Source organism: Mesoplodon densirostris, chromosome 4 (genome assembly GCF_025265405.1).
Source record: "Mesoplodon densirostris isolate mMesDen1 chromosome 4, mMesDen1 primary haplotype, whole genome shotgun sequence".
NCBI lineage: Eukaryota > Metazoa > Chordata > Mammalia > Artiodactyla > Ziphiidae > Mesoplodon > Mesoplodon densirostris.
Genome location: NC_082664.1, coordinates 51,201,156 through 51,258,031, shown reverse-complemented (window position 1 = coordinate 51,258,031; position 56,876 = coordinate 51,201,156). Strand labels below are relative to the sequence as shown.

At 43.8% G+C, this 56,876-nt stretch overlaps 1 protein-coding gene and 1 long non-coding RNA gene across 3 annotated transcripts; one reads left to right on the top strand and one right to left on the bottom strand.

Annotated features, from left to right (window-relative positions):
• Window positions 1-3,311: 3,311 nt before the first annotated feature.
• PYGL (glycogen phosphorylase L) lies at window positions 3,312-54,494 on the bottom strand. Of its 2 annotated transcripts, none has more exons than XM_060096225.1 (21): window positions 54,174-54,494; window positions 49,237-49,338; window positions 46,313-46,391; window positions 42,849-42,952; window positions 34,162-34,293; window positions 30,914-31,025; window positions 30,517-30,599; window positions 25,496-25,639; window positions 24,900-24,992; window positions 24,068-24,214; window positions 23,567-23,730; window positions 22,969-23,083; window positions 22,293-22,394; window positions 22,021-22,168; window positions 21,860-21,918; window positions 21,615-21,756; window positions 19,311-19,518; window positions 17,862-17,996; window positions 17,377-17,443; window positions 14,293-14,465; window positions 3,312-3,742 (listed from the first exon to the last, which is right to left on the bottom strand). In XM_060096225.1, exons 1-21 carry the CDS (start codon window positions 54,414-54,416, stop codon window positions 3,691-3,693), a joined length of 2,604 nt encoding a protein of 867 aa, XP_059952208.1. In that variant the 5' UTR covers window positions 54,417-54,494; the 3' UTR covers window positions 3,312-3,690. The 2 variants fall into 2 exon arrangements, with proteins under 2 accessions (XP_059952208.1, XP_059952209.1); XM_060096226.1 differs by lacking the exon at window positions 3,312-3,742 and adding an exon at window positions 6,350-7,208 and having other exon boundaries at window positions 54,174-54,492.
• On the top strand, window positions 4,238-13,000 carry LOC132488263 (uncharacterized). The gene is made up of 3 exons (XR_009531730.1): window positions 4,238-4,388; window positions 7,321-7,351; window positions 12,922-13,000. It is a non-coding gene; the product is annotated as an uncharacterized LOC132488263 (long non-coding RNA).
• Window positions 54,495-56,876: the final 2,382 nt, after the last annotated feature.

Here is a 56,876-nt window from a genome sequence, read left to right as displayed (position 1 = left end):
TCAACCACTGCGCCACCAGGGAAGCCCTTCAGTGATTATTTTTTAATGCCTTGGGGATCTATTTATCTATTTTACAAAAGTCTCATCAGATTTAGTTGCTTCTGAAGATGGATGGGCCCAGCAAAGTAAATCTCCACTTGCAACTGATTTTCTTCAAATCAGAAAAATGGAAGCCATGTTCAGGAAAGAAGTTAGGGGAAGCTGAAGGGCTATTTTCCCCTTCATTTCTCCCTATTTCATCCCAAGTTTTTACTTTTCTAGATAGTGCTTAGAAAATCCCCATGAGAAGGCTGATAAACTTATCCATCCTCACCAGAGTATTGGACATCCCACTCCCTATCAGGCACTCATCTAGGCCCTGGGCACGCAGCCATAAATAAAACAGGCAAAACCCCTGCTCTTGGGGAGCTCACATTGATTAATTTTCAGTTGTATCAATAATTCAAAACAGGGAAGGAATCCCTTCCCCTGTCCCCCAAAGCTACCAATAAGCCGTGCTTCTTTCTCCCTTATGAAAGAAATACACTCTTCTTTCTGTTCTCAACCTTTCATTCAATGAATATTTATGGAGCTCGGCCCTGTGCTAGGCAGAGTGGAATGTAAAAGCAGTATTATCTGTCATGTGGTTCTTGTGACAGATAATACTGGGGAGACTGGGGAGACAGGCCTGATAGTGGGAAAGCAATCAGAAAACAATTCAGGGTCAAACTGAGGCCCCGATTATAATTAGTGGGATGAAATTAGGGGGTGAAAAGAGGAAAAGTCACCATGAGAAGATCTGTCTAGAGAAGCTTTGAAAAAAGAGGGACACTTAAGTGGATGTGAAGGAAAGGGAGGATTTGGCTGGGAGGAAAGAAGGGAGGAGGACACAGATGTAACTTGGTGCTTGGTGAGTTGGTGATCAATACATGTTGGCAGGATGAATGGGCACAGGGTGGATGTGTAGCATATCTTAATATTTGGAATCGTTGTCTTGCCCAATGTGGTCAGAGTTGGGCTTCCCAAAGCTGGTACCTCTGACCATGAAGAAGTGAATCGCCCTGTAGCAGCTGGTTCCACCAGGTTTTGCCAGCAAGGATCATCCAGTTAGGTTCCGTAGCCCCTGTGGGATGCGGTGCAGTTACAGCCACAGCTAATCAAAGGGCAGGCGAAGAACACCAAAGCATCAAGGTGGCTGTTTGATGTGCTGGCCGTGAGCGAGGATTGGGCTGAAACTGCATCCTCTGCTCAAATAAGGTCTATTAGCCACTGGTGACTTTTGATCCCCTATTGATCTAGGGGAAGTCAAACTGACAGCCCCCTAGTTAAAAGGAGCCGTTGTGCATTATTGATGCTGTGAGGGATGTGGTCACTCTGTTCTCTTCCCGCAGCAGTTCTCACAGAAGTGCCTTGAGCTATTTGAGAGAAGGGTCCTGTATGAATTATTCTTTAAAAACAGAAACATATTTCCCTCTCTTGCCCCTGCTTCCCAAGCACCCTGCTACCTGTAAAAGGTAACTTAGCGGGAGACTAACAGGCAGGGTAGTGGGAGTTCAGAGAGTCAGGAGAAAGAAAGCCAGATCCAGTCAACTGGAAGGGAGCATAAGAATTCAGTTCTGCTCATCTGTCTGGGCTTGATCTGTGGCTCAAAGTGGCTCCTCTGGGTTTTGAATTCTTATCTCTAAAATCAGAACAGCCATATCCTTTGCTTCTGACCACCTTCATGGAGGCTATTTTAAAGTATGATACAATCATTTTCATTTCTTTCTTGCTGATTTTATGTGTAGGCAGTTGCCCATGGCTGATGTATTTGAAGAGCTGTCCATCACCCTTAGCCTGCTTATCTTTTCCACTCCCAGCAGAATGGCTGGAAATTCATCAGCGATTCATTATCTTCTGCCTCCATGCCTTTTCCAAACATGTATAAGTGCCCTGATTTTTAAGTTATTAACACTTGAGGGAGAATTTTTTTAGAGGTCTTTCTTTGATGACTTTGGTTATCTTCTGAGGATATGGGAGCAGGAAGGAAGAAAGTGGGAGGAAGGAGGGACCCTGAGAGGAGCAAGGGTGCAGAAGGGGAGAAAAGGATCCTGAAACAACTCTAAGAGCTGAATTTTACCAGAGCCCAGCCTTGTTCCTGGGGCTCACTTTTGCTTCAAGGATGACAAGTAGAACTCACCAGGACTGTGACAGCTCATTGGAGATAACCATGGAACTCTGGGGTTGTACAGACCTGGGTTCACGTGGCTCTGCCATTCATTGGCTGTGTGACCTTGGGAAGGGTCCTTAACTTTTCAGCCTCCTCATCTGCAAAGCAGAGGTAATAACAGTTGTCTTCTAAGATGCCTGTGGTCTAGCAGAGGAATCAGGGCAGGGGAGACAGTGCATCAGAAATGCTTTCCATCCCCTACAGCCTCACGATTTGATTACACCGATGGTCTTCACACTGACCGTTCACAGTAGGGAAAGGGACTCTTGTCATGGACGATGCAGACAAAAACTGGGAGCAGCAGGTGGTGACACTGACCTCCTGTGTCCCTCGTTTCTCAAAGGTAGGAGACACTCAGTCCTCACGGGAGATGTGGCTAGAGACAGAGGTAGCCTGAGTGAGCCCTCATGGACAAACCATAACTTGTCTGCTGGTGGCCCCCAGTTTGGATGGTTCGTGTCACAGGGGGCAGTAGAATGAACAAGATGTGCATGGCCCCCCGTGTCCCATTCCCTGACCAGGCCCTGCTGCGTCCAGCCTCCAGGTCCCCCCCGCATCCCACGCTGCTCCTCACGGCCCCGCCCACCAGGGAGGTCACCTCAGATGTGAGGGTTTTGTCTCATTGCTTCCCAAGACCCAGCCAGAAGGGGCGGTGGGAATCTGACGATTATTCAGTCACTGCTTTAGACTAATACTAATAATAGCTAGCACATACAGCACTGAACTGTGATGTGATTGAAAACTGTGGCAACTGTTAAAACAGTCTGAATCCTGTTTCCCGGTGACTTCGGGGTCCAGCCTTGGCCTTCTGTGGGGTACAGTGAGGAAACAAGTACATCCATGTCCCCTCCCCTCCTGTCCTGTCATACCTGGGCTTTCTGAGCAGCTGGTAGGGGCCCTGACTTATTGCTTTCCTCTCCTGGTTCTCCCTTAGTGCCTGATCTGGATCTGCCCTAATTACATACAAAATCCTGTAAAGGATTTTGCTTAAATGCCAACCTGCCTGTAATTCCCAGTGTCAGTCTGTGAAATTTGATTTGGAGGTTAAAAGGAGAAACGGACCGAGACAACACTTGGACTGATTTTGAATACCTTGTTTGTTTCACAATATCTTACAGATCTTTCCCATATACTCCTGTTCAACACTCAGAAGAAAAACTGCCACTCTGTGCGACAGCTTTACAAGTAAATCATTAAAAGAACATATTTTCCCTCCTCTGATGCACATGTTGATTTTTTTCAACTTTTGTGAGTATGTACGTTTTGCGAATTTGCCTTTATATTTTTTTCCCAAATAGAGAACTTACTGCCTTTACAGTTATGGCATAATGAAAAAGATATGTCAGTTATAAAATTGTGGCTAGACTTAAATGGTCTGAAACCTATTTAATATTGGCTTTGGGGTCTAGGATGAATCCTTGCCAACTGTTGGGATAGAGGCCTTGTGGGTAGGGTTTCAATTCAGGAGCTCAGTCTTCAAATTGGCTATTAATCTGTATACCTTACTGCTTCCTGTATTCTGTGCCTTTTCTCTTCCTCTTCTTGCCTGTATCCCTTGAGAGAGAGAGAGAGAGGTTGATGTGAGAAATCTATTTTCCCGTATTTTTCCTACCAAGTGCTGCGTTAGTCAGTGCGACACACAGTTCTTCTAGAGCACAGGTGATGCTCTCACCTGCATGTCTCCACGTGTATGTTGATCTTGGACATTTCGTGGCTTATGACTAATGACTAGGTTTTACTTAATGCAAAAAGTAACTCATGACTTAAGTAGCAAAATACTCATTACCTTCTTCTAGACCCTCTTACTTTTTAGGTGAATGTTCTCCTTTGCTTTTCGCTTGAAACGGGGATGAAGACTGAATAAACTCCATTAGAGGCTGCAACACTGGTGGTATTTTTAAGTCTAGCTTTAGTTTTTTTGGAGGCAACTCTTTGCGGGCTAGTCCTAGTTTATAAAATAAAATACTTTGCTTGGAACTGAGTGTAGTAGCTTGCAACTTAGAAACATGTCGATCATAAGGCTAATTACTTTTTTTGATTGTGATGAAAAGACATGGAATTGGATTCTGGGAGTTGATAATGAATTCTACTTTCCAGTCAAAGCACCATTTCTTGTGGATTTAAAGAAACCGGAGTTAAAGATTCCTCACACAGTGAACTTCTACATCAAAGTTGAACCTAGGGTGATTCTGGGAATCTGGTGAGTGCACTGATTGGACCCTGGGGTGCTTGGTGGGTGTGGCTTTCATGTCACAGGGCAGAGGTGAGCTCTGTTACTTGCCTGGGGAGAGGTCGGTGTTCCTTGGAGGAAGCTGTTCCACACACACCTTCCCTTTATAGTGAAGCTTGACTTGCTTGCATTTGCTTTTCAGGCATCTTCTGTTGGGAGTGTTGAGTCTTTCAGGTGCCTTGGGTCTGTCTTCTTCCCTGCCTTATTCCTCACCCCCTTCCCACCCTGCTCCAGACCCACTGGCCTCCGTGTATAGAAGCCATGCTCTGTCTGCAACCTTTCTTTCTCTCTCTCTGCTCCCCCTGTTCCCTCCTTTTGCCTAACTAACTGCTTACCCATCTCTTGGGTCTCATTTTAAACGGTAATTTTCAGGAAAGCCTTTCCTCACCCCCCATTTTCGGCATATGTTAGTGCAACCTGTGCTTGTCCTTTACTGCATTTATCCCCACTGTAATTGAATAAGTGCTTGTGTGATTATCTGATTAATGTTTGTCTTCCTTATGAGACAATAACTTCATAGGTGGGGGACTTTGTTGGTGGGTTTCCATTGCTCAGCACAGTGCTTGGCAGAGGGCACTCCAAAAATACTTGTCCATCAAGGTCATGAGCATCCTACTGTCTGTTTTGCTATGCTGATCTCAATATTTTCTTCTGTTTGGTTCACCTACTTGTTCTTGGCTGCCAGTTTTCCAGTGCCCTGTTTTATATTTCATCTCCCTGAGTTTAAACATGTGATCACAGAATGTTTAGGAACCAATATGGATGGGTTCACGTAACTTCTTCCTAATCTGTAGGGTACAGTTCCACTAATAGTGTTGGAATTTGAAAACATCTTTATTCTTTACTCTTGCCCCATCAGTCCTTGTTTGGTTAGTCAGCTGTCCTCATAACTGGCTTATCTAGCTGGCATCAATGCCTGTCTTCGCAGTACAGAGGCCTTGGGGTTTGATGTCAGACTTTTTGCCTCTGAATGACTGAGAGACTGGGACTTCCCTCGTGGTCTGGTGGTTAGGACTCTGCACTAACACTGCAGGGGTCATGGGTTTGATCCCTGGTTGGGGAACTAAGATCCCACATGCTGCACGCGGTGTGGCAAAAAAAGATTGAGGGACTGAAGATTTATCATCACATGGCAATTCTCCAAGTCTCCTGGTGACATGTCATATGGCAGTGTTTGTGTTAGCAGGGTTCATTCATTGGTTTAACAAGGTGGAGGGGGCTTCCCTGGTGGCGCAGTGGTTGAGAGTCCGCCTGCCGATGCAGGGGACACAGGTTCGTGCCCCGGTCCGGGAAGAGCCCACATGCCGCAGAGCAGCTGGGCCCATGAGCCATGGCCGCTGAGCCTGCGTGTCCGGAGCCTGTGCTCCGCAACGGGAGAGGCCACAACAGTGAGAGGCCCGCGTACCGCAAAAAAAACAAAAAACAAAAAACAAAATGTATGGATTCCCTAGGAGAGATCACCTGGAATTCTGATCACGGGTACTGGGGGCCACCTGGCTAATTCTAGTCTGTAATACTGATGCCTTGGCCTGCTCTCTGTGGTCCCAACCTTGCTTGGTGACCAAGAGCACGTCCCAGAAGACTGGCTCTCCTTTGGTGCACTGCCAGTCCCTCTGTGGGCCTGTGTCATTATGGTGGGTGATGAGTATTGGCTGTGACTGTGGGGTCTCAGCATGGGGGAGGGGCGACGTGCCTCAGAGACCCGCAGACCTCGCTGTGTCTCTGGGAGGATACTTCAAACTCAGTGACAAGGTCTGGAATCTGCCCCTCGGCTCCCTTGCCTCTGTCTCTTTTACTCACTGTCTTTTTGTGTCAGACGATGGCTTTCTCAAGACTTGCCGTTGCTCAAGGGGCTTTCTTGAGGTGTATGTTTTAGAGTCACATTTACAGAGATTTCCTGTGAAATCAACATTTTTCAACATTGCTTAACATTGTTCTGATTGTGTAAAACAATGCACTTTTATTTAAAGGGTCATGTGCATCACATAGTCACGTCTGCCCTCTGAGTGATTTCCTGGTCAGCTGCACCTTCCTCTGTCTCCACCCGGAGGTCTCAGCTTGGTCTCAGCAGTACTGAGCTGGAAGGAGGCCAAATGACAGATCACAGGGAACCTTGATGAAAACAGCGGTTCTCTACTTGGGATCCATAGAAGCCCCAGAGGGTCCACGAACTCCCAACACAAAATTGTATACAAAATTTGAAGAGTGGATACATTTTTCGGGGCAGCGGGTCCATAGCTTTAATTACATGTTCAAAGGGCTCCATGACCCACTAAGGTTTAAGAAACTTGGCTCTAAAACAAATTCAAATGGTTTTTTAAAGAATCCTCTGCCTTTTGAATCATCTTTATCTCCCTTTTATGTGGTTAACAGAGAGGAGACTGTGGTTCTTTTGGAAAAAAGTATCTCTTGTACCTCCAGGGCTGTGAGTCTCTCTCCTTCACTTCATCTTGCACCGCATGGCAGAGCGGACAGGATGCAGGCAGATCTTCCTTTAGTGAACTTGATTATATCATCCCTTTTTCTGAAAAGCCACTTTCTGGAACTTTTTTTCCTTTAGCTTCTAGCAGTATTCTTAGAAATAGGTTTTGCTGTGCAGCAGTGAAAGGAGATGGATTGTCAGCAGTTCAATCAAATGCTTACGTTGAGAAGCTCTAGCGGTCCGGGCAGCTGGTGCTCACTTGGGGGAAGGCGGCAGCAGAGGGGAGCTGTGGGTCATTCACCCTGACACAGGCGCGATGGGCTATGACACCAAGAAGCATTGCCCTCTCTCCTGGTTATTTGTCTAACCTGAAAAAGAAAGGCGTGAGATCAGATGCCAGCAGCATGGTAGTGATTTTTGTTGAATTTGTCATTGTAATTCCTAATTCTTGCTTTTTTTTTTTTTAAACCTCCTCTACAGGGCAGCTCCTCATAGACCTGAGCTAGTAAAGGTAAGTCTGAAGGGGCCTCAAGGCACCGATTTTATGTCTCCATTTATTCTCTTCTGGGCTACAGCCCTAAGATCTTCCTCCGCCCTCAGCATGGTTATCTCCTGAGAGGTCCTGGAGATGAGGGTGGGTTTGTGATGTCTGGGCCTAAAGTCCCATGAGTAGACTTCTCTTCCAGCTTTGACCTTGGGGGATCAAAACAGACGTGAACATCTCTGAGTCCCAAACACTTTAATGAATTTGTTCCTTTCATCACCAGATGGAGTTGAATTTATTTGCTTTTTCTAAGGGCTAGGGGATGGGTTGAGAAAATATATTAAGTGCAAAAACCACTCCTTCTACCAGAAACAACCTTTTTGGTGGTATGGGATAAAGACGTAGCGTGTCTTCTCTTAAGTCATTCAGGCCTTTCTTCAGCCCCATAAGAGGCTGGGCCGAGGGAAGGTGGCCACACCTTGGTGTCCTCACCAGCCTGCTACAGACTCCAGTTCTTGGGGGCAGCCCCTGCATCTCCCAGCATGAGGAAGATGGCAGGCTCTCCACCTTGCCTTATCTGACTGAGAGCTGGCTGGCGGGCTCCTGTTTATGCCCTCCCACACTCCCCTCAGGTAGTCAGTAATCTCTCCCTTAGGTGATTCAGCCACTTGTCTAGTTATCGATCCCAAGACCTGGTCTCTCCTCCCACAAGCCAGCTCCCACTCCAGAGCCCTTTCCTGATTTCACAGCGTTAGTGGGGCCCGGAATCCTGCCAGGCCCAGCACTCCAGCACCTTCTTCATCCTCCCTCCCCTGTTCAGACATGGCCATACTCTCCTGTCTACTCCCCTCTCTTATCACTCCGAGGAGTGGTGGGCTGGATGCAGTTTTGCCTGGGGTGATGATGTCTATTAATTTTTAGGTTTGCTTTCCACCTTGAGCTCCACTCTTGCATAGGGTTGTTGTGCATAGGGTTGTTGTGAAGGTTGGATTAAGTAAAATAATCATGCAAAGATATGGGCATTCAACAAATGCTTGTTCCTTTTTTCCACTCTTTCTATACTACAGTAGACTAAATTAGGTGTTAGGGGAGCACCCAGAACAATAATATCAGGGTAGGGACAATTCAGGGAAGAGAAGGGTCTTGTGTGCAGGTGTGACCAATGATGACTTACAGGGAGATAGGATCTAAGCTCATTTCTTGAAGGCGAGGGAGAGCAGTTAGAAAACACAGACAGGAGGGGAGAATGTGAGCCAAGGCACGGGGCCAGAATGGGGTGATTATGTGTTATGAAATACCTGAGAGTCACGGAGGGCCTCTATATAAGATCTTTCACACTCATCATTCTTTTAAATCCTCACAGCACCTCTGAGTTTGGCACCATTGCCTCCACTGAGCGAAATGGAGGCTTAAAGGCTTGCCCAATTGCCACATACCCTATAGAGAGGAAATGGGACTCAATCCTGCATTTTCTAACTCCAGGCAGTCAGATGGAGGTGCACAGCTTTTGGGATGAAAGACTGTGGCCAGATGTGGATGGGCTTACAGCCAAGAGAGGAGTTTTTTGTTTGTTTAAATAGATAGTGTTCCACTCCCAAAGCTTGGTAACAGCAGATTTCAGGTAACTGGTATTTTAAGAATATTTATCTGGCGGAATTTGAAGCCAGGGAAACCAGTTAGGAGCCCCTCGCTGTGGTCTGGGCTGGAGGGGTGGTCTGACCTGTGAGTCTCGAGGGGCACCTCTGGCTGGAGAGGAGTGACAGATAAGGGGAGTAGATTGACTGGGGCCCGCTTTCTCCTTACGCCTTCGGAATTTGAGATGAATTGCTGAAGGGCTTCTCTTACTGAATTCTCCTCAGAGGAGTCCTGATTCCAGGGGTAGCAGAACCAGAAGACAAAGAAAAGAGAAAACAAGAAATCTTGCCCTTAGCATGGGTAAGAGGAGGGCAAAGGAAGGAAGGGAAAGAGAAGCAGTATTGGGATTTCCAGACTGTACCCGAATGCGAGTCATTTGCTGTGAGACCACGCAAAAAATGCAGGCCAGACAGACCCTGGGAAACCATGCAGGTTTCTGCAAGAAGCAGGCCCGTGTCAAAACTGTGAAGCAGAAGTTTGTCTTTACTGACCTCGACCTGCATATTCTGTACCCATTTCCCTACCAAATTCCCTACCAGGCATGAATTTCCTTTTTATAATCAGGAAAAAAAATTTTTTTAAAGGTCCTTATATTTAGAAAGTTACTATTCTATTACTACAGTTCATAGTGGGAGACTCTACAGCAAATGACATATTATAGTGCTGGGGCAATGACCACTAACTCTTATTTCTCCATACTCATAAAGGAGCAGTGACAAGCAGAAATCTAAAACTTGCTTCTACACTGAACATAATTCTTTTCTTTTTAAACTGAGAAGCAGACGTTTGCATTTATGGCCCCAGCCTACCTATTCTGTACCCACTCCCTTCCCTTGGCAACGTCCCATTTAGTACATTGCACCCCGCTCCCTGCTCAGCACCGCAGAGGAATACACATAATACTTTGTTGGTCTTTTCTCTTTGCAAATCTGTTCCAAGGAATAAACTCTGAATGAAATTCAGTCACACTGAGATGAAAATGACAGATAATAGCTTAAAGTGTACATCAGGGATATCTGCACAGTCGATTCATTCCTTCTTTAGCAAATATTTATCAAGTGTCTATTAGGTACCAGGAACTTTTCTAGGTTCTGGGGATACCACAGGGAATAAGAAAGCTGTGGTCTAACCTCCTATGAAGTTTGTATAGTTGCTGGAGAGGCACATAGAAGACAAGTATGCAATAAGAGGATTTTGAATAGTGAGAAGTGCTGTACAAGTAATAAAATGATGTGAAAGGAATGACTGGGAGGTGATGGGGCACAAGCTTTGATGGCTAGTTAGGGGGGGACCTCTGAAGAAATATCATCTAAACTGAGACTTGCATGACAAGGAGCCAGTTGTCATGGGAGAATCTGGAGGTCTCGGCTGAGGGAAGAGAAAGGCAAGGGCCCTGCAGTGGGATCAAGGCTGACGTGTTCCAGGAGCAGAAGACAGCAGGGCCTGGGGGTGGAGAGGAGTGGGCTTAGTGATAGGCGATAGAGGCTGTAGCCAGATTCTGTAAGGCCTCCAAGGCCAAGGTGATGCTTGGATTTAATCCACGTGCCTTTGAAGGATGTGAAGCAAAAGAGGGATGTGATGAGGGTTTTGCATGTTAAAATGATCACTCTGGTTTCCCTGTGGGAACTGGGTTACAGCAGGGCGAGGGTGGAACAGGAAGCCACCTGGGGTTGTTGGTGTAATCCAAGCAAGAGATGAGGGCTGGGTTAGGCTGGGTGATTAGTGGAAACGGAGAGAACTGAATGGACTTGGGAGTAGTTTAGAGGCAGGGTTAAAAGTTTGAGGAAGGTGCAGTATTGCTCAGGGTTTATGTCCTTTCCTCATTTTCAGTTGAAATGGATGTTTTTAGGGCATATAAACTAATTTACCTTTCGACTTAAATCAAAATATGGCAAGAGCTGATTTAGCTAGCATTCTTTTTACTGGAATTTGCCATTAATGAGGAAATTCAGCATGTTTAGAATGATAATTGTTATATTTGGAGTCCTGTGGTCATTATTAAAACCTAAAATGCCTTTTTAAAACATTGCAATATTAAATCATATTCAACAGAGTTTATAATGTTCAAATCCTTTAAAACCAATTATCTATGTATTGTATATTTTATCAGAATCTCTAATCAGAATATTCTTTTCCCCAACTAAACCACTTAATTATTCTGCAGTTCACTGTAGAAGCAATTTTTAGATTATGCGTATCACTGCTCCTTTATGAGTATGAAGAAATAAGTTAGTGGTGCTATTTGTACTTTAAAAAAAGATAAGTAAAAACCACAAAATGTTTAATGTGATTATCTATGGATGATGGGATTATGTGTGATTTGTTTCTTCTTTCTTCCTTCTTCTATTTTCCAAATTTCCTACAATAACATGAATTACTTTTAAAACATAAAAGTTATATTTCCAAAAAAAGTTTATTATATTCAGAAACTCACTACTCTCTATATTACTACAGTTTATAGTGGGAAACTATAACAAATGACATAGCTATAGGCCATGTTTCAATTGTTTTTCCTTTTTAAAAAATAGATTTACTGGAAACTTGCAGGATTTTTAAGCACAGTTATGGATGCCCTGAGGAAAGACGAACTAGTCTTCCCCAGTGATGAAAAGTAACTTAATGATGTAAAGATGTCCGTTATTACTATATCTATAGGATTCTGGTGGGTAATTATCATGTGACTTATTGAATGGGGAGATGACCAGTCTGAATAAGTAGATGAGAATTCTTAGATAGGCACTAGGATTTGGGCTAAGGTATCTACAGTATCTACAGATTTTTAGTATTTGGTATTATTCTTATGTCTGATTTAATGACTTTACCAATTCAGTACTTTCTCTGAAGTTATAAAGGGAGTTGTAGGTTTAGGGTGTTTCAGGACCCTTTAAAGGTCCTGTACGGTCTAACCTAGCATTCCTTGGAGGAATCTCTGAGTTCTAGGTTTTATTCCCCATGTAACCAAAATCCACACACCATCCAGCCGAATAACCCAACAGCAAGTCCAGTGACTAGAATCTGGCAAGTTAGCCTCTCACAGTTGGAGAATCTAGAGTGCCTACAAATAGACAGTCGTTATCAGTATTTCTTCTATTTCAGCACACTTGAGGGATCTAACATCCTCAGGAGTAACAGCGAGTCACTGTGGCAGGGGTGGATGGTATCAGAATTTGGAAGGGGACAGGGAAGTACTATTAGTCATTCTTCATGTCATAGCCTTTTCGAATTACCAAATAGGAAGTTGACCAGGAGGCTAATCAAACCTATTGATCTCATGTCCATCCTGTACATTTATGGGGAAATGTAAACAAATTGCTTCAAAGAGTTCTCCTTGGTCCTGTGGTAGTTCTTGTTATTTTTTGGTTTTGACTTACTTTGTTTTCGTTTAATTAAAACATTCCAGATATTATGAAATAAGGCAGAATAAGGAAAAGGTGAGGTTCTGCTAATTTTGTACAAATTCAGTGTTTTTGTTCCTTATTTTCAAAAATCACATAGGAATAAATTAAATCAAATAACCTAAATAGGGCTTCCCTGGTGGCGCAGTGGTTGAGAGTCCGCCTGCCGATGCAGGGGACACGGGTTTGCGCCCCGGTCCAGGAAGATCCCACATGCCGCAGAGCAGCTGGGCCCGTGAGCCATGGCCGATGAGCCTGCACGTTTGGAGCCTGTGCTCCGCAAGGGGAGAAGCCACAACAGTGAGAGGCCCGTGTACATCAAAAAAAAAAAAAAAAAAAAAAAAAAGTTATGTAAATTGTATGAGTAAACAGAAGAATCTTGCCTGGAGGAAAAAAAAGTCACTATATGAAGCTTATTATATATGAAGTTGTTATTCCTGGGAGGGATGGAAAGAGCATTCCTTTATTTTGGGCAAACCTCATGTTTTGCTAAAGCCTTAACTTAGGAGAGGAGAAATCTCAATGTATATTTCTTGAACTGAAAGCTTTTCTTCCACTTGTTCCTAGTGTTAAATTCCTATCTTCTCCCCTTCTTATCATGCACGGTGAGGATGACAAAACGGTGCCTTTCGAATTTGGAAAAAAGGTAAACTAAGTTCAGTGGCTGACAGAAACATACTATACTAATTTCACCATTTTCTCAGCCAGCCAAACTTTGATTAGGACCTAAAGAAGGGTCTCTGACATTATAAGGGATTCTCTGCACCCCTGAATTGCTGTGCCGCCTGGCGTATACAATACACTGTTGTCACTGTTCCATGAGCTGTGCAGCTTTCAGTTCCTTGGTTGTAGAGGCAACCACTCAGGGATATGCAGGGTGCCCATATCTCTGAGTTAATGGGACTAACTCCTTAAGTTGGCTATTTCCATACCCTTTTAGGAAAATTAGACTAGGAAAACAACTGCTTCAATGATCAGCCTTTGAGTCCTTGTCTTTCTGCCCATTGCAGCTCTATGAAATTGCACACAATGCATATAGGAACAAAGAGAGGGTGAAGATAGTGATCTTTCCTCCTGGCCTCCAACACAACTTCCTGTGTAAAAGCACCACACTGTTAAAAACCGTGAGGTAAGATTTGCTTTGCTAAATGCAATGAGGGCGGCTCTGGCTTACTTAGACCATGAGGTGGGGAACGCATGTGAGCTCATCTAGGTCCTTTTCCTGCAGAGATTTCCTGAGCCAGCAGTGGGCGTGAGGTCTGAGTACAGCGGAGAGCGAAGACTTGGTCCAGACACCACTTGTGGTGAATATTTCTTATGTAAAACTGTACTGGGCTGCTTGGGTGAGCTGAAGTTACTGACATTTCTACAAGTCACTTGCCATTTTAGTAAGGGAAAGCATGGATGCTGGGCATTATGGAATGTTCTTGTTTAGCGTGTCATAGACTACTTTGTGGAACATGCCGAAACTTCACTGTGGAGAATCAGAATTTGGTAAAAATTTGATCCCATCTAAAAATGTACAGTTACCAAATATTCTGGGGATATCTATGGATAAGGTGGTTTTTGATTTGCACCTAGACAGCAAGCAGTAGCAAGAAAGATGCTCCAATGTAGTTAAAATATTTGTATTTCAGTTTAGTTAATTTAAATGGCATTAAAAAGTTCCAAGCTGTTTTCTAGCTTTCTGAATAGCGTTGGGGAAAGTCCTAGCATGCTACTCAATCTGCTATAAAATAGTAAGATTTGGCACTCATGTAACCTTTGGAAATTAACCCTTCATTTTTAGCCCTAATATAGTCATACACTTTCCCTCCCAATTCCCAGAGATACTTAACTAGATTATTATTTAATAAAACAAAACAAAATCAAAGAATGTTGTGAAAATGTTGAAGTCCAGTAAGAAGCTATTTTTTCTCAGGACATTTTACAACTTACTTTCCATTGGCTTTGTTCACCCTACTGCTGGGTTCACTGGACAGGGAAATCTTTAGGTCAGAAGGCTCCATGTTCCAGATGTCCCGGGCATACTCCTTAATTGTTCGGTCACTGGAGAATTTCCCTGAGGCGGCTATGTTTCTGAGTACCGTGATGTTCCAGGCCTTTGGATTCTGTAAACAAGAATTATACTTGTTTAACTGAATTAAATTAAATTAACGTGCATCTAAGGCTCAGGGCCTGAGTGCCCATCAAGCTGTATGACAAACATCAGGCCAAGCACATTCAAGTACAATTTATGGGGAAAGTGACAGGAGTAAATTGTAATGAATCACAAATACATTTGTTTCACAGTTGGGAGCTGGACAGGGCAGACTGTGCTCTTCTGCTATTTTAGATTATATTTCTCTAAAATGAAAAAGAAAGTATTTTTCACTCTTACAGAAACCCTAATTGGTAATTTCTGCCATAGTTACAATGTTTTGGCATGTAAGCCTTATTTCCCATGCTTCATTTTGAATGAAGATACCTCATCTCCCTTTAAACTACAGGGGAAAGGAAGAGACTAACATTCATTGTCTGCTAGATGCCACGTAAGAAATTTATCCCGTGGCTCACAGCCAAAGCTCGAAAAACACTACTCTAGAACATCAGCTACCATGCAGGCAAAGAATCCCATGGGAGACTTTATTTACCGACTTCTCTTTTCCTGTTTTTTCAGAATGTAGATACTCCAATAGGTTTACACTGAATCCCAAATACTCCACTGGGGTTTGAAAACAGGACCAATTAAGGTTTTATCCTAAATAAAAATATACATCTATATATCTAAATAAAATATATATCTGTCATAATTTTATGTAAAAAGTATAAGAAGCTATTTATTTATTTTTATTAACATCTTTATTGGAGTATAATTGCTTTACAGTGTTGTGTTAGTTTCTGCTGTATAACAAAGTGAATCAGCTATATGTATATGTATATCCCCATATCCCCTCCCTTTTGGTGGGTCACCCTCCCACCCTCCTTATCCCACCCCTCTAGGTGGGTCGCAAAGCACCGAGCTGATCTCCCTGTGCTATGTAGCTGAGAAGCTACTTTTTATAGCCTCGTGATTTTGTAAAGAACTCTAAGAAGGAGTTCTATGGAAATGACCAGAATATTATTTGAAAACAACAGCAATGAATTATAAACATTTAAAAGAAAAACTAAAACACAGTCTGAAATTAGTTTATTCAGACTTTGGAAACTTACTAAAATAAGAAGAGAATAAAAGCTTCCTCTCTTCCGTTCTTTATTTAAAGGGATTATGACTAGACTTTCCAACCATGTGGGCCATGTTTTCTACGCTTCAACAATACAATTATTGTTAAGAGTAAAAGCTGCAGTTTGCATTAATGAACAAGGAAGATGGAATAGAATGCTGGCCTTCTAGGTGGGCATCCTTTGGATCAGGGCCATCATTTTAACAGAAGGGACCATTGTGCAAAACCAACATTCACATTTGTGCATGCCCTCACTCATATTTTCCTTTCCTGCTCTGTTTCACTTCTGTTTCTTTTCCTATACAGCTTTTCTACATAACAAGCATGGGTTGAGATCAAGGGGAAGGAGCTAGAGGGGGCCATTTTCTTTCCTGTGTCTTTGAGTTCTTGGAGGCTGTATATGGCTGCTCTCTCCAGTGTTCGGGGAGCAGGAAGTGAGCCACTCTACTTAAATCTAGCACTGCCTCTCCTTGGGAAGTATATAAAACTCTGGTTTGTATACACTTTTGGGGGGCTGGATATGCTGTAAAGCAGCACAGGCCTTAAGTGATCCTGTTTTAAAACCCCAATGGGATATCTGGGATGACTATAGGAACCACCTTGTCACCTGGCTTTGGGAAAGGAATAGAAAGAAATGTTAGTGCAGTATGTTTCTGTCGGACATAGTTGCTGATGTGTCCAGAGGGCAGGAGGTGGACAGTTTATGCGTTCCCACTGGTCTGCTCTATAATGGCTTTCTAGTTGGAGAGCCAAAATGGAGACTGTGTGGGTAAGGACGGCTACCTCAAGAAGCCCAAGCTGGAGTCTTAGCACAAGGCCAGCCTCCTCCTGTATCTGTTCTTCTGTGGTTTCTGCAGTTCCCTAAAAGTCTTTCCTATCAGAGATGATCGCCTTTCCATATATTTACTAAATGTACCTAGAGGGCTGGGCTCTTTGGTAAAGATGTATGACTTTGCACATGAAGGGTTACTCACGTGGCTCTAGCCCTTTTCTTTTCTTTTTCTCTCTCCCTTTCCTTCCTTTTCTTTCTTTCCTTCTTTCCTCCCTCCCTCCCTCTCTCTTTCTTGTTTCATTCCTTTTTTTCTTTTTTTAAAATTCAAATGTGAAACCTCCCCTCTTTCTATACATTTATATTCTATTCATATAGCACCACTCCATGGGTAATCCAGGAGAGGAACTTACTTTACAATTTTCAAATACTAGGGGGGGTCAGTCCTTTCCCGATAAACGAAGATTCAGCCTTAGAATCAATTTAGCAGATTTTTCAAATGCTGATGGTGATCCCACCCACTATTGGGTCAGAATCTCTTAGAGGGTGCTGGGCATCTGTACTTTGAAAAAACTGCTTGGTGATTCTGATGCACTTCTGGTTAAGGGCCCTGGCACTAAACAGGCTCCTCGAGGGGCCTTGGCTTTGTCCATGCTGGGGCCTCAGTGCCCAGCATGATGCCTGCCATGGAGGAGGCCCCAGTGCCTCTCTGTTGAATAAATGAGTGGGTAAAATGAGTATTTAATTTCACTTTATACTCTTAGTCTCTAGGATATGCCTGCTACATGGTGGGTGCTCAATAAATATTGAATTATTTGTGACTTTTTACTTGGATATTAAAAAACCTACAAATGCAACTGAAATGTCAAATGCCAACCTTTGCCTGAATTCGGGAACAGTCAAGTTTTGATCTGAAAAACCTAAAGAGCTGCCTCACTTCCCATTTTCGATTGGTTGGTGGGGCCCTGCTATTTAGATTTAATAAAAAGAAACCAAAATTTTAATGAACTGTAAACTGGTTTCCTTTGTAAGTCTCGGCCATGTACTCACCATGTACAGCTGACTGACTTTTTCTTGACACTTGACATAGGCTTCATAGTCTGCAAAAACTTTAAACCTTTTTTTGTGATTAGAAGGAAAAAACAAAAAGCTTCATTAATAGATGTGTGCTAAGATTCCATTTAAAATTCTCTTTTGCTTAATGTCAGGCATGGCTGGCTTACCAATCTGTCACTTCTATTCACAAGGGTTTCAACCAGCCCTCAACCTTTCTTCCCATACGTGAGAATGTTATTACATGGATGCATCTGAAAGTTGGTTACACCCGTGGAAGGAGAAAAAGAATACCAAATTTGTGGGTCTTATTCTTAAGTCTTCTCCTTGCATTGTTAGTGGAGAGTATCTAATTTTCCTTTCCAAGTCTAGGTTAGCTTATCAGATCACAGATCTATGCTAATCTACATGTGTTGTAGTTGGTTTAAGATAGTCTCATCCCCTTTCCACGGCCCAAACAGCACCATCTTGTGGGAACTCACCTGTCATGATAAAATAGCATGTTGACTAAGTCTTTGAAGAGGTCAGGCTGCTTGGGAGAAAAGAAGCCCTTGTCAATTTGATCAACGGCCAGCTTTAGCTCTGGAAGTGCCTCGTAATATTCTTTTGCCTTATACCTGTAGGGTCAGGGCCGGGGATAAGAAAAGGTTCTGTTAATGTTTGTTAACGACACACTGGACGCTACATTAGCTGTGCAAAATGCATTCAGAAATATGGCATTTATAAAGTCATTATAGAGCTCAACAGGGTATAAATAATACTTAACTGGATCCTGAAATTTTTTTTCCCAACTAAATTTGATTAGTTCCTTGTAACCAAAGACACTAAGGACAGTAGATAATAAAAATCCTAGTCACAGAGCAATAGTCTAATCCGGTAAAATACAGTAGGATTCATTTCAAAGCAGGCTTTGTGGCTCTAAACAAGCGTTGTACAGTTGCTTTTTTAAAAAAAGATTTATTTATTATTTATTTATTTCTTTAATTTATTTTTGGCTGCGTCGGCTCTTAGTTGCGGCACGCGGGATCTTCACCGAGGCATGCGGGATCTTTCGTTGTGGCGCATGGGCTTCTCTCTAGTGTGGTGGCGGGTTTTCTCTTCTCTAGCTGTGGTGTGCAGGCTCCGGGGCACGTGGGCTCTATAGTTGTGGCACACGGGTTCCAGAGCTCGTGGGCTCTGTAGTTTGCAGCACACGGGCTCAGCAGTTGTGGCACACGGGCTTAGTTGCTCCACGGCATGTGGGATCTTAGTCCCCTGACCAGGGATCGAACCCGCGTCCCCCGCATTGTAAGGCGGATTCTTTACCACTGGACTACCAGGGAAGTCCCCGACAGTTGCTCTTTGGTCCCACAGATTCCCAAATTTGTTGCTCCTGAACAAAAATTTACTTCCAAGGGTTGGGAAGTATATTTGACACCCTCCAGATTTTGTGATTGCTGTGGTTCCTTTGAGCAGCATCTTTCTTTACTTCTTATTTGAATCCAGGTTAATAAACCTATCCAGATATTAAGTGGAACAAGTATTCTGGGTGCTTCTATACAACCAGGCCTATCATCTACCACATTTTAGTCCATCTCTTTGAGGTCTTAAAGGAACACTAGATGGTTTAAATAATAGGCAAAAACTTCAACTACACACTGGTTCAGTTTTTTGATCACAGTAAAAATCACAGATGTGGAGAAGTGAATAGCTCATGAGGCCAGCTCTGCCATGGCTGATCACAAATAGCAACGAGCCCATGTACCTGTGCCCAAGCTCCTTTCACTTTCACTTGCTGCGTGTAACAAGACTAATCTGTGGTCAAGAGGGTCCCCTGACTCATGGGAGATGTTCTGCTGTCACTCTCATGTGACCTGCCTCAATGGGACACCGGGGTGGGCAGGTACCCTCCTGGGGGGATACCTGCTCAACAAGCAGGAGTACTCTCTCACCCTTTCTTGTCCAAAGCAGCCACGTCCTCTACTCTCATGCCAAAGATGAACAGGTTCTCCTCCCCGGCTTCCTCGGCCATTTCCACGTTGGCCCCATCCATGGTCCCGATAGTCAGGGCCCCATTCAGCATGAACTTCATGTTGCCTGTCCCCGAGGCTTCGGTGCCTGCGGTAGAGATCTGCTCCGACAGATCTGTGGCTGGAATGACTGCAAGCAAGGCATTAGTGATAGGATTAGTGATTCTGTCTCTCTGGATCTGCTTGTATGGTATCCAAGCATTCACCTAGCTGGCCTGTTTTAATCATTAAAGTAGTACATGTACATCAAGATAAACACTCAAATGGTGTAGGATGGATCTCACTCTTCCCCTTGACTCTGGCAACCACTTTTGCCCATATCTGATGTGCTTCTTGGTGGTTATGGCCACAATGCTAAGTAACTCTATGCTTACACTACTCTTCCTTGGTCTATAAACTTTAAAGAGCATCTATTGACTCTGCTATAAAATCGACACTACTGTGAAATAAAATTCATATTTTATGGCAAGACAAGAAAAATTTAAACATGAAAAATTTTCTCTGCCCTTTGGCCTCCTCTCTCCTTTCTCTGTGCATTGTGTATCTGCATTATGCATGGACCAAACCTCCCCATCGGCAGAAATATCTACTCAGCCATAAGGAGCAACATTCTCCTAGAACCAACAAGACAACTCCTTTAAAGATAACATTCCTTCTTGATCTTGTAAGGGGTCACAATGACCCACCACTTTGTCCTTGAAGATCTGGATTGTATAAACTGTCAATAATACAGCATTTAACGTAGAGCCCTCTGTCTCGAAAAACTTCTATAACTGCTTTGACTTCTAATGGGTGGAACAGTTCTTGGAACTTTCTGAGCTGCCTGTTCCTGGATTATAATCCTCAATTTGGCTCAAATAAAATTTTCCATTTCTTTCTTGGATGGGCTGATTAATTTTTTTTTTTTTTTGCAGTACGTGGGCCTCCCACTGTTGTGGCCTCTCCCGTTGCGGAGCACAGGCTCCGGACGCGCAGGCTCAGCGGCCATGGCTCACGGGCCCAGCCGCTCCGCGGCATGTGGGATCTTCCCTGACTGGGGCACGAACCCGTGTCCCCTGCATCGGCAGGCAGACTCTCAACCACTGTGCCACCAGGGAAGCCCTGATTAATTTTTTATCAACCTTACATTTCTCTTCTCCCCCTTCTTCCTTTCAGTTTTTGTTATGGTTTTATTTTTATTTCTTCTATTTTATAACTTTATAAAAATATATCTAAACTTCTCTTTCTTGATCCTTAAAATTCAGAATCTTCCCTGACCCCTCTTTTGCAATCTGAGGAAACTGGATTGTGCCATTCCTTCCACTCCTTACCACCTTCTTTCCACTTTCACTGCAGGGAAATAAGCCACAGGCAACTGAGGTGTGCCCAGGGCAGACCTTTCAGTCTGATTCAAACAGAAGTTCCTGCTGCCTGCAGCATCCCTCCCGTGCCTCCACTACAAAGCACAGGACCAATACTCTGCTTTACTTTGAGAGCTTATTTGTGGATTAGACATATCTTCATTTGCACCCATAAAAATCTGGCTCTTTCTTCTTTATGCAGACAGTTCTTAAATTGTAACATCAGAGGACCCAAAAACACCTCAAAAAGAGAAAGGTCCCTTTTCAATTTGGGAAAAGGGCGAACACACAGTTGGCATTTGCATGTGGGTGGTGCTTTGTGATGCAAATAAGAAAAGAAAGGGATGTCGGCTTCTTGCCAGCCTGGCTGTCCCCACATGGGAACTCCGCACCTGCTCTGAGTGCCTGTCTGGGGCACATCTAAGCCTAGGGCTTTGGCAGCCTGACATCTGCCCTCATTCCCTGCTGCCACATGAACAAAGGACAGCCCCTCTTTCCATGGAGTGACCAGAGGAATATCCGGGGATTGGGGCACTGGTGTTCTACTGCAAAACTGGGGCTGGGAACTGAAGATCTTTTTTTCTTTTGTAGAACACGGTCTGTACTTTACCAAAACCTCAGGGCCACCTCCTCCAACACCCAGCCCTGAGCAGCTGAGGAAAATGTGCTTGCAGATGTAACCTCTGATGTGGAGTCTGGGGACAGTCATCTCAGTGTCAGTTGGGTCACCTTAAACATTCTTAGCTTAGGGTCGTATTCTGCCTAAGAGTGACACCTTCTATCCTAAGCCACTGGCTCCCGAGGTCAGCTGCCCCATTTTTCTATAACGTGTAATCCATCCCTAGCGTGTGCCCTGGCCCCGCATGGTTTGTGAGGACAGCACTACCTTTTTCGGCAAGAGACACTCTGTAGTTCTCCAGGAAGATGAGTTTCAACTTGCTTCCAACCATGGGGTCATTGTTCACCACCTCTGCCACTGAAGTGATCAGCTTTATGATCAGTTTGGCCGTGTGATATCCTGGGGCAGCCTTGGGGAAGGGTGTGGACACATGACACAATGCAGGCATGATGAAGTGGAGAAACGGCAAGAGACAAGAGCCCCCAAGTACCCAGGGAAGAGAAGCAACTTACTTTGCCACCGATTATAACTGTTCTGGGCACGAATAGCTTCTTTGGGTCTTTCTTAATGCCTGCAAAAGATGGAGAAGGGGATGGAATGGAGAACGGTGAATGGCCAGGGTGGTGAGAGCTCCACCTCTGGGGGCTGGTCGGGGGCTACAGGGCTGACTCACGGTTGTACATGGTGACCACATGCAGGCAGTTCAGAAGCTGCCGCTTGTACTCATGGATCCTCTTCACCTGCACGTCAAACATGGAGGATGGGTTGATCTTCACTTTGTACTCCTTCTCCAGGAACTGAGAAAACTTCAGCTTGTTCTCCTGTTGAGACAGTGCATGGGGCCAGAGCCCTTTGGACTCAGAAGCATTGGGTGGGTGGTCTGTTGGGGCATAAACCCTCCCAGCAAGTGCCGCCGGGAAAAGCATCCACACCGGGAAGCCTCACCTGCTTCACGTTGGAAATCTCCCGCAGGAAGACGTCGTCGCCCAGGAAGCTGTTCAGCTTTGTCAGCTGGCTCAAGTCCTTCACATAGTCCTCCCCGATTTTCTTTCCGTTTCAAGGAAAAGGTGACTTTAATCAGGGGAGGCAGTCAAGCCCACATGAGCAGTTTCTGTCAGTCTGTGGCAAGGCCTCACATTCCCCCAACATTCACACCCCACAGCACACAGAATGGCTTCATTCACAGGAGATGCTAAACATGCCGTGTGGGAAGAACACTTGCTATACCTTCAGTGGTATTAAGTGTTAAAACCAGGAAATCTACCTAAAAAGGGTGACAAATAACCCAGGTTCTACTAGTTACTATTAGAGAACAAACAAAGGTCCTGTTAGAGGACCTTTGTTATCCTCTTATTAAACAGGGGTACCATCTGTGTGTCATGTGAGCACCGTTCACCAGGGCCAGCTACATAACGCGTGGGGTCTCTTTTTCTGAAATTAAGAATTTCAAGCTGGCTACAGCGGAGAATGAAACCAGTGCGGAGCCCTGTGGGGTTGCACAGGCCACTGGCTTGGGGATGAAGCAGGCCCTGCTGCAGACTGGATTTGCAAGTTATAAGCGCACTCTCTGCCTCTTGAATTCTAGTCAGAAACCCCCTTTCCCTCAGCACTTCTCGGTTACCTCTGCTATTAACTCTGCCAGTCCTGGGTTGCAGAGTAACAGCCAGCGCCTTGGAGTGATCCCATTGGTTTTATTCTGAAACTTGTCTGGTTCTAGCTCACTGAAGTCCTTGAATCTGGAGATGGAAGAGACACATCACTGAACTTGGCTGGAGCGGCAGGTTCCTGCATGCTGGATGAAGTTCAGAGTTAGATCTAAGGAGCAGAGTGTAGGCTTAGAAAGATTAAATAAAAGTGGAGAGAGGGGCTGACAGCAGCTATGGGTGTCATTCTAAATAGAAATCCATTTGCAATTCAAAATAATTACAAGAAAAAATCCAATCTAATCACCTTCATATGATTTCCTGGCACTGACATACATATCAGACTTTTGAGCAGAATAGTTTTGTTTTGTTTTGTTTCTTGTAAGTCTAGAATTAGGATGGTTCAGAGAGGAAGGCCTTTCCTTTTCCTTTTAGAGAAGGGTTCTTTGTATAGAAGACATTACTTTTAAACATTTAACGGGGCCTTTCCTCATCTCCAACCGCAACCCTGCGTTCACGAGCACCGTTCTATTCCTGAGCAATGTGAGACCAACTACGACAGGGATGGAGGCTCACACTTGGTTCTTCACGATGTCTGAGTGAATTTTAGCCACGCCGTTCACAGCATGGGAGCCCACAATGCAGAGATGGGCCATGTTGATCCTTTTGCCTCCTTCCTCTTCTATCAGAGACATCCTTCTCAGGCGGTCGACATCTTTAGGAAACAAGGCGGCAATTTTCTAGGCAAAGGAAGAGAAAGGCCTTACTGGTCACTCAGGTTTCCAGCAACCCTGGGATAACGCCATTCACTTCCCAACCAAAACCTTTGATGGAGCAAAGGTAAAACTTCACTCCCACAGAGAGGAGTGAAGGTGCCTAGGGAGATGCCATCCCTCCAGGTTGGTATTTTCAAAAGGATGTCATTAACAGAGCCCCACCCAGACGTGAATGCTTTTGATGTATCAACGACTGAAAGATGTTTGGGCCTCAGGTTTGGTAAGAGGGAAGACTGCAGCCACCCTTAACATCTCTAGATCTCCTTCTCAGAAGGGTTATGAATCGGTCAAAGTGACTTACATCTAAATGCTTTTGATTCATCTCGTAAATGATTTGCAAATGCCGAGGAAGCAGCTTTTCCACCAGCTCTACAGGCCAGCGCTCCAGGGCTTCCGGGAGCACTGTATGGTTGGTGTAGGCAAAGGTCTTCTGGGTGATCTCCCATGCCTGGGGGGAGAGGGGACTCAGTGCTTGCCTTTGCAGGAAAGGCGGCCTGCAGGTGTGCCCCATCCTGCAGGCCAGACACTTCCTCAACTCCTGCCCGTCAGCAACAGGATAATTCTATCTGCATGTATACAGTTAGACACAATTCCGCTAGGTTCCTGAATGGTCCAGGTAATGGGAACATGTTTTTTTTCGGGGGGAGGGGGGAGGAAAAGCAGTAAATTGTCTGATAAAATTTAGGACAGCATGCTGATAAATCTTCTCTAGTATCCTAACTTGTCTTTCATTTATTAAATAAACAAAACTTGAGGAATAAAACTTCAGTAATGTTCTGAGAAAGTACAAAGTATGTTTAAAATCGATGGGGACACCTTCAGTTAGCTGTATTCTGAGGCTAGAGAGTTTAATTTCGAATCCTTTTAGACACAAAAATGGCAAACACAATATAAGCCTTAATATAGCTACTGAGCTGTGTCCCATTAGTAATGTGTTTATTTATTTCTTAGTCCTACTCCCTGTAAAGCAGTAAGAACTAAGACATGTCAGCACCAGGGCAAAGTTTACCTTCATTGTTGGAAGTTAGCAACAGTAACTTATTTTGAAAAACTGTAAAAGGCGCATTTGGCAGAATCTCTTAACCATAGATATTCTGGTCAATCAAAGGAAAAAGAAGCCAAACTATCCAGACCTCGGACCAGGGCAATTTTTCAATATCCACAAAAATCCTCATCAGCTCAGGGATGGCGAGTGCAGGGTGAGTGTCATTCAGCTGGATGGCAACCTGCAAGGGGGAAACCGACGTGAAGGTAACTGATGGCCCAGGTCCTTGTCCTCATCCACGCCTCATACGTGCACCAAACAAAACGTCTGCCCTCTATGGAAGGCTTTAAGTATACTGTAGCGACTCAATTTATTTTTTTTAATTGAAGTATAGTTGATTTAAAATATTGTGTTAGTTTCAGGTGTACAGCATAGTGATTCAGTTATATATAAATATTTTCAGATTACTTTGCATTATAGGTAAGTAAATTGCCTGTGCTACACAGTAAATCCTTGTTGCTTATCTATTTCATGTATAGCAGTGTGTATCTGTTAATCCCATACTCCTAGTTTGCCTCCCTCCACCCCCTTTGGTCACCACAAGCTTGTTTTCTATGTCTGTGAGTCTGTTTCTGATTGCTATATAGACACTCAGATTTTTTCGGCACGGAGACAGAGGAGTAAATCTGATGGAAGTCCTGATGCCCTCAGTTGTTCCCGCCTGCGTTCAGGCTGAATACTCGCCTGATCTGGGAAGGCATCGAACGCAGTTCCGGCACTACTGCTGGACCCAAGCTTAGAGGCTTTGAAACGTCGGATGACATCTTGCAAGGTAGCAGCCACCACAAAGTACTCCTGCTTCAGTCTCAGCTCCTTCCCTTCAAAAAACTTCAAGACAGAGAGACTGAGTGAGAGGGCTTACATTGCTAGGAGTGGCCAGAACATGGGTGGCGTCCCCTACCAGGGGACTTGAAGGCTAAAGCCCATGGGATGTCTGGTGGAAGCTGGCAGGTTGAATGCCAAGCATCAGCCTCCTGAAACTCCACTAAAATGACAGTAAAGGGATTGAAAAAAAGGCATACTGATAAAGGATGAAGGGAATGGAGAGAAGACAACAGCAACAACTTTTCAGAAGCTGAAAAACGGATAAAAGGTAAACTGAACCGGAAGACCCAGGAAAGCTGCATCCTGACCTGGTAGTGGAAAAAAGCCAAAGGAAGAACCCAGTGTATACACTGAAGCTCCCAAAAGGCCCAGGAATTGTCAGCATTGGGTGCCTTCAGAAGTAGGGGGTGAAGAGGGGGTAAAAGGTTAATGGAGAGCGTAAGAAGCAGTTGGCCTCAGACCTCCTCTCCAGTTCCCTCAACTGGATAATCTCCTTTGCCAACTCAGGCAGAAGCTGGAGGTCTGTTCTCTGGAGATGGTATAACAGGGGTCTCTGGACTGGAGGGCAGCAAGTAAAGTCGGAGGCAGGGGTACCATCCCATACTAAAAATGGGGGAAGAGGCTCAGTGAAAGTTTACTGAATACTGATGCTTTCAGTCTTCATCTCCCAACTGAATTTGAGAACACAGGCAGCCAGTGTTAATTCCACCAGGAAAGAAGCTGCAAGCGTCTTCTCTAGGGAGTTCGACCAGCCCAGGAGGGAGGACCTAAAGACATGGACATGAGGAACTCCACCAGGAAGTGGACCCAGCAGGTCACAGGTGAGGGAAACCAAATAGATAAATCCCAAACTAGTGTACAGAGCTCCCCAAAACTTGTTGGTACCTTTCTCTTAAGTTCCAGTGGGCAGATAAGGACCATTAGACGGCTAAGAAAAACTTCTAAAAGATGTTAAAATAATAAAAGCCAACTTAGAGGTAACAGAGATTAGAGAAAAGAATGATTATAAGAATACTATCGGGCCTCCCTGGTGGCGCAAGTGGTTGAGAGTCCGCCTGCCGATGCAGGGGATACGGGTTCGTGCCCCGGTCTGGGAGGATCCCATGTGCCGCGGAGCTGCTGGGCCCGTGAGCCATGGCCGCTGGGTCTGCGCGTCCGGAGCCTGCGCGTCCGGAGCCTGTGCTCCGCAACGGGGGAGGCCACAACAGTGAGAGGCCCGCATACCGCAAAAAAAAAAAAAAAAAAAGAATACTATCAGTATCCTCAGATAGATTAGATATTGTATTCAAGAAATAAGAATGAGGGCCTCCCTGGTGGCGCAAGTGGTTGAGAGTCCGCCTGCCGATGCAGGGGATACGGGTTCGTGCCCCGGTCTGGGAGGATCCCATATGCCGCGGAGCGGCTGGGCCCGTGAGCCATGGCCGCTGAGCCTGCGCGTCCGGAGCCTGCGCGTCCGGAGCCTGTGCTCCGCAACGGGGGAGGCCACAACAGTGAGAGGCCCGCATACCGCAAAAAAAAAAAAAAAAAAGAAATAAGAATGAGATGCTTCAAGAAAATACCTAGAGCAAAAAAAGATTACTTGGAAATTAAAACATGACAGCCAAAGTGAAAAACCCAACAGAAAGATTGGAAGAGAGAGTTGTGATTGCCCAAAACGTGAGCAAGAAGACAAAGAGATGATAAATAAAAGAAAAAAGGTAAGAAGACTAAAGAACCAGTTGAGGATGTTTAACAATTCCAGACCATTTCTCAGAGAGCTGTAGTCCTGTGTCCCCAGACTGAAAGGGTACCCAGGCGTGATAAGTGAAAGCAGACTTACACCAAAGCACACCCCCCAAAACTAGAGAGGGGGTATGGAGAGGGACAGAGGGAGGGGAAGAGGGAGAGGGAGACTAGAAGCTTTCAAAGGGGGAAAAAAGCAGAATTCAAACAAAAGATCAAGAATCCAATTGCACTGTACTTTTCGGCAACACCAAAAACTAGGAGGTTAAAAAAAAAAAATTTGAGTCTTCAGTATCCAGGCAAACTACCAATGAGAGGGCAAAATAAAGACATTTTCCAACATGCAAGGTCTCAAAAAAATTGACCTCACTTGCACCCTTTCCTAGGAAGCCCCAGGCACATGTACTACCAAAACAAGGGAGCAAACCAAGACGTGGGATCCTGGAAACAAATGACCCCAGAGAGTGTATGAGCACAGACGTCCTCAGAACAATGGGAAAAGTAGATCCCAGGATGACAGTGGAGCAGCCAGCCAGAAGAGATCCAGAAGAGACTTCAAAAAGACTGAGTCAACAGAATACCTAAGGTGTTTGAATATATTGAGAGGAAATTTCTACGACTGGGGTAGAGTGTAGGATAAATTAGGGAAAAGTACTCAGAAAACCAAGCAAACAAACAAAACAATGATTAACTCCAGGAAAGGAGAACATTTTAAGGAAAGGAAAAATAATCATGAGATGATGACATGTATGTGCACAGATCAGCTGTCTGTAGCACTGAGAGCGTCATAATAATGTAAACACTAGCTGAAGAGCTAGTGCAAATCACCATGTAATTATGTTGAGAGAGTGGGCATAGAAAACGTGTTTTTGTGGTGGGGGTGGAAGTCTATGGGAGGAAGGGAGCTAAATTCTCATCTTCAGTAGCGGGGAGTCAATATTGTAAAAAGAGGAAATCACGAAGCAGCAGTAACAGTATGTTGTTAGAAATATGGAGGTAAGTATCCAGAAAAGCAATTCAAAGCAAGGGGATGTAGTTGCTTTGGGAAAGTGGGAAATAGGAGACTGATTTTATAGTAAGCCTCAGAGAGCTGCTTTTCTCTTTAAACTATGTGCAGGTACAACTTTGATAAAAGTTTAAAAACCAAAAGAAAAATTTGAAGTCATTAATAGGAAACTGTCTAGATTGATATTACCAATGGGAATTTATAGGTGGTAGAATTTGGAATTTTTTTTTTACTTGGTAGTTTTTATATTGCTTATATTTCTTTTTCTAATAGCATGTTTCATGGTAAAAAAATATGATGAAATCATTATTCTAAAAAAAGCACATGAATCCATCCACAATGAATTTAAATGTTTACTGAGTTAGGGAATTTCTAATGTCCTAGAAATAAAATGATTAATTAAACAATCACTGACCTCAGTTAAGTTCAAACTACTGGGGGGAGACAGATGTGTAATCAAGGCTTGAAATAAAACACGACAGTTTTTAAAAACATTTATGTTGTATTTAAGTGTATACACAGTACTTTGGGAACCTGAATATTCAGGTGATTTCTTTATCTGAGCCCTGAAAGGTAAGTAGGAATTTGAGGTGAGCACAGAGGGCCAGAGTATTCCCTGCAGGCAGAGGAAACCTGGGCAAAGCATGGAGGTGAGAAAGAACAGGGCAAATAACCCTCTACAGCTGGGACCTATTGCTAGGGCAAGATCACAGAGGATGTGTCAGAGAACTGATGACCATATAGATGAAGATACACCTAAGATTCTGTACTTCTCTTAGGGGTAAGCAAAAGCCTTAAAGAATTTTAAGCAAGGAAAAAAAAAATCTCATTAGTTGCAGAGTGAGGACAGGGGGCAAGACTCTTGGAAGACAGACTAATAGGGCGATGGCCAAGTTGGGGAGAGGGAATGAGTCTGTTCTTGTGGTTACAGTACGAAAAAGATTGATCAACTTCTACTTAAAAACAAGCATAACCCTGAGAGCTACCTTTTTTGCCCAATGAATTTAGTCAACTTTGCACCCCATGCTAACCTAGTATGTGTTATCAATTATTGTGGATGATTATTTCCAAGTAAAGTTAGGTTTGGGCCCTACTGAAGATAGGAGGATGAATTTCAAGCCCCTTCTAGTTAAACAATCCTGCAGGCTTGGGTTTGGCTAGGCAGTGTGGCCCCAGTCTTGGAAGGATTCTTACTTTAATTTACCTTGAAACAGAACAGTCTTTTGCTTTTGCGTTACAGGTTTCTTTTAAGGTACTGAAGTCACATCGTTTCTCCCAAAGGAAAAATAACATATACCATTAAGTTCCTAAAAATGCTGCAGCAAACCCACTTAATCCTCCTTGGAGATGGGTTTAACATTAAGTGGATAACACTAAGTGGACATCTGGTCTTAGGATCATTTATGTCCGAGTCCCCAAGATCCTTGTTTTGTGACATCTTTGTAGAGCAGAGTACCAGTTTGCTTGCTTCTGAGATTATTATTTTTTTTAAATCATTATAGCATCCAGAAAATTATTTTACTCATGGAGAAGTTAGAGCTAAGTATATTTTAACCCACTAAGAATCCATAACAGTCATCTGAGATCCAGTTCCAAGTGTTTTTTTTTTTAAACTAAGTTATTTTTCGTGTAAACTTTGGAATGATCACCTATAAGAAAAAGTTTAATGAGATAAATAAGTGGCATAAGAAACAAGTGTCTGCTCCTGGGTCTATTCTGAGGTCCATGACCCCACCTTGCCTTGGGTCAGAGGAGACCCATGAGTGAGGGGAAGAGGACAGGCAAGACACCTCCAGGGACTTCTGATGCAGTGGATGAAATTTCTGTTTGGAAAGGAAGGAGTGCATCACCTGTACTGTACCTCATCTTTTATAGCCAGGTTTTGTTTTGAAATACATGTACAGAGCCTCCCAATTAGTGATGGGGTCACTAATCAAGGGTGAAACACCAATTCTGATTTCATGAATTGTACAAATTCGTTTTCTTTACATGGGTGGGAGGGGAAATCTACACAATCCAGGAAGAGATATGGTGATTACTCCTCACTGAAGGAAAAAACCCAATATTAAGTATGTGCTTTATGGCTACTGAATAGGTGCTTCTGAAATAAGCTGCTTCTGTTTCCACTGAGAAAGCAAGCTTGATCACTCACATTATCATTGGGATAGAGGACCCGGGAGATGTTCTCGGCCAGATTCCGGTCCAGCACAGCCTGAATGTAGTCTCCAACGTTAACTGAGGGAAATATTAGAAAAATGAATAAACAGACGAGCCAGCCACTGTTTTCAGAAGCCCCCTGATGTCACCTGATGCTTGTTGGGTACCATGTGGGATTCCTAAAAATCCAAAAAGATTTCAGCAAACCTTCATGCTGTGATTCACATGACAGTCTAAGGGGGTTAGACTGAAGGACTGCTTTAATCATGTGCTCCATATAATGCTTTAGTCACTAAAGAGTTCGGATCAGAAACTCAGTGCAACTTGGCTCTAATTATTGGACAGAAAGATTAAAGATACACATGAGGAAAGGGAGCCCACGCTGTACTCACAGTCTCTGAGGTTAAAGTCATTGGGTGCGCGAGCGGACCAGAGGCGCATGGTGTTGACCGTGTTGTTCAGATATCCAGGCACCGGGGTGTCATATGGAAGAGCAAGGACCACCTGCGGGGTGAAACCAAAGCAGCTACTCACTGTTTCCCACGTGGATGGAGGAGGTTGAACAGAGCTGGGAGACAGCAGCTGGAATCTAGTTCCTGGCTCCATCACTAACTCAAACTGTATGATCCCTAAACCGAGCTAAGGGTCCCAAGGCTGGAGGTGGTATTAGGGGCCATGTCAGTCCTCCTCCCACTTGGAACAATCTGGATGGCTGGAATGACCCAGACAGATGGTCCCAGATGGTCCTCCACATCATTTCTACGCTGACTTCCCTTTGTGTCCCTTGCCCTGATCTGGACACAGATCTTTCATGTTTCAAGATCAAGCCATTGCGCTAAGAATAGCAAAATATGATGTGCAAAGTGGTAAATGTGGATCTGTACCCATTAAAAAACAGTAATCAAGATAAGTTTCATGTAAGTTATTCAATGATCTGATTTCAAATATGGTGAAAATTAGCAGAATAGGAAATTTATGAAGATAAATATTACATACGATATTTAAAATGCTATGCTAGATTTTTCAAAGTTGCATGAAGAAGAGTTATTTTAGTGAACTAACAAATAAGCTGATAATTAGATGAGATGTGTCTAAGAGGTGAGCTTTGGAAAATTTAGCTCAATATTTGTGACAGTCATGGAAATAGAGAAGAACAGGAAGATGAACCGTGTTTCACATGAATTTAAAATTTATGTGGGAGAAGACAATTTTCTATTTTCTACAGCCTCATCAGAATCAAGCTCTAAGGAAGGGGAATGACGGATTGAATTGGAGGATGCTAGAGATCATCTAGTGCATCTTGAGGCGTTTTGGATGGGAATGAAGCTGAGAGAGAAGTGACTTACCCAAGGTCACAGTCAGTAGTAGTGTTGAAACCTAACCCCAGATCTCTTTAATTTGGTCTGCTGAATGATGAAGGAATGAAACACTCTAGCCTCTATCAATCAGTCATATACATTCAGTCACGCTTTCATGAACATCATAACCACAGAGTAAAATCACGTTTATTTGAATATCTTTTACTAGGAAATAAAGACCTCTGGAGTTCTAAGAGCAAGTTGTGGTCAATCAGGAGAAGTCATTTACAGAGTTGGGCTCTGAGTCTGGGTTCAAACATGACTCGTCCTTCTGACCCTCGAAGCATAATTGAGGCAGCTGGGGAAGCACGTGGCTTGGAGGTCCCTTTAGAGAACTTCAGGGAGAAGTGGCCACCTCAGAGCTCACATGAGGCTGTGCTTTCTTTGGGATGCTCCCATGAGAGCCAGGACTCCCCTCATGAGCAATGTCCCATCAGCCTGGGCACTTGTTCAGAGATGCACTGCAGTGTGAGGCTCCTTCCTGAGAATCCTTCTTTCCCTCTCTCTCTTCACAGGTGTCACACCTGCGTCGCAGTCTGAACGACTTCCCCCCTCCTCCTGTCCCCTTTCCCTTTATCTTTCACAGGCATTTCTGCAATAGATCACTTGTACTTCTAATTCTCCCTTCTGCCTGCTTCCCAGAGGACCTGAACTGACACAAGAAATGAAACAAATAACTCAGTTCACTGGAAGTCTTCACAGCAGGCATACATGAGGTCTGACCTCAAGCTCTCTGACCTCACTAGCTACAAATCTGGGGCTGATCAGGCAGTGGCGTCAATCCATAAAATTCTGCACAGGTTGGGTCAGCTCACCCTTTATTACATCTGCCCCATAAACTTGCCTTTGTGGGCACAGAAAAACACACTCTCCCTAATTGAATTTCTGGATATATTATGAAAATGTCTAGAGGTGCTTTGTAAATATATCATCAGGTCATCTTAAGGTCATCAGTGGGACCTATGAAGTAAACAGAATGCTTCCAGGATTGGGAGTATAACCTGCGTACGTTTAAACAGATCAGAAGCCACTGGAAGTTTTAGACACCAAATACTTGCTAGATTAATACCCAAAACATGTGAGAATTCTTTAGGCATATTAACAATTGATTTGTTGCAGTTCTTCTGATCATATTTGTAATCAACTGCAACTTAGTTGTGGTCTATTGTTTAACCAAAATAAAAGGGGGGGGTGGATAGAGGGAAACATCTTGAAATTACAGTATTAGTTTATTCCTTATTATATAAAATGACCTATTTTAGCTTCTAATCCATTATTTCATACGCTGAATAAATCATGTTCAGATAGGAAAAACTTCAGAAGAAGTCTTTCTTTTGTGAACTGTGAATAGCCTTGCATGGATTAGCAGAATAAAGCATCAGCTTAAAAGTCCACTATAACATGGGTCTTGAGTCCACAAACCAACGGAATTTAGCATTACAGTACTGAATTTTGTTCCTGATTTTGCTATATAAGAACAGCATTTCCTTGGTCTTTACCATTTTCTTTAAGCTTTTAAAGTGGCCAGTGAGACATCTTTTCTGGTATAAGACTATATTTACTAAACAAATATCTCAAGTGGAGCCTCCAGTGATTGGACAATGCAATCCAGTAGTTCTTAGGGGTTATTTATCAGGACGTATGAAGACAGCAAAGCACAAACCACCACTAGAGGAGCTGAAAAGTAAATTGTTCAGTAGCAGGGTAACACTCTAATCTGGTGGCAGGATAAATACATGGCCGTGAATTAAGTACACTTGGATTGACACCAGCATTATTTCTCTAGAAGTGATTTGGTACACAGTAACAGAGTGCATTTTGCAATATTTTGCATTGTTTTTCTTGACTTTGTAATGAAGAAGAACTTTGGTAATCCTTTGAATAAATACTTCACTTTAAAAATATTTACCCCTTAGAATTTACAAGTCAATGTACATATGGCAGTGGGGTGAGGAATGACATTTAACTTTATTCAATCTTGGTTTCAACAGCTTTATATAAAACTGGCGAGCTAAGCATGCTGGGATTATAGAATTGATTAATCTCTTATAAACCAGATGACAAAATGACCCTGGTAAGTCACTTGACCTTGGGGAAGTCACTTCTCTCGGCCTCAGCTCCCTGGTCTCCAAAATGAGTGGGTTCTACTAAGAGAAGTAACATTTATTTATAGAAATATACTCTATTATTCAATATACAACACACTATACTCAACACCATATACACGTCGTACGCTGTGCCATCCTCTATACAATGCTCAGCGCAAGGACTTCTCAGAATACCTGCGTGTTGATCCACTTGGTTCCGGCCTCTGTGTGCTCTACTTTCCCGTAGAAGTGAACAGGCAGCATGAACTCGGGGCGGGCCTTCTCCCAGGGGTTTCCATGCCTGAGCCAGTCATCTGCCTCTTCTATCTGCAAAAAGGACATGGCTTAGAATTTGTTTTTCAGGAGTGGTGGACCTAGCCCTTCAATTATATCAAATTAAAAATATTTTGGGGGACTTCCCTGGTGGCGCAGTGGTTAAGAATCCGCCTGCCAATTCAGGGGACACAGATTCGGTCCCTGGTCCATGAAGATCCCACATGCCTCGGAGCAGCTAAGCCTGTGTGCCACAACTACTGAGCTTGCGCTCTAGAGCCCACGAGCCACAACTATTTAGCCCACGTGCCACAACTACTGAGCCTGTGCTCTAGAGCCCGTGAGCCACAACCACGGAAGCCCACGCGCCTAGAGCCCGTGCTCGGCAACCAGAGAAGCCACCGCAATAAGAAGCCTGCACACGGCAACGAAGAGTAGCCCCAACTCGCCACAACTAGAGGAAGCCCGCGTGCAGCAACAAAGATCCAACGCAGCCAAGTAAATAAATAAATTTTAAAATATATATATATTTTTGACTGAATCAACTCAAGAATACTGTTTTGGCAAGAAAGATGTTGGTTCTGTCAATCTCAATTCATCTTTGTTATTGTCGTACAGCCTAAATCAACAACAATACTGGCTAGTATTGCTCTAAATGTTTTATACATATCATTGCATTTAATCCTCATAGCAACACTATAGGAGGGAGCTATGGCTTCTCCCTTTGTTAAGGAAATTGTAACTTGCTCAAAGTTGCACGGATAGTAAATGATACAGGTAAGATTTGATGGTAGTTCTGTGGGTTCTAAAGCCTGTGTCTTAACATCTGTGAATCCAGTTGTCTAGCTTGAAGGAAAGAGAGAGGCTTCCCAGGGATGTTTATTGTTGAATACCTGGACCTGATGGGTCCTACATTATGGTTTCTGTCAAGAGCTTTGTGCCTTGAAAGCACAGAATCGGTTGAGAAAAACTACTCATAGAAAGCTCCCTTAATAAAGCTTGTTTCAGTATAGGTACGGAACACTATTACTTTTTTCATTTTTTAATTTGAAGTATAGTTGATTTACAATATTGTGTTAGTTTCAGGTGTACAGCATAGTGTTTCAGTATTTTTGCAGATTATATTCCATTATAGGTTATTATAAGATAATAGGTATAATTTCCTGTGTTATACAGTATATCCTTGTTGCTTATCTATTTTATACATAGTGGTTTGTTAATACCATATCTCTAATTTGTCCCTCCCCCAGTTCCTTCTCCCCTTTGGTAACCACAAATTTGTTTTCTATATCTGTGAGTCTGTTTCTGTTCTGCATATGCATTCATTTGTATTATTTTTTAGATTCCACATATAAGTGATAACATACAGTATTTGTCTTTCTCTGTGTGACTTATTTCACTAAGCATAATATTATCTAGGTCCATACATGTTGCTGCAAGTGGCAGTACTTAATTCATTTTTTATTGCTGAGTAATATTCCATTGCATATATATATACACCACATCTTCTTTATCCATTCATCTGTTGATGGGCACTTGGGTTGCTTCCATGCCTTGACAATTGTAAACAGTGCTGCTATGAACACTGGGGTGCATGTATCTTTTTGAATTAGCATTTTCACTTTTTCCAGACATATACCCAGGAATGGAATTGCTGGACCATATGGTAGTTCTATTTTTAGTTTTTTAAGGAACGTCCATACTTATTTCCATAGTGGCTGCACCAATTTACATTCCCATCAACAGAACACATTTTGTAGTCTTTGTTTAATTTAATCCTTATGTAATTTTGATCTGATAATGAACTATTATTTATTTATTTATTGTATTTTATTTATTTATTTGGTTGTGCCAGGTCTTAGTTGTGGCATGTGTGCTCCTTCGTTGTGGCCGGGATGGGTGGGTGGGCTCCTTAGTTGCAACTCACCGGCTCCTTAGTTGCGGCATGCGAACTCTTAGTTGCAGCACGCATGTGGGATCTAGTTCCCTGACCAGGGCTGGAACCTGGGCCCCCTGCATTGGGAGCGTGGAGTCTTAACCGCTGTGCCACCAGGGAAGTCCCATGAACAATTATTTCTAATTCGTTTTGAAAATGACATATACTAAAATGGAAGGAATTTATTTTATTGACAATTATAACATTTTCCTATATATTTATGTCAATTTATAACAAATATTTCTCATAAAAATTTTAAAATCTAATTTGTATTTCGGGTATCCTGGACATCAAATGCATTTTGTTTTCTATAAAGAAACAAATAAAAACGCCAAAAGAAGAACAAAAGACACATGGTGGGGTGGGGGTTGCATTTTTAAAGTAAAGGTGTTATGAGTGAAACTTTAAAAATATTCCATATATATTAAAAAATGCAATCGTGTCCTGGCAAGAAGGGAGGGGTAAGGTTTTTAGTACAAAGTCCCTTGTCAATGAGATTACCCCCAATATGGTTATTTTACCTACCTGATTCCTCATCCTTCCCTCTTAGAAAACTCAGCTTTAGTTTAAAAAGATATTAATGATGAATTATGACACAATGCTGGATGCTTCATGATCACCTATATATGAGTTTAGTGTCTGCCCCAGGCACAGTGTGGAGAGAGGCAAACAAACACAGCTATCTTTTGAGATGTTAGACAAAACATTAATGTCAACAGCCAGACAAGCAAACACACATCCATTTATTCAAACATTGATCATATTGGGAATGCTAGTAAGCTGCCCATTAACAAGAGCTACCAGCATCGTGATGAATGAAAAGGGGACACACAGAAACAACATCTTTAGATAGAAGGTCTGGAATTAGAGAGCTGCAGAAGGATGTAGCAGATGCAGGATGAAGCCTAGGGAAGGCTGGACCTAGATGTGAGCTAATCAGTACAGTGCACCTTGTTAAAATGTAGAGTCTCAGGCAGTCTGGGGAGGGGTCTTAAATTTTGCATTTAAAAATTTGCATCTTGGGGCTTCCCTGGTGGCGCGGTGGTTGACAGTCTGCCTGCCGATGCAGGGGACACGGGTTCGTGCCCCGGTCTGGGAAGATCCCACGTGCCGCGGAGCGGCTGGGCCCTTGAGCCATGACCGCTGAGCCTGCGCGTCCGGAGCCTGTGCTCCGCAACGGGAGAGGCCACAACAGTGAGAGGCCCGCGTACCGCAAAAAAAAAAAATAAATTTGCATCTTAACATGTAGCCAGCGGGTACACGGTGCAGCCAGGAGCTACACGGCGGTACAAAGTCAGGAACTGTAATTCAGAATTGAGACATCGGCTATCCCATTCATAAAGACAACAAAAAATACAATTAAAATTTAACAAGGAAAGGATTGAATTTTATCAGTTGATAAGAAATTGGTTAAGTTAAGAGTCCTCTAGCTCGTGTTAATAACTAGAAACTCTAAGAAAAATGAATGACGATATGCACAAAGATCAAACATCCTGACTTACAAAACACTTCAGGCTGCACTTAGGCAAGGGCAGGTTCTGGGTTTCAAATTACTGGTCAATGTGAACACACAATGCTTCCTGTAACAGGAAAGAAACTTACGGCCTATTTGCCTCATTTCAGCACTCAGGACTGTTGTAAAATACACCTTAAGTTTTTACATGAACCAGGAGGATGATGAGGCAGAAACATCATTCCTCTCGAAAATCATGTGCACAGGTGAGCTGACAAGATATTTTCTGCTGAAAAAATGCAGCAGAAGCAGACTCTTCTCCCCTCAAGCAGCATGAAATGCCCATAGAAGAGAGGCTGAACTCTGGGCTTCCCACCACTGGCTGGCCCCCCCTGGCCTCCTTTGCAAATCAGAAGCTACATTTGCTCTTTTGAGGACACGCTGTTAAGTGACAACGGACTAGTCAGCCAGTCGCTCCCAATGTTGGTCTGATTTTTCCCTGCCAAATAATGGCTGGTTTTAATTTCACTGGGTTATTAACAAGTTCTGTAGGAGAATAGGACTCCTAGCTTGCTGTTCTTTATTGAGTCTCTTCCTAATTTTGGCAAGAAATCAGAAAACAATTCCCTCAGTTATGCAAAGCTTGTTTTTAAGGTAAATTGAAAAATAGATATTTCATAAAAGCAAGCTGGTCTGAGCAGATCAGAGGAGAAAGAGAGAACTGCCTCCAGCCACCCCAACTCAATCCACAGAGGCTGCGGGATGGTGATAAACCTCCTTTCTATCTTGCTTTCTTCCAACAAATTAACAAACTGGTCTGTAAATTTAGATTTCCATGTAACCAGTGATCCCTGAGTGCACTCACTTGCTGAGTCATATGAAGGGCAGGGGCCAGAGAGGAGAGCTTTCATTTATATCCAAGTGGGCTGTGTGGATCTGAACATCCCAGATGAAAAGGAGCTGAGACAAAGCAAGCAGGAGCCTGTGGCGTGGGGAGCAGCGTGCCCGTCTGGGTGGTGGTGGCAGCGGTGCTGTGTGTGGGGGGGATGCATGGCAGCTGGATCTGGGGTCTTCCTAGATATCTATCTATCGGTGGAATCTATTCCAGCCAGCATGGAAGCAGAGGTCAGCTCAGGGCCTCTGTGAGTGACTGAATTCGAAGAAATGCTTTTCCCCTCAACTGTGGGATACACGGGACATGAAGAACCAGTGAGCAAACATCAGGAGTTGTCAGCAAACTTTGCTTTCTGATGGTACCACTCATTGGTAAATGTTTCTGGGGAGCACCAAGAATTCAACAATAGCCAGGAGAGGCTTGCTGGGTAATATGAACTGTGCATGGCTAGGTATAGCAGGGTTCTAAGCGAAAGAATGTTCCAGCAGACTGCTTGATTCAACCCTGAGATTTCTACTGTCAGAGTCTTTCCACTCAGAACTTTAGTGTGTGACTGTTTAACTTGAGGCTGTGGCAACTGCCTTTCCCCTCTTCCCAGTGGCCAGTCATTTTCAGAGGACTATTCTGAGAAGGTTTCAATGATCCCCTTTAGTGTTCGAGGTAAGTCAAGCCTTTTAGCAATAAAATTATTTTCCTTGGGGGGTGGGGTGGAGTTCACAACAAACACTTTATAACTGCAAATCTTCCTTGAAGAGAGCCTTCAAAAACGGAAAGTCTATCAACCTTTAAAAATCTTCCTAGGGCTTCCCTGGTGGCGCGGTGGTTGGGAGTCCGCCTGCCGATGCAGGGGACGCGGGTTCGTGCCCCGGTCCGGGAGGATCCCACATGCCGCGGAGTGGCTGGGCCCGTGAGCCATGGCCGCTGAGCCTGCGCGTCCGGAGCCTGTGCTCCGCAGCAGGAGAGGCCACAACGGTGAGAGGCCCGCGTACTGCAAAAAAAAAAAAAATCTTCCTAGCTTGTGCAATTTTCATCAGCCTTCTCCATTGTAAGAGCAACCATGTAGCTGATGTGAGTAGAGCAGTGACCATGCCCCCAAAAGGCATTCTGCTTTCCTGGAAGATATTTTTTGTTTTTCATGGAAACAGTTTCTTTTTTATGTTTGCTTTTTAAAATCCCATCCCAGTGAACAATGGCTATGGTCGATAAAATTAGGTGTCCTTCTGACTCAATTTCAGTTGTAATGAAAGAAGTGATGATGTAGTAAAACTAGCTTTGGGGACTAGCAAAAGCCACTTGGTCTCTCTTTTTCCTTTAAAAACACTAGAATATATATACTTCTTGGGTCTCACAGGAGAGAAGGGATGGTTTCCTGAAATAAGGCCTTTTAAAAGTAGCAAAGGTCATAGGTGGGATTAATAAAGAGTGACCTTTCATAAGACTTTGGGGAAAATGCACTTGAAAGACAATTTTTTTGAGATTGATCTGCTGAGTTAAAAAAAATCTTTCGGGCTTCCCTGGTGGCACAGTGGTTGAGAGTCCGCCTGCCGATGCAGGGGACACGGGTTCGTGCCCCGAGCCGGGAAGATCCCATATGCCGTGGAGCGGCTGGGCCCGTGAGCCATGACCGCTGAGCCTGCGCGTCCGGAGCCTGTGCTCCGCAACGGGAGAGGCCACAACAGTGAGAGGCCCGCGTACCGAAAAAAAAAAAAAAAAAAAAAAAAAAATCTTTCACAGAAAAGTAAGAAATAAAATCCTTAAACATTCTGGGGTATAATGAGTACCATACAGGATACAAAGACTGAGAATGGATACCAGGTATCGCTTGGTCAGGTTGTGTTAAAATCTTGGTCCTACTGGAAATGCCTACCAAGCTAGGCTTCTCACCATGTAGCCCTAGATTACTTCACTGTGGAAGGGAACCAATTATTTTGTTTTTATATCTTTTTTTTTTTTTTTTGCAATACACGGGCCTCTCACTGTTGTGGCTTTTCCCGTTGCGGAGCACAGGCTCCGGATGCACAGGCTCAGCGGCCATGGCTCACGGGCCCAGCCGCTCCACGGCATGTGGGATCTTCCCGGACCGGGGCACAAACCCGTGTCCCCTGCATCGGCAGGCGGACTCTCAGCCACTGCGCCACCAGGGAAGCCCTGTTTTTATATCTTTTTATGATTATAAAATACACATTTCTTATGAAATATGAGTCATGTAGGAGAACAAATAGAAGATAGTCAAAGTCACCCATAATCTTATCTCCCAGAGATAATTAATTACTGTTGAAGCTTTGACATATTTTTTTTTCTAGCACTTTATCTTTTTGGTTTCCTTTGGATAGGTCATACTATCCAAATGATCCTATACCTCCTTTTTTCAGCTATCATAAACAATTTCCCATTTCATTATAATTAATTAAAAACATGATATTAATGGTTACATTAATCTTTTATTATATAGTACCACAATTAAAAAAATTATCCTCCTTTTATTAGGCCAAATTAACATTTCATTGAGTGCCTATTTGTGCAACAGACATTTTACATATTTTCATAGTTCTGTGAAGCTGGCATCTCCATTTTGCAGACAAGAAAAGTGAGGCTCAGGGAAGCTAGGAAACCTAATCAAGGCAACAAACTTCATAAGGGTAATCAGTTGCACTCAGGCCTCAAATCAGAAATTAGATCTCATATTAGGGCCCAATTTTTTTTCTACCCAATGCTGCCTCCTAACTGATTTAGGAGTAGCTAAAGATACACTGGTTCTTAACAAAATTTGGAAGTTTGTCTTTCAATATGTTCCCAATATTCTCCTCCTGGGACTTCCCTTGGTGCGTTCTCTTATCATATAAAATCTTTTAGTGCCCTCCTTCTTTGGCCCAGAGTGTCCAAACACTGAGGGAGGGGAAAGTGGATGGCGGTGACACTCAGCTTCTCATCCTTCCTCTCCCCTGGGATTAGCGCCAGCCTAGGTCCCCCAACCCAATGCCTGATCACACTGACCTTGGACTGACTCTTGGGAGGGCTCAGAGAGCTCAGGCTTCTTGAAAATCCAGTATCTTTTTGTCGATGTGTGTGTATGAGACAAAGATAGGGAAAGAAAAAAACCTAAATCACACTTAGCATCAGGGAAAACTGTCCATGCCAGGGCTGACTATAGTTCAAAGAGTTACCAAAGATAAAGAGAAACAAATACTTAAGAATCTAGTTCGGTTATATAAAAATAAAATGAGAGTCATTTGTATGGATTCATTACTATTTGTGCAGTTTTCTACAGAGTGCTGTAATTATACATATTAAATATGTGCCAGAGTTTTTTAATATAATAGTTAACAGGATTGCCTGCTTTCGTCTTGTAAAAAAATTAGAACACTGAGCTTACATATCTTGTAAGATAGGCATGTTGAGGAGGGCAAGACTCTGAGTGTAGAAAAGAATACTGAATGTGGACCTGGAAATCTGGGGATATACAGCCTTATTTGCCAGCTGTGTGATCTGAGGTGACTTCACCTCTTAAGACCTTCAGTTTTCTCACCTACAAAAATGGTGACTTGCTTCCTACTATCAAGAGTTATTGGGGACTTCCCTAGTGGCACAGTGGTTAAGAATACGTCTGCCAATGCAGGGGATACGGGTTCGAGCCCTGGTCGGGGAAGATCCCACATACCACAGAGCAACCAAGCCTGTGTGCTACAACTACTAAGCCTGTGCTCTAGAGCCCATGAGTCACAACTACTGAAGCCTACGTGCCTAGAGCCCGTGCTCTGCAACAAGAGAAGCCACTGCAATGAGAAGCCCACGCACCCCAACGAAGAGCAGCCCCCAGCTTGCTGCAACTAGAGAAAGCCCATGCACAGCAAAGAAAACCCAATGCAGCCCAAAATAAATAAATAAATTAATAATAATAAAGACCCAAAGCAGCCATAAATAAATAAATAAATAAATTTATTTTTTTAAAAAAAGAAAAAAAAGAGTTCTTGGGCCAAAAGATGTGCTCCTCCGTTTTATATGCTGCAGAGATAGGACACTGCACATTATAGGCAGTCCACATCCAGGCAATCAGTGATAAATATTTTCAGAGCACCCTTGTGAGTCTGGCACCGTACAAGATGCTACGGATCTGGTGGTGAATGATATTGGTGATACTGGCAGGCTCTCTGCTCTTAGGGAGCTTACACCTCAAAGTGGGAAGACTGACAGTATTCACTGATGTCAACCAAATGCCACAGAAAGTAGTAAAGCTCTATGTAAAATGTCCATAAATTATAAACCATCCAGAACACCATGAAGACAAAGTACTTTAATGACAAAATTAAAAAATATGTCTCACATACCTGCCATCCATCTCGAATCTTCTGATTGAAGATTCCATATTCATATCGGATGCCATAGCCATAGGCTGCAAGTCCCAGAGTTGCCATGGAATCCAAGAAGCAGGCTAAATTCAACAGAGCACAGGCAAAAGGCAGAGTCATCAAGGTTAGTCAAAATTTTGTCTTTCTCTAAAAAACATGGCAGCCACAAAACATGTCGCTATGAGAAACCATATTTGTGTCTTAAAGCACAGAGACTGCAGCACAGTGGGCATGAAGTTTTTAAAATAACATTTTTTCTAATTATAAAATAAACTATAGAAAAGGTAGAAAATACAAACATGTATAAAGAAGAAAACAAACATTTATTACCTCACCATCCAGAAATAAGCACTGTGTTGGCATTTCATCTGAGAAATGCCAGATGTCTACGTTAGAAATGTCCTTTATTATGTCTACGTTAGAAATGTCCTTTATTATGTCTACGTTAGAAATGTCCTTTATTATGTCTGTTCCTTACACTGCCCTTTCTAGGGGAAGCTGTCTCCATGCCCCCCTGTTTGAAAAGACGTGTATAATTTGCATGTGACCCATCTGACGGACTAGCTGGACATCTGGGGCAGACTCTCTTTCTCACTAATGGAATTCCAGTGTGGTTCATATAACAGGTGGCCTTATGCTTCAGGGAGGCTGGACCAGGAACTGAATCTTGACTAAACTTCTAAGCTAATCACAGTAATTTTATGTCCTTCACCAGTTTGGGTTTTGGCATGAGCATACAATGACATTCAATCCAATGAGAGGTGCTAGAAAGTCTGCTGGGTACAGTGAAAGGTTTTCCTTACTGCTGCCGTCTTTCTTCCATGAAGGTGAAGTCAAAAGAACCATAGAGACCCAGAATCCTGACAGAATTGTGCTGCTGAATAAATTAAGCTTGGAACGGCCAACCTCTGAAGTTCTCGTTTTGTGATAATACATGTCCTTGTTGGTGGAACTAGCTTTCGCTAGGTTTTGTTTCTTTTCTTTTTTTTTTTTTTTTGCGGTACGCGGGCCTCTTACTGTTGTGGCCTCTCCCGTTGCGGAGCGCAGGCTCTGGACACGCAGGCTCAGCGGCCATGGCTCACGGGCCCAGCCGCTCCGTGGCATGTGGGATCTTCCTGGACTGGGGCACGAACCCGTGTCTCCTGCATCAGCAGGCGGACTCTCAACCACTGCGTCACCAGGGAAGCCCGGTTTCCTGTTTCTTGTAGGCAACGGCTTTAATGACAGAGCACCTGATCTAGAGCAGCCAATCAACAGGCTGGGTAGGATCTATCTTGTGGTCGGGAGCAATTTTAGGGGTTACACTAAGCATGTTGCCCCTCTCAGGAATCTGAACTGAGAAATATACAGAGAATGAGAAAACACAGTAGGATCTAAAACTGAAAAGAACATTGAAAATTGTAGATCAAACAGGAAGAGACTGAGCTAGGTTCACGGTGGAGTCCTAAAACAGATCCACAAAGGCCAGTGGCCAAGACCTTCAAGTTACTGTAACATCACAATTGTCTTCCAGTCCCTGTGCTCACGTGGCCTGGCTCTCTCCCAGTTCCTGCTCTCTCGGAGCTGTGGCGATTTGTCTTTTCCTGGGTCCTGATCAAATTATCCTTAGAGCCTCACCAGAATGGGGTCCCAGTTTTTTCAGTCTGGTAAGAGATGAGGTCATCTAATGAGAATTACTCAGACTCATTCACCCCTTCCCTGTCAGGCCCAGAGTGGGGTTAACCCTGCCAAAAAATAGGCCTGGGACTTTACATAAAAGGAAGGCAGGGGCTTCCCTGGTGGCGCAGTGGTTGGGAGTCCGCCTGCCGATGCAGGGGACACAGGTTCGTGCCCTGGTCCGGGAGGATCCCACATGCTGTGGAGCAGCTGGGCCCGTGAGCCATGGCCGCTGAGCCTGCGCGTCCGGAGCCTGTGCTCCGCAACGGGAGAGGCCGCAGCAGTGAGAGGCCCGCGTACCGCAAAAAAAAAAAAAAAAAAAAAAAAGGAAGGCAGCCTACCTTGTCAGTCTTAGATGAGCATGCCATTGGCTCTGCTTGTCTTCCTTAGCTCCATGGAAAGCCTACTAATTACCCGATGATTAACTTCTCAAGGTGGCCAAGTATGCCAAAGGCAGCGTTTTCTATGACTAACTGCAACGTTAAAACACATGGCCACTAACGTAGTAAGGAAAAAGCAATATGAAACACATGCAAATGGAGTTCTAGTCATTTGAAACTGTGTGTAAAATTAAGATTGTGGAATCATTTCTAAAAGAGAAGATGTAGATATTTATTTTTCATAGAGTACAATCTGATACATACATGTGTAGTAGTACATTCTATTATTAAATTTAAACTTCACAAGTAATAATATAGTAACATCCTCTTTGTCAAAACAATTAAAATGTTACTGACAGGGCTAGCATCCCTTTTGACAGCCGCCCCCAATTCTGCGCTCCTCTCTACAGAAGATCCCAGGGAGCAGTTCAGTATTTCAAATTCCAGATTTTTCCTATGGATTTACATATATACATTCTCACATAAAATATTAATTTTTAAAAAACATAAATGGTATCACACTGTGTGGCTTTTAATGCAACTTGTTTCCTCTGCCCCCAGCTCCCCACCTCTTGGAGGTCTATGCAGGGAAGTACAAATAGTTCACTTTTAGGTTGACACATATTATTCTGTAACATGGTGTTCCTCTACTTATTTACCTATTCTATCAATGGACATTAGGTTATTTCTAAAATTTTGCTTTTACAAACAATACTGTAGCAATTTTTTTCACATGTCTCCTTGTGTACATGTTGGAGTATTTCTTTAGGGTAGATATCAGGAAGTAGAATTGCTTGGTGGTAAGGATGCATATTTTTAATTTAATGGCATTGGTATTATATTTTTAATGTTTTCCTCTATATTTGTGGAAAAATCATTTCCTGGATAAAGCAAAGAACTCAAACTTCATCCATACAAAAAAAAAAAACCTCATTAATTAAATCACACCAATAGTATAACAAGTGTATCACTGCCTACTAGTCAATCAAAAAGCAAACTGTTAAGTGCACAAGACGATAACACAATGGCTAAACAACTTAGGTGCTACCACACAAGTATGTGAATTGAGCAGCTGTGAACAAATAACAGTGAAGTGAAGGGGCCACTTTGGAAACCCTTAAGTGCACAGGAAGGATCTGGTTAGCTTTGGGGTTTGAAGCAATGTCTCCAAACTTTTTTTTTTTTTAATTTTTTTTTTGTCTCCAAACTTTTTAAGCAATGTCTCTTTTGTTAAAGATCCTTTCTCTACTGTTTGTCTAGAACTGGTCAAACCACCGTGCAGACTCAGAAACAAACACATGTACAACCGGCTCACACTGTGCACTTCTAGACAGTCTTCTGGTTCTTTGAGCATGGCTGTGCATGGCATCTGAGACGGCGTCAAGGGCCAGACAATAGCACACTTACCAGCAAGCCTCCCAAGACCACCATTGCCAAGCCCAGCATCTTCTTCAATTTCTTCTAACTCCTCCATATCCAATCCAAGCTGGTGATGAAAGAAAAACAACACAGGACACGGATACAAACTTTAGATATACAAACAGGCCACTTCAGAGAGAACAGTCATTTCCTAAAGCTCTGGGTTGGGTCTTCAGGTTCATCTGTGAACTCAATCCTGCCAGGTCCCTCACTGCTTGAACTGGCATCAGATACCCGCTGCAGCGCTGGTGACTGAAGACGCAAACTGTCCGAGATGGCACAGCAGCAGCTTGGAGAAGAGTATGGGCTGTAAATGTCCATTACCGACTCTGTTACTTCTTAGCTATATGAACCTGAGCAAGGTAGTAAATGTCACTATGCCTTTCACTTCTCGTTTAAAAATGAGGATAATAGTATCTACTTCATTTAGGGCTGTGAATTAAATGAGATTATACAAACAAAGCATTCAGAATGATTCCTGGGTAGGTATTTCTCGATAAATGTTGGCTATTACTATTTCTTAAAATTATTTTTTGTTGCCAGGGTAAAACCTCAGAGATAGTCCAGTACCGAGTTGATACTAACTGGACTAAATTTTGAAAATTACCAAAAGGTATGAGGTCAGATTTTTTGGGATGGACTAAAGTTCATCTTTTCATGACCACAACTCAGTAAAGTCAAAGGTGGTTAACCCAAAACCAGTTAGTGAGTCACTGCCCATGACACCAGGGGCCAGACAGCAGTCAGGGAAACGTCAGCCCTGTGGTCCTGCTGGATGGGCCTACAATCCTCTACTTCTCTCTGGGGTAGATAACAGGCTGTGGGGGGATAGTGGGAGGGGGAGATAAATTAGGAGGTGGGATTAACATATACACACTACTGTATATAAAATAGGTAAACAACAAGGACCTACTGGGCTTCCCTGGTGGTGCAGTGGTTAAGAATCTGCCTACCAATGCAGGGGACATGGGTTTGATCCCTCATCTGGGAAGATCCCACATGCCACACAGCAACTAAGCCCACGAGTCACAACTACTGAAGCCTGCGCATCTAGAGCCCGTGCTCTGCAACAAGAGAAGCCACTGCAATGAGAAGCCTGAGCACTGCAACGAAGAGTAGCCCCCGCTTGCTGCAGCTAGAGAAAGCCCGTGCGCAGCAATGAAGACCCAATGCAGCCAAAAATAAATAAATAAAATAAATAAATTTATTTAAAAAACCAAAAACAAAAACAAGGACCTACTGCATAGCATAGGGAACTATACTCAATATCTTGTAATAACCTATAATGGAGAAGAAGGTAAAAAAGAATATATAGCTGAGTCACTTTGCTGTACACTTGAAACTAACACAACATTGTAAATTAACTATAGTCAACTAAAAAAGGAGAGAGAGAGACTGTGGGAGGCCAAGGAGCATCTGTGACCTTGGGGATGGATGGAATTGGTTGCCAGTCAGCTCCCTGCCACAAAGTGTTGGGACCCGCACAGCCCGAGGTCACTAGCAGCAGTGTGGACTCATATCAAAATTCTGCAGCTCTGGAGGTCACTTTGGACTGTTCACCTTACAATGAGGAAATTGATGGCCAGATAAATTAAACGGCCTGTCCTCTGCTGACTAGATAATAATCTAGCCCATGCGTGGCTAATAATGGTCCATTGTGAAATGACTGCGTTCTTATCTGAAAGTGATGCAATCCATGACATTTTACATGGAAACATAATTTACACATTTGAAAACATACGCACAAGACGTAACTATGCTTGAAGTGGATGCCACAGTTGCCATGGGGTTACCTGCGTGGATCCCTACCCTTATTCACAAGTTGCTTTCTGACACAAGTCCTGATAACTCAATCTTCTAAGAGTTCAAAAATGGATTTGCTTCTGTTCATTGTTCAAAGGGCTTTCAAACTTGCTCCCTGGTGACTAGAGTACTGGGGTCCTTGCGACATCAACTGCTAATGCTAGTGCTCGGGATTTTTAACATTCTAAACGTGTGGGTCTAGAGTAGGCTATAAACCTTGAGCAAGGAGGCATGGGTCACTTCATCCCACCTGGTTAGATTATGGTGCACAGGAGGTGTATTTTTTTCAGCTGATATCAGGGGAAGCAAAGAAAAGGGAAGCAGAGAGGAGCTGCAATGGTTCTTTCACAGGAAATGCTCTACTAAACCCACACAAAGGAAACCAGCCCTAGTGACAAGCAGCTGGCCACAAGAGAGGACAACAACCCTATGCCAGGACAAAAGCAACTTGAACAGTCTCTTATTTAGACTGCATCTTTGCAAATACACGTTCTTCCTATTAACCACATCAGAAAGGTTAAGGACTATTTTTTGGTATGAAGATGCTTGAATGTCAAAGGAGAAACAGTTAAATATGTTCATTCAAACAAATTAGCGCATTAGGTTCAAGACCTCAGGCTCCTCATTAAAAGAGGAAGTGTATTTTACATCTCATTAAGCAATAGAGAAAGTATGACAACAGAATTTTTAAAGTTTATTACTTTCACATATTGCCTTGATATACAAATAACAGTCAAACTTCGATCCCTTTAAAAAAGTATATAGGAGCCCAAAGTAAAGCTTGTGCTTCTGATAGCAGGGACTCAAGTACTTCTTAAAGGCTTGTTCAGATGCTAATTTCTAAAATGTAATTTGTTGCATAATGCTGTCAAAAACTGATTGCAGAACAAAATTCTCATGAGGCAAAACTAGTTCTCTAGCTTTGTTCCTCTTAACCCAGAGATCAGGAGTACTATAAGTTTAGATTTCTAATAGTTTGTAATAGCCATGTCTATAGAAGCAATTTTTCACCATTTGGGGGGGGGGGTGGGGCGGCTATATCCCCAAGGTTCCTGAGTTGAACTTGAAATTTAAAGGGAGAGAATGAGAGAAATACGTAGACAATGTACCTGGTAAATGGCCTCGTCACAGGCATTCTGCAGGCCAAGGTTGATCATGGTGTTCTGTAATGTTCGGCCCATGTAAAATTCCAAAGAGAGGTAATAAACCCTCTGAAACAAAGAAGAGAGAGGTCATGTTAACGGCTATGAGGCCAACCTTACTTGTCAACATAAAAACACAAGGTCACCAGTAAGAAACAAACAGGCAGGACTACTTTAACTCAGGTTCAAATGAGACTCCTATAGATGCATGAAGGGCTAAGGAAAAGCACTACTGATAACTAACTGGCTTTGGGAAAACCATTTCATATCCTGGTTTCGGTAATACTTAAAAAAAAAAATATCTTTTACCCCCAGGGAGGGGAAAAAAAGCAAACTCATCCAACTCATTAGATTCAATGTTTTGTGGGTTTTTTCTTCCTGTTCATGAGCCTCATGAAAAAACGTATGTTTGGGGTAAACGGAAGTCAGACTGACATAGCTCATCATTCATCTGTAAAATGTTTATAGGATGAGGGTCAGGTGGGGTTGGCTGTGAGCATCTCAAGGCACCCAAGAAACACAGAGATTAACTCCTTCAAGATACACCCAATGGCTACAAAGTATTCCTCCTTAACTGTTACTGCAAGTAATATTATAATTAAATATTTTAGAATTAAAATTATCCTAGAAAGTCTATGAACTGGCAGTAGTTCCTTCTGTATAACAAAAGACTGCCTCAGGTTTATTGGTGTCTGTTCTTGGTGAAATAGGACATTTCTCTATCAGCTTAGAAACTGTTTGCCTTTGACATAATAAAAGCCAAGTAAATATCATTAGTATCAGAGTTGAAAGCAAAAGGTGCAAAGCTCAGACTTACCTAAAACCCTTTAAAATACAAGCAAGGTTTACTAGTCAAAAAAACAAAAAGGGTCAGTAACTTCATCATCCTCTTATAAAATATCTTACTCTCTGTATCAGTTCCTCTTTTCTTTTTCACCAAACACAAAACAAAACAATAAAAATCTGTAAATGCATCAGTATCAATATAAAGTCACCTCAAATTTTAGGGACTTCCCCATTTCTCAATAGGAAGAACCCCCAAGAAAAGGATTTGGTCAACCAGGAAGTACTAAAAAAAGAAAAAGAATATAGTTCAATATAAGAAATGCCTATTATAAAAATAAAAAAAGAAGAAATGCCTATTATGATATTTAAATCATTAGTTACACATATATACTGATATATACTTATATGAAAATGTCAATTCAGAAATCTTACTTTTCCCTACTTACATTTTATGAAACAATTGAATTCTAAGTCTTCCCATGGATAGTCAACATGTTATCAAACACTATTTTCCAGAGCACATCATCATTATTTTTATCCAAGTTGTTTGAATATCTATAATGCTGTCATCAGGGCCCTCATTAGTTTATTAGATACCTTTCTGTGAGCTGGGAAAAGGTATCTTTCCTGGGGCAGACTCAGGCCAAAGAGGTGCAAGGCGTCACTCACCCCCCACGGCTGGCGCCCTTGTACCAATGCATCACAAAAAAGAGCATCTCAAGCCACAAATATCCATTTACATAACATCAGGGCAGTTTTCTTCATTCTTCCCTGTGTGCATTTTCATGATCTCTATAATATAACCACTACCTATTGCTTTTTACTTTTTAGTGATCTATAAAAAGCTTGGTTATAAATACAGTATATATATCCGACACTTGCAATTGTGAGCTCATAGTCCCAGGAATAATGACGACATCTGTGTTAAGCTTCTTTGTCTCCCTTTTAAGGATTCTAAATTAGCATGGACTTAAGAGTTTTTAAGACATTTCAAGGTCTTCCTAAAAAAATGTTGCTGCTTAAAATAAAGTAGTTGATACAGAGCATCTTGTTACATGACAGATTTTCCAAGGACATGAATTTAAGGTGATTTCCTATTTTTCCATAAAAAATTTTTTTGGGGGGGATAGCACCTTATATTTGGCGGTATAAAAGACCTTAAAAAATTGATCTCCCTCATCCTCTTAGTTAGTGGTCCCTAAACATTTAAAACATACTTCTGATAGAAAGATATTTGAGCAGCTCCAATATAGCTTATAGATTATATGCATGCACTACTATTACTAAAATCTTACATATATTTTACAAAAAATAGAAATTTTCAAAAGGCTTGTATAGATAAAATAAAGAAGACATAATAATAAGCAATACTTTAAAAATACTTTTAATTTGTTCCTAGTATTAATTACTAGGTGTATGGAATAGGCGGCAACACAACTGAGACTTGCAGGGCAGACAAGAGTCAAGCAAAGTCCCACGTGGTGGGCAGGGCATTCCGGGTGAAGGGTGCAGTGTGGGCAGAGACCCGGAAGTGGGGAGAACAGGGCATGGATGGGGACAGCAAATTGGCCTGGTGGGAGAGCAAGGTAATGGGAGGGAGGGTAATGGAAGATAAGGTGGGAGGGACAGGCTCACCTGGGCTGAGGAGGGCCTTCAGTGCTTAAGGACTGTGGAAGGCAACACTGCCAGTGATACAGATCTGAGCAGAGGGCAAGATGGATCTCTTTAAGAGGTTTAATCAGACTATAATGCATAGAATGAGATGGGATTGCAAACTCAAATGCCTTCAGGAGCCAGACAGAAAATAAGTGTGTAAAGGCAGTCACAAAAAACAATGAGGAGTACTGGGCCAAGAACTGGAGTGTCCTGCCCGAAGGTACGGAAAATAAAACTGCTTAAAGATGTCTAACCGACCAAATAAAATAAGTCTGCTAGCCATATTCAGTTGCATGCAGCCAGTTTAACCATTTCTGGGAAGCAAGGTAAACACTTAGAAATCTACTTCATCGAAGGCCAGAGGCCAGGGCCTCAGTTAGGCAGAGAAGTGAGAATGGAGGAGAGTGGGTATTTTCAAGGCAAACTGCAGAAATCAACAGAATTTGGCAACCTGTTGAACGGGGAATACAGGAGGAAATCAAAGGTGAAACTAAAGTTTTGTGTCTGGGTGACTGTCAGGATGACAATGCTATTAACATTAGAAACACAGAAGAGAGGGCAGGATTGGGAGGGATGATGATTTGAGTTTTTAACATGCTGAGTTTAAGGGAATAAGGGGAGATCTAGGTATGTTTACCAAGCACTTACAAATGTAGGAATGGAGCCAGAAAAGGAATTGAGATTAGAGATCCAGATTTGGGATTCATCTGCAGTTACTAGAAAGCAGGGGAGGTGGGAGAGAAGATTGGACACACCTACTGGCTCCACTCCGTGCTGAGGGCAGGGACCTTCTGTTATATGAATGACTGTCACAGAGTAGACACTTTATGAACATGTGTGGAATGGATCTTGTTCGCTTGTATCACTATCAGAATACCTGGCTTATACCTGCGTAAGTAAGAAATGCTTGCTCAGTGCAGAAACTCACAAGAGAACAAGAAAACCATAAAGTACCAGATAAGTCACTGGAGGAGAAACTACAAGGCGACTGTGTTCTATGGCACTAAATGCTTTGGAAGTGTGTGGGGAGGGGAGGGGGCCAGGTTCTAAAATATGGCTCATCATCTCACTCTCCAGCTTAAAAACTTAAATAATAATTTTTAATGTAAGGTGCAGTCCCCTCTGTGCAAATAAAAATTACGGTAAATATATGTGTACATAAAGTGTTTTCTAAGGATATAGTTTAGCAGTTGCTACCTTTGGGTAGAGGCCTAAGCCTCAGGGGTGGGGAAGTTACTTTCCATTTGAAAGCTTTGTTACAGCTGCAATTTCTCACTCTGAGGACTGTTTTGCTTAGGGGTTCTTTGAGCACTTGGAATACGGGCTATTCTTTTTCATGCTTTACATATTTAAAAAAATCCTAATAAATGTTTATGTGTATTTCCCACTACCTCCAGTATATTCCCATCTTTCACCCTTTCCCATATGCCTCCAACCAGCGTTTCCAGTTTCCAGTTTCCTCTCTCAAGACTCACAACCATCCTCACTGCTGCTGCCAGAGCTGCTCTCTCACCCGCTCTCTACAATCCCTCTGGCTGCCAAATCCTACTCGGTCCTCCCCACCCCGCCTTCCCAGGTTGGCCAGGTGGAAATAATGTCTCTCCGTGCTCCCAGCGGCGTCCACTCTAGCCCCCGCGCACTGGGTAGGGGTGGTCTGTGAACAGCAGTCCTCAGCAGTTCCCGGGTGGCCTGGCCCTCGGCCTCCAGTCCGCAGGAATCGAGGAAGTCCAGAAGCTCCACACCCCACTCCTAGGAACTGCGTGTTGGGCGAGGGGCGGGGGGCGCTCAGAGCTCAGACCACGGGGAGGGACCTCTACCCCTCCCTCTTCACCACACTCGGGCAGTACCTACGACAAGCCCGGGTCTCCCGCGAAACCCCCATCTAGTCCTCCAAAAGTTCTGTGGGCTCTGAAGCACCTTCTTCCCACTCTTCCCCACCTACCCCCCCTTTAACTCTTATTACCGTTTGCATTTGTCTCTCTCCCTAAACATTCAGCTTCCCCGAGGCAGGGTTCTCATCCGTTTTGTTCTGGGTCGATTGCCTGGGGCCGAGAACTGTGCCTGGCATACCGAGAGGAGCCGCCCGATATCTCAGAGTAAACGCTGAGAGGAGATGCTCCAAAAAAGTTTGTGAAGCAAGTGAACAGGCGAGGGAGGCCTGGGCGTCGGCTCCAGGCGGTCCCCACGGGCAGGAAGCGCAGTGAGGCCCACGAGATGTGAACGGGGTGTTGGCGGAGGGCCGGATCTGTCCCTTGGGCTGCCCACCCGCCGCCCAGACGCTCTACCCCGGACTTCGCGGGGGACAAGAACGGGGTGAGGAGAGGTCACTCCGGGGGCTCCACCCACCCCGCCGCGGACACCGCCCCGGCGCCCGGCTGCTGGACTCGCGCGGTCCCGGAAGGGCACGACCCGGCGAGGGGCGGCGAGGAGCCCCCCTCCCCACCCCGCGCCCGGGCGCGTACCTTGGGGCACGTCTCGTAGTAGTGCTGCTGCGTGCGGATCCAGCGCCCCACCAGGTGGTCGCGCACCGTGTGCGCCAGCGCGAAGAAGTAGTCGCGGGGGGTGGCCACATTGCGGTCCTTGACCAGCGTGAAGTGCAGATGCCGGTTGAAGCTCTTCTTCAGCTCGGCCACGTTCTCCACGCCCACGATGCCGCGGATGCTGATCTGCCGCCGCTTCTCCTGGTCGGTTAGGGGCTTGGCCATGGCGGCGGCGAGCAGGACGTGCGGCTCCGGACGCCCGGCGGCAGAACAGGGGCGGAGTCGCCCTGCGCCTCTCGCCGCTTTTGAGTCGGTGAGAAGTCTGGGGTCCGCCCCTCGGTGCGGCGCCGCCCGGGGTTGCAGCCCGCCCTCCCGGGAGGCGGAGGGAAACCCTGGCCCCTGCCTGGGACTCTGGGCCGGGCAGGGCGCGTAGGGCGGCGGGAGCGCACCTGTCGTGACCTCTGCGCACCCGATATGCCAGGGGGTGGAGGTGGGGGGCTGGCGGCCAGGGACCTGGGCTGAATCCTCTTGGCAGTTGAATGTGGGACCTTTGATGATTCACGTGGACACTCTGACGCCTCCTTCCGGATCTGGGGAATGGGGCTGGGGGGTGAGTAGAGGAGGGAATTTGTCCTGCCCCCCCACTCTAGAGTCTTGGGTAGAAGGAGGATGTCTGGTGTGAAAGCGTTGTAAGCAGGTGGGGGGCAGGGGGAAGGTCCCTGGAGATGGGAGAACCACCTGCATGGCTTTCTTGACGTAAGAGAAGGCATTTTTGGCCTAAGCCATGTTGTGATCTCAGCCTGGCCACAATGCTTTTTCTTGAAGACGTCTCAGTGATTAATGAGCCTAAGGGAAGTAAGGGAATGCAGGAACAAAGGAAAAGCAGTCAAGAAATAATAGTTCAGTGATAAAACAGTCCTAGTTACTCCTCAAAGGATATACATAGCAATCTGATACCCATCTTTGAGGTCTGCAGGAACTAAGGCCCCCCCCCCACCCAGGCGGATGGTGGAAGGATGATGTTGACCCTCATGACTTAAGTCAACTAAAGCTTGGCTTCTGTCTACCTTTGCCCCAATTCTTTGCCGAGTTCTCCTCTGCTCCAGCCCTTTCATGAATATGCATACACTGCCCAACCCCCTTCATGAATATGCATGTACCCTTAGCTTAAAACATCCCCAGTTTTGCTGTTGAGGGAGACTCTGCTTTGGGAAGGATTCCGGGTGTTCTCCTTACTTGCTACAAATAATAAATTCTTCCTTCTCCCGATCTTTGGCTTGGTTGTGTCTTTTGGCTCGACACCCATCAAGAGGCGAACCCAGTTTTCAGGTAACAGCAGGTTGCTGGCAAACTTTTGTTTTACAGAGATTTATTTGCTATGCTATTATTATTGCTATTATTTCTCACCTGGAATGGGTTCTACCACAAGCTTCGGAAGGGATCCTGGAGGGTCAGCACTCTGTAACTTCGGTTGTCCCACGTCCCTGTCAGTCCTTGGCATCCCCCGATCTGGGATCAGAAAAGAAACCCAGGGCACCCCCTTTGCTTTCATTTAGTTGTTTTTTTTTTTTTTTGCGGTACGCGGGCCTCTCACTGTTGCGGCCTCTCCCGTTGCGGAGCACAGGCTCCGGACGCGCAGGCTCAGCGGCCATGGCTCACGGGCCCAGCCGCTCCGCGGCATGTGGGATCTTCCCGGACTGGGGCACGAACCCGTGTCCCCTGCATCGGCAGGCAGACTCTCAACCACTGCGCCACCAGGGAAGCCCTCATTTAGTTTTTGAGGAGTCAGGAATTCGGGCTTCTTGACTCTTAGACTCATGCTTGCTCTGTCAAAGCATCCTACTGCTCATTGTACAGACAAGTTAGTGAGAATCAGAAGTTCTGAGTTGGACCTTCAGGCTGATTAGGTGGCAGGGGCTTTTACCTTTGGCCTCTTGTTTAACCGAAGGCGGGGTGGAGGGAGGAGAAAAGAAACAGGTGTGTCCTGTAAAATGAAGGGATAACTCACTGGGCTGGTTGCCTTGTTTACAGGAAACAAAGCAGTCTGTGTTACTCTGCAGTACAGGCTGATCTTTGCACCATTCACCTCCAGCGTTGGTGGTATTTATTTGTGTGTGTGCATGTGTGTGTGTGTGTGTGTGTTTAAACATTTGCAAAGGCAAACACATTGTACTTTAGGATGTCAGAGGCTTTTTCTTTTTCAATAAGATGTGGTAGTAATCTATTATTTTAGAAACAGTCCATTGCCAGAATTGAATTTCCCCCAAAAATCTTAGTGCAACTTTTAATGGACTTTACTGTTAATAATAAACCAAAGCTGATTATTTTGAGTTGATGTGGTGTGTGGGGGAGGATTACTTGACTCAGGCTATATGCAGCTCTCACCATAAAAATAAAACTTCAGATCTCATAGGTCTGGCAAAAATATCCAGACCCCTTGTCCTCCCAATGTCAGGGCTTTAGACTCTAGGCCTTTGGGGCAGAGCCAGGACTGAGTTACAATATGCAGTGCCTGTAGTACTGATGACCTGCATAGGAAAGCATTTAGGAGACACAAGGATGAGGGTCTGGCCAACTGGATGAGGTCAGAAATACCCTGAATTAAAAGTGAGAGTGGAGCAGCATCAAAATGGTTGATCTTACAGATAGAACAAGCTAGTGGTTACCAGTGGAGAGAAGGGGGGG

What these genes read in the sequence shown, in the direction of transcription:
- PYGL (XM_060096225.1), bottom strand. Translation starts at nt 54,416, where the DNA reads ATGGCCAAGCCCCTAACCGACCAGGAGAAGCGGCGGCAGATCAGCATC. An exon ending in TCCTCTATCCCAATGATAAT is followed by an intron (nt 25,640 to 30,516) that starts GTGAGTGATCAA and finishes TCTGTCTTGAAG; the next exon opens with TTTTTTGAAGGGAAGGAGCT. An exon ending in AGTGTCTCTTGCCGAAAAAG is followed by an intron (nt 19,519 to 21,614) that starts GTAGTGCTGTCC and finishes CCTTGCTTGCAG; the next exon opens with TCATTCCAGCCACAGATCTG.